Consider the following 72089-nt stretch of genomic DNA (forward strand, 5'->3'; position numbering starts at 1 on the left):
ACCCAGTAACAACAATTCAAGCAAAGAAATCCAGAAGAAGCAGGTGTGAGGAGCACGAGAACATCAGACATTATCACAAGGAGACCACAAGCTGACAAACAGACTGATTAAACAACATAGTTAGAAACAAGACTACATACATACACAAGACTGACTGGGTACAGGTGAAAACAACTGAACACAGGTGAAATCAACAAGGAAATGACACAAAAAAAAAAGCAAAAAAAAGCAAAAAACGAAACTAAAACAAACACAGGAACACAGATAGAGAAGCATATGAGAAACAAAAGTACAAGAAAAACTATAAATATGGCAGAACATAACACATACAGTCTATAGATACATCTATCTAAGAAAGCTAGAACTTAGCACAGCACACTGTCTTCCTTGTATGGTCACTTCTGGCTCAAAAAAACTTAACTTGACCTTTCAAAATGGGACCGTTATAATTACAATAATTTTCTACATTGAACTGTCAATGTAAGTTTGGCCTGTCATACTTTTTCCACTTACAGTGGAGGAAGCTGGGCATTTTACCCCATTTAAGCATTACTTATAGCCATCTATTTCAGCCGGTTATTGCTTACAACACTTACAACAATTTAGCTATCACTTTAAGCAAACTATTACAACTAATTTAGTGATTAAAGAAAGACTTGGCATTCTGCTCACTTGCTAACTAGCGCACTTTTTACTCTCTCAGTGCCAACACTGGTAAGGTACTAAAACTGATTCTGGAAAAGCACCAGGATTACTAGTCTGTGAGCAGTTACCTTACATCAGTGCATCGAATGCAGACCACAAAGACTCAACTATGATACATGTCAAAAATAAATAAATAATATCGAGCATGTCTTGTGTAGTGTAGACATTACGGTGGAGCAGCGTTTGCACCCTTGGGTGCCTCTGCCATTTCAAATGGCCTCAGACGTCTTGTCTGTTGCATGACCATGCAGATCTATGATCAGACCTAAAGCCTGTGCATGACTGACAGCAGCTACTGTTAGAGATCCACCATCGCGTCTCAGAGCTGCCAACCCATACTGGGCTGAAGGCTTTCCTAGGTTTGCTCCAAAAAAGAAAAGAAAGGGAAATGTCAACCACCTGAAATATTTTTCTTCACTCCACGATGCAGTCTGTACCGTTTTAAGCTTTTTGACCGATCTTTGTCTGCATATGTTTCCACGATTTTGCAGACTGTTATTTTTCTCACACTATGCAGGTGGATTTACGTGCACAGCATGTGATTCACCTGTGTGTGGCAACATATTAAACACCTACACACATAAACATGTATGTGTGTACCCACACACTTTTATTTACGAGAACCTTTTGCTGACTGTATTTATCACCTAAGCACATATTGTAACAGCCACATTTCAACCTAACATTCAAGCATTTAAATCCTAAACCCTTTAACCTACTCTATTCTATGATATTAATGAATTCTGCACACAATTTATAATTCAGCAGACATGTCCATTACAGTGAGAGCAATCAGTGTACCGCTGAAGACAGAGCAGCATGTTAGGACTGTACTGGGAACCGTACATGAGGAATAAGAAGCTCAATGACAAATCAGGAGGTAAAACTTTGATAGGAATAGTCAGGCCTATTAGCAGTAGGTGTTGGACACAAAAAGCTTTGTTACAATTTGAATTTTTAGTTGGCTTATCTCAGGGTATTTGTTAGCCCTTCTTTTGTTTTTTATTTTGAGCAATGGTCTACAGCAGTCTTCTTCCAGGCCAAAGGTGCTTCCAAAGGTAAAGATTATATACAACCATAGCAGCAGAAGTTAAAAGTCAGGCAGTGCTATTTCAAAGCTACAATATTTTAAATTTAGAGGTAATTCTGTGTTGCTGTGGATACTGTTTTCTGGTTGAGCTGCAGCAAGACCATTTTAAAGACTCTTTTTTGGAAAGTTGCCTGCCTGATTTTTTATAACTAAGACTTGTGAATCCTCAAATCATTTTCAATTCCACTCAGTCTGAAATTGGTGCTGAGAAGGCCAGTACACCAAAGGTGAAATATTTAAATCTCAACAACCCTTTCAGCTTATACACAGGCATGTGAATTATTTTTTAAAGCAGACTTAAAATCTTTAAAGCCATTTCTTTAAGATGTATCGCTGCATCTAAGATGGCCAGCTTCCTTCTGGCTGGGAGTAGATTTGTGCAAGTAAAGGCGCTCTCATGGTTTTGCTGATTAGTGAGCGTACATAAGATGCAGAATTAGATATTAGCCAGGGTTAAGAAGAGAGTCAACTAAGCCAGAAGCTAAAGCTGTAGATATAAAGTCTACTCTTAATTTGTGTTCATTAACTTTAAAGTAATAAGATTATTACTACGGCTGACCTGAACTATTAGCCTTCTTTATGACAGTCTGGGCTCAACCGTATTCGAACTGGATAAGGACTTCTGTATCCAGAAGGCCATCTGCTTCTTTTTTTTCTTTTTTTTTTCAAAGACACCAACTGTGGTTTTGGCATCTCATCCGGAGCCCTCGCTGTGTATGGAGGTTTTCTGGGCATTAAGGAGGAGACGCAGAGCACAATGCAGGGATTATATAGACATCCCTTTGGACCCGAGATTGCTGAAAGAACACCAGGAAGAGTTGGAGGATGAGTTGTGGTTGAGGAAATGTGTGTCAGGGCTAGTTTGTGTCCCCTGGACCATGTAGTGTAGGAAAAACGGGAGGGGGTATGATGTTTTAAAATGAAGTATATTGCCAAACTCTGTTACATTAAACCAGGGGTCAGCAAACTTTAACACCCAAAGAGCCATTTGGAGCCGGTTTCCATGCAAAAGAAAACACTGGGAGCCGCAAATACTTTTTGACATCTAAAATGCAGATAACTCTGTATATATTGTTTTTTACTATTATGCTTTGTGTGACCAACTAAGGTGTGTTTCTTATGCAATCCATGAAGTGCTACAGAGAAAATTACATTTTATTTATGTAATTAACACATTTTGAGCTCTTAAAGAAATATAACATAAGGAAAGACACCCAGCTGAACTAAAATGATCCATGTAGCAAACAAAAACTGTTGTGAGCCGCCACCCTTATATCGCCTTTGGGCTTTTGGAGCCTTGACCTGACTTTTAAAAAATAATTGAAAAAAAAGCACTATGCTGCTGAAAAAAATGAAAAATAGATATTTGCATAATTCTGCCTAAATATGTATTTTACCTGGTTAATGTGTGTGGCGGGGCGTGGTCTGCAGTGTCGCTGCAGGAGAGGCGGACGCACCTGAGCGGCACCCGCAATCACGCCTCGCCGCCTTAACGTCTGTGCCGTCTATGCTGTTGTTGGTGTGTGTCGGGCTGTGAGCTGAAAAGCTACAGCCGCCTGTATGCGTATAGCAACCGTGTGTGAAAAGTGGTCAAAAAAGAGATGCTGAAAAGCGCATTCATGCAAACATCGTCGGGTCTGCCGTGGTATGTTTACAGTGGGACTTCTGCTCCCGAACCTCTGCGTACAGCGTCTGCAAATCGGAGCTGTACGAAGTCACTTTCATCTTTACACAGGACTGTAAGCTGTCATCTGTGAGGCGTGAGCGGTTTTAGTTTTTAACATGGTTCACGGTGGAGAATAGCTGCTGACATAATGTGAATCCGAAGATCCATAATTGGCCCACCTGGGGTTGAAAGTCTCGATAAATGCACGGCGTTTCGGCGGGTACACCGGCTTCTGCGAGTGTGACGCTTGTTTTGAGCGATGAAAAAATGAAAGAATATAATTGTATTTTTATATTTCAATATCACAATAATCTTCCAATTTAGAACAACAAGTTAAAAAAGAACTAACATAAATAAAATACACTTTAGCTAAATACTTCTAATTTATTTTCCCAAACCACGGGGAGCCGCATGTTGCCGACCCCTGCATTAAACTATTGAAAGTTCCGTTTAAAATTACAATATTTAATTAATTACACAGTACAGAGTACATCATAGGGGCTAACGAAAAACTCTGTTTCTGCTGTTTCATCAGCCTATACTGAACCAAAACACAAAGGCACATTTCTAATAGTATAAACTATTTAAAGACGCTAACAATACCACAGCAACCTTGTGATAAGAGGGCGTACCTGTTTCTGTTGGCTGCATGGAGCCATAGACTGTATATAAAAGATGGACATAGTGGTTCAAATAGTGATGTTGGTTTTTAAACACTATGTCATAAGTGTAAGCTATTTAAAGATGGCTGCTCCTTTTTTCTGCTGGAGATTTCTTCCTGTTAAAAGGGAGTTTTTCCTTCCCACTTTTGCCACCTCCTTGCTCTAAGGGGGTTGGGATTTTCTGTTATTATAAGGTCTTTACCTTACAATGGAAAGCTCCTTCAGGCAGCTGCTGTTGTGATTCTGCATTAAATAATAACAGTTTATCACATGCCTCTTCCTTTCCACATTGCACATAAGGTGTCTTTGGGCACTGGTGTCTTGATGCAAAGGCTGCCTATTCTCAGAAAAATAATGTTTTGCAGATATGCAAAGACCACATGAGAGTTATATCAGTTCATGTCATTTATACCTTTCTGTTTAGCATTTGGTTTCCCTTTTTCCAATTTATTTTATTTTCACTCACTTTCACCCACTACTTAGGTTTTGGCAATAAAAACTACTTGGTTAGGATTAGAAAGAAACTGCAGGAGTTAGATTCCCATGGCTCTTATGTCATAACCTGGTGAGGCATGCAGCTACCAAATGGCACCTTTTGAGGAATGAGGCATGCCAGAGGATTTCACAAAATTGTAATATTATAGAGACATAGACTTCTATCCAATTTGAATTACCCATTCAACCAGAGAAGTCCCTGCTCTGCATTAAAAAGACAGCAGGTTTAAAGTGCAAAAGACTTTCTGCCATAGACTGTGTATAAAAGATAGATATAGCCCCAGAAAAGTTTGAGAAATGAAGTGGCTCTTTCTAATAGCCAGCAGGGGGCTAAATCTGCAGTTTCAGAAATCTTCCTGGTTGTATGGAAGCTTTGTCTCTGTGACCGCAGTAAACCCTTTCGTAATGTGACAGTCCATTTTCCACAGGCAAAGACACTAAAGGCAAAAATGCTTAGTTTAAAGAACTTATTATGCTTTCAACATCTATGAGTCTGCTAGGATCTCCTCACGTTTGAGTGGCGTGAACTTCATCATCAGATGGCATGCACGCGGGTCAGTGCAAACATCCCAATGTCTGCTTGTTTTTTGTGGATAATTTACAACACAGTGTGCAAACTATGGACACTGAGTCTCCAGTTGTCTGTGTCCATGCCTATAAGAGACCATAATGAAGTTAACATCTTTAACCGCTACCCATCTTTTATATACAGTCTATAGCTTCTGAACTGGCTTCACTTTTCAGCCCAGAAAGCTGTATCTCTCATTTACTCATGTATAACTTGTGTATGCAAACATTTCCAAGCTTTACGTTTGTTTGCTTTTTAGTGCATAAGCGAGTCGAACCTGAAGTTGATCCGGCTGGCAAAATGCCAACGTTGCAAACTCTAAGCGCTCACCTGAGCTCTAAAAATGGGAATCTTCCTTTGCAGAGGTATGACAGCGCTGTGCCACCGTTAGCAGAAACAGAGCTGTTTCTGTCAGCCGCATGCAGTCATGAAGTTGTCATTATTGTGAAATGTGAGGGCAGCTCTCTACTTTATGCCCCCCACCCCCCTGCAGATACAGTGTGCTCATTATTTGGATCATGAGCTGCGGGAGGGTTCGGGCTCTTTAATCAATGAACAGAATGACACAGGGTATAAGTCACAGTGATCTTCAATAAAGCACACTACAGTAACCAGAAGATGAAGACATAAAGTCCATGTGGTGAAATGTACAGAATTACTGTGCAATAGCCTGGATGTAGATTAAAAGTAGCTGGCTGGACCTGGTGTGACGTTGAGAGAAAACAGGTGGATGGTCCAATGTAATGTGTGTGTTCCCCTTCTGTTTCATTTAGTTCCTATACTGCAATTACACGGATGAGACTCACTGCAAGGCTTTTTCCCTCCAGTGCTCTTTCTCTCTCCCTCTCTCAATCCAAGTCTGTGATTTCATGTATAATTACTTGCATAATTATAGTTCCCTCCGTTCTACTGTTTCAGGAGGTCTGTTTCTGTCTCTCTGGTATCGCTTGTCTTTCTCGAGCACTCACACATCCCGCGCACACAGACACAACAGTGCTTGCACCCTACTGATTCTCCCACCCTTTCCCTTTGCCTGGTGGTAAGACTTGTCTTGTCACTTTTCTTTGTTTAGTCGTCGTCTGAGGCAGGCCTGTTCTAATATTGGAAAGACAGCAGAGCAGATACAGTGTGCATGAAGAAGCTGGTGCTTTACTCCTGAGCTGCCATGCTTCCTCATTAATTATTCATCCAGACATCGCAAACTTAAAGAGCCTTAAGGTGTGTCACAGGGAATGAGGGGAAACAAAATGCTCTATAATTTTTTTTGTTCTTGCTTACAACTTAAAGCTTCCCGAACTGTGTGAGAAGACAAGAGGCGCACACGCGCACACACACATAAACACTGATCGTGGCATTGTAAACCAGCACCTTCTAATGTTTTTAACGTTTCCTACGGCTTGTGGATGATGCCAGTAGATACAATTAGTTTGATTGCTTAGCAACAGAACATCACTTTTGAGACAGGGTAAGATTCAGGTGGAGTATCGAGGTTACATGCTGTTTTTTTCCCCAAAGAATCTGTTTTTCCCAAAACTTCCATGCAAAGTAGCACGCGGTGTATCTTCAGTGCCGCTTTAATGTGTCAATCAGCAGAGTAACACACCACGCTGTGTCTCGGGTTAACTGACAATACGATTATATCAACACCACACATAATCCACACACACATACTCGCAGAGTCATTTACTGCTCGACAGGGTTCAAAATATAAGCTTTGTACCGCACTGCAGGTCTACTGTGTAACCAATCATGGCCTACTTTCAGGTATCTGGAGGATTTCCCCGCTTTATCTGGCCACATATGGCCTCATCCTATTTCAACTCATCTTTATGCTGCGATGTAAAGGAGGAAATTCAATTTCTTGTACTTGGAAGTGTTTCAGGATGAGTGCCAAGAGTTACGGGAAGATTGGCACAGTTTGGGAGCCAGGTTTGGCATTTCGATAAGCGGTGCATCAGTAATGTAATGATGCTTAATAACCTGCCACTCACAATTACAGCACAGACCCTAATGGTGGTCAGTTGTGTTCTTTGTCACTGTGCTCTTACCCCCTCTGCTGGAGAGACAAGAGACCGGGACCTGATGTACTCAGCGGTGGGGCAGGTCTCGAGAGTAAAAAGTACCTTCACATCTCCAAGGGAGGGTGATGTATTTGCCCTAGTTCACAAATGTCACACCTCACACTTTCACTCTCCAACTTGAGCTTTTCCTTCAGTCAGGTGAAGTTAGGGTGTGTGTGCGTGTGAGGGAGGGCAGGCACACTTGGGTCGGAGTTGCAGCACATCGGTGAGGCTTTAATTTGGTGTGCGAGGCGAGCTGCCGCGGACTCTCCCAGCAGAGACGGTGCTGTGTTTGTTTTGCGGGTGTGTAAATTAGCGGTAATTCGTTTGCTCAGTAATGACGTGGGAGAGCTAATTAGGGCAGTGTTGATGGGTGCATTAATTAGTCTCTAGTGTGTGATGCTAATGAGACCCTGATTTGGAGTGTGTATGTTTGTGTTCGCATGTGCATGAGTGTAAACCATGTTTCTGTAAAGGCCCACCAGTATAGGTCATGCCATGAGGAATGTAGTATGAGAGCATGAGGGAATGGGTAAATACTGCAAGAGAGTGCGTTGTGAGTCAACACTGGTACTTTGTGTGTGCGTGTGGTGGAGCAGCAGGGCTATATCTGTGTATGAGAACCTCTTTAATCCTGGTTACGCCATGATGTCGGCTATGCCTGACTGAATATTGATCCCTCCATTGAACCATTACAGGCCCCTGCTCACACACCACAGCGAGGAAACAGGGGCGTGCGTACAGCCGGTCAGTCACACTGCGGTGCTTTCAGTGCTGCAGCTGCATCCCAATCATAAATTCATACCAACCTATAAAAACGTCCAGGACACAAAACAGACAACACAGGGAGCCGTAATGGATGAAAGGCTGTTTTATAAGTGTGTTCAGTGACAGGTCCACTTCACAGATAAGAAGGATCCATCTGTGTGTGTGGTCACAGCAGGGCAGCTCTACTACTCTACACTGTGGGTTCTCTCAGTCAGGGAGTGACAAGGTGGCAGCGTGCTGAAAGAATTTATGGCATATTACTGATATGGCATTCATCATAGCAGCGGTGAAAGGCAAGCATATGCGTTTAGGGGGGTGGGGGGTGCACGGGGTGGCTTTAGAGCCTCACAAGTGATCTATTTTAATCATATTTATTCATGACTATCCCGTTATACATAATCCATTACTATTCCTGTTCAACTGTATCCTCTGCTGTTTCGCAGTGCCGCTCATTTCTTCGCCTCCTCCCCTTTCTCTTGTAAAACTGTGGAGAAAAAGAGAAATTTAAATCAGCACGAGGGGCCAGCAGATCATCCTGTTTAAAGTCATCTGTGGCTCTGAAACTTTCTCTGACAAATACAATAAGGTGATTTATATTTAGCACAGGAAAAGGAATTCTGCTTTCGCCTGAACAACAGCTCAGGCAAAAGGGGTTGAGGGGATGGAGATTTGTCATGGTGAGCTTTATTGAAGCCTGCCAGGGAGAGACTTGCCCTGACTTCAGGTCATGCTTTAGCTTTGAAACTACATTGTTGTGGGAAGTGAAAACTACATCGACATACCTCGAACCTCCAGAGTGCACTCCACCTCGTCTTCCCCGAGGTCATTGATGGCCCTGCAGGAGTATCTGCCCCCATCAAACAGGCTTGGCTTGCGGATATTCAGAGTCAACACTCCCTGGTTGTTTTGCATCAGAAACTTGGGGTCTTCACCGATGATCATTCTGTTCTTCATCCAAATGATCTTTGGCTAAGGCACAGTAGGATGTTGGAGGAGCAAGCAAAATTGGTGGGATGCAGGAAAGGAGAGGAGAAGGGTGTGTGAGTGTACGCGTGGGGGGGGGATAACACAGCGAGGGACGTCAGGAGGGTAGGAGAGAGCAGAGGGAGGAGGGTAGGAGGTGAAATTAGGTCAACGTTTCGCCTTGACAAATCTTTGCCGATTTTGTGTGATTAAAAAAAATACATGCGCTAAAAGATCTAGCTGCTCCACCTCTTGTTCTAGCTTCCTACATAAAAATACATTCCTGCAGCAAAGGCATCAAAATCCTTTCTGACTGTTCACACACTCACTGCTTGACACTCAAAACCTGTAAAAAAAACACAAAGCAGGAAATCTGTGGCAAACCCTTGCAGTGCAGCTATCACAGGCCAATCCAGGTAAAGTCCACACACGATGGTGCTGTAGTGTGTAGTATAGTCATTTGCAACAAACAGCTGGGGGTTACCTTTTGTGCATTCAGCACTGCTTTATTGACAGCCATGACTTTTTTTTTTTGTCTTAACACAACCACACTAGGACACATTGTACTCACTTTATTTCACATTTATTTTACTCGTCATGCATAAACTAGGAAGCACACTTCTCTATATTTTATCTTTAGGTTTTCTAGATATGTTTGAATCTGTGAGCCGCACACAAACTACCATCAAAATCCACATACTGATTGGTGTCTAAATACCTAACAGTCTAAATACCTTGTTGCTTGGTTTTACAGACCAATTTTTAAACCGATTTTTAAAAATTATTTTATATCTTAAAAATATAAAAAGACAAATAATTAAGAGCAGAAGGATAAATACCTTGGGTTGTAAATGAACTCCAATCAAATGCCCAAAAAACGACATCACTGACACACACCTGTAAAAAGTAAAGTTCAGATACCTTGGGGTTGCCACGAACGGCACAGGAGATGGCGGCACTGTATCCTGCAATGACACTTCTGTCCACCAGGGGAGCTGTGAATTTAGGACAGCTGCTCACGTCTATCTCTTTGTAGGGTGAAGTGTTGTAGAGCAAACCTGGACATGGGGTGAAGACGTTGAGACACACATACACTCACACTGCTTGATGCCAACACAGATATAATGAAACATAATCAAAGTCAACATATATGAAAATAAAGTACATATATCCATAAATAAATCAAAAGGCAGGGTAAAGAGGTAAGCTTCAAGTTTATGATTAAAGATTTCAACACGTCCTCCAGCAGACTGGAGCATAAAAGCTAACGCTGACTCCCCAAAGGTTTTTGTCCTGTGCTTTCCAGGTCTTTCTATGATGAATGTGAGACTGAAATAATACCGAATTTGCTTCCTTGTATCAATAATGGATATTCAACAAATTTACCCATTGATGGGTTAAGAGGAAATTCAAATAATTCTGAGAATTTTCTGAAGAATATGATGAAAAGACAGATGAAGGCCATGTAGCTGAAAAGGCTTACATAGTGTAGTGGATGAAAGATGTTTTCATTTCGGTGGGGCATGCCTCAGTTTAAAAGACGCCAAGCTAGTTTGTACCACGCTGTAAAAGTCGATTCTGTCCAGGAAATGTGTAACACATAGACTGAAATGCATAATTATTAACCTTCAGTTGTCACTGTCCACTATTTTGGGAATGTTTTGTCTGTAATATCCACGCCGCATCCTCTCACACAAGCAACTGTTCTCAACTGGCTTTTGAGTTATCGAGGCAGGAAGCTGACTTTTTGTTTTATGCTCAGGTCAGGTGGGCACCGCGATCAACAACCCTCCAAATTTTATAGGCCAGACTGATGCTTGGAACACAAAAGAGATTGGCTGGTGGGCTGCCAAGTCTTCTGGGAGAGTAAGCAAATGCAACAACACAAAAACAGTAGCAGCATTTGGCTGGTGGCAGGTGTTAATTTCCCAGCCTGGTTGCTTTCATAATATGCGGCCAATATTAAATGGTATTTAACACTCTGTCAAAGAATATTTCTGTTAAGCGTAATCAGTGTGAATTAATTTAGTTTTAAACCATGTTCAAGCAATTAATCACAGCCGATAATTAATTATAGGTAGTTCTAATGTCGTTACTGTGTTCTACAGCGAAAATAATACAAAGCTGCGTTTTATTTAGTGTAGCTTCTGTTTTTCACTACTGTACCCTTTACAAACCACAATGCTCACTTTATCTTTCAATTGAATACAATGTGGTCTACCGCTCAGCATGCGTTAGATGTTGCTCAGCATCAAAAGCAATACTATCATGTTACAGAGAGCAGAGCTCTGCGGGGATTTCATTACCTGTTTTGGTAATGACAGCGGTGTTCTTGCTGATGCCAGGCTCATCGCTGAGGCCACAGATGTTTTCGCTGAACACTCGAAAGGAATACTCGTTCCCCATGACCAGGTCAGACACAGTGCAGCTGGGCCTGCGGTTGTGCTCATAGACCGTGAACCACTCCTGATGTATGAGAGAGAAGGAGAGGTTCAAAGAGGCTTATAGCTGAGGTGGAGCTCTATATGCTGAAGAATCTCCAGTGCCCAACATCTATGTTCTTCTAGGCCGCCTTCCTGTCGATTCATTCAACATAACGACCATGGTAGCGTACGACGGCTTTGCGTACGACGTACGACGTTGGGTTTTTTGCACATTCGCTGAGCATTGCACATTCTGACTTTGGAGTAAATTTTCTAGGAAGCCAGAGTGGGAATGCCGTGTGGAGATGACATGTTTTTCACTTGTGAAAAATCTTTCTCACTTGGAATAATGGACTTCAAAGCCTCAAAACACCTTCCCAGATTGATGGGCAGCAAATATTGTTTCTTTAACATGATAGCTGATGTCTTTGCATCTTGGCAATGTATCTACACACCTGAACGCTCCAGACTAGCTTTTACAGGAGTGCTCTCACTTATCAACTATCAGTTAATTAAATGCATTTGATTATATGCACTTGTCTTTCGCTTTCCCTTATATTTCCTGTTGACACAGTAAGGGTGTACTTACTTTTTTTGCACACTGCTTCTGCATTTTGACTTAGTTTTTATTAAATAAATAATGGCAGGGTGTAATATTTCATATGTAATTTTACCCAATTTTAACACCTTCCAAGGATCTTTATTATGTGCTGATTGACAAACTGATTGAAAAACTTAGAACTGACAGTTGATTTCTTTTTTACCATGACTGTAGTGTAAAGTGGGCTTTTAGAGGTTTACTGCTTTCAAGAAATTGTTCATAAAATTGTAGGGGGGAGAGTAACAACAATGAGCAGAATAATTTTATATATATATATATATATATATATATATATATATATATATATATATATATATATATATATACATAAACATTAAATTGATGCTTTTTTTTAAACATGAAACTTGGGTTAGTTCAACATAGAAGCTGAAAAGTGAGCTCTGGAAGTGATCCATAGGTGCACAAGGAGGCGACCCTGATGGGCAAAATGGGACAAATCAGGTTCAGTTTTTACAGAAAGTTTAAGTTTGCATTTTTTGGGGGTTTTTTACATTCTGTTTCTTTTCTGATGATCAGACACAGTGTGATCGTTCCAAATTTATTCTGCAGCAGCTAATGTCAGCAAAAGATCCCAAAGCAGGACTGATCTTCATGGAGCGTGCCTGGCTGTTTAACATTTAGCAAACCACAATATAGAAAATGTCAGGCAAAAACAACAAAAACACAGAAGAATTTGGTTCAACTTGTACTTGGATGCATAATTTAAAAGACACTGTTGCTCCGGAGTTGCATGCCTCCAGCACTATTATTAGCGAATTACCTTGCTTGACAAACCCTCTCAGTACCACCTGTACACTCTGTTATGCATACCTTAGTCTTCTTGTCAGCTTTCTGAATGGTGTAGCCAATAATCTCACAGTTGCCGTCATCTTTAGGCGGCTTCCACTCCAGCGCAGCATTGAAGCCCCAGATATCTGTGACATGCACGGCGATGGGAGGACCAGGCTTTTCTGGTGGGATTGTGAGAAGTGGCAGAGTCGAGATACAGGTGGAGGATTTTGTGTGAAACTATGAACAAGACAGGTTCATTAAACTGCACAGCTCAAGGGTGGTGAAAAAATGTTCCACACATGCATAGCTGGCTGAGATAACTCTCTTCTTTGCCTAGACATAGATGTTGGCAAGGCTTTTAGAGGCTGAGAGAGGGAGAAATGTACAAACAGATATGGAGCAGGGAAGTCCCAGTGAGACAAAGAAATCAACACTTGCAGCCGTAGAGATTTGACAGATTAGACAGATTAGAAAGATTGACAGATTAGCAGAGCAAAAGACAATAGGATCAAGGGAAGGCGGTGATAGCTGCATACATTACTAGAAAAACTGTTGGCATAGACGTAACAAAGAAGAAGTATGCCTCGATAACAAAGCAGAGAAATGCAGTGTATTTATCACTGATCCTTCTCTGTGGCCTTCACCAAACACAGTGCAGTAAAGAAAACAGTGCAACATAGTAGTGTGTGTCTCATTAATCTTGCTGTGAACACTCTTTTCTTTTGGAGTACAGTACAAACTGTGAGCACTGCTTCTGTTTTTCCCCTTTAATCCCTCCTGTACTGTCTCCTGCTAAACGAGTACAGTGACAGATCAACTGAGGAGGGGGGGGATCAGAGCCTCTCATTATTAGCTCAACCTTCTCAGCAGAGGAAGTGACAGAATAGCCCTCAAAATCCAAACCTAATCCAAGTCTATAAGCAAATAATCTCAGCAGAGCCCCACCAAATAATCCACCCAGAACCCTGACCCGCGGAGACGAGCAGTAAGCTGGTGAATGAGCTGGCGGCCACAGAGGCAGGAGCCAGGATTATAACAGAGTGAGAGAGAGGACTGAGCACTTTGATGATTTGCTACTTTGAGTCACAGATCCTTCAGAGTATGAAATAAGGAATTATCATCAAATTTGACAAAAAAAGACTCTTGACATGTCACAGATTCAAGCTCGAAGATTCATCCCATTTCAAAAAGGTTATTAATCATGCACTTTGTGAATTATGTGCTATGTTCTAATCTTAATGAGAGAACATGAGGTGCGAGTTTACATTCTTTAGGTGAAGCTTAGAAGGTGTTGCCATGGTGAAGGGACTGACCTACAACCTGGATGTGTATGTCAGCGCTGTCTGACATGTTTTCAATCTGAACAGACAGTGTGTACTTTCCAGAGTGGACCCTCTCGGCAGAGCGAATAAAGAGGATGGTGTCAACTTCACTGGTACGAGTTCCCACTGTGCGGTCCTCCATGGGAACACCATCTTTATACCAGGTCACAACAGGACGAGGCTTTCCCTGTAATTAAAGGAAAGGAAAGGAAATGATTCCAAATATTTCAAGGAATACAGTCTTTCCAAAAATCGGGCACAACCCTTATAGCAAAAGAAGATCATAATTTCCATCATGTCAGACAGTATGTCTCTATTGTCCCATGAGACCATTCTGCCCCGCTAAGCATTTATTTTAAAATACTGAGGCAGCAAAAGAAGCAGGAAGACTTCAGCACAGAACAGAGGAATCATCACTGTCAACAAACCTGATGTTACCCACATAGCAAAATTGGTATGGCCCAGATCTGGCCCACACAATGTGCTTACACATGGCCCACATACCGCAAAGAATGACAGCCCTTTGGTGGCCTAGATCAGGTTTGCCAGATGTGGCCCACGCATGGCCAGCAATGTGTCCACAAGTGGCCTTTTGCTGGCCCTGTGCTGGCCCAGAACAGTTTCAGCTCTGGCCCCAGATGTCAGCCTAATGTGTACCTTAATCAAGCCATGTAATAACAATGTGCATAATAGTGCAAAGTAACATGACAAAACTCTGTTCAGACACTGATTCTTATATAGCACTTGTCTACTCTGTCAGATTACTCAAACACACCACACTCACTTTCTCTAAACTGAGTGCTTCCGAACTACATTTATACATATTCACACTTGACATACAGACTGGAAGAGGCAGGGATCGAACCACTAACCTTGTGATCAATAGGTGAACTGCTTCACCTCCCAAACCAAACCACAATTGAGCCAGATATGGCATGCCATCACATAGTGCCATCTATGCCAGGCCTGGCCCATATCTTGATGTCATATGTTTTACCATGCCAGAAGTCAGCCAGCAGTACCGGCTTGATACCAGATCCGGGCCAGACCTGCTTGCTATGTGGGTAGCTGGGGTAGAGGTGGGTTACAAAGCAGCTTGCAGATACAGAGATACACAGCCTGCCCAAAGATAGAGATATGCCACTGAAGTAAATCTGAATAAAGATTTGTTGGCAAAGAATCGCAACAATATCAGATGGACTGCAGAGTGAAGGCAAAAGGGCCAACAAGTGCTCAGCATCTCTGTAATATAAATATTCTGATCCTGATTTGAACCTGCTCTTTGCTCCTGCCGTACATCTGATATCTCATCCCAAACCATCTCGACTGGGTTTAGGTGACCAAGGAGTCCAGGCCATCTGGCGCAGCACTCCATCACTCTCCTTCTTGGTCAAATAGCCCTTACACAGCCTGGAGGTGTGTTTGGAGTCATAGTTCTGCTGAAAAATAAATGATGGTCCAACGAAACGCAAACCGGATGGGATGGCATGTCGCTGCAGGATGCTGTGGTAACCACGCTGGTTCAGTGTGGCTTCAATTTTGAATAATTCCCCAACCATGTCACCAGCAAAGCACCCCCACACCATCACACCTCCTCCCAGCACAGATTTCCACTGGTCTAATGGCAATTCCTTGTGTTTCTTGGTCCAAACAAATCTCTTTGGGTTGTTGCTTTTCCTTAGTAGTGTTTCTTAGCAGCTATTTGACCATAAAGGCCTGATTCACAGTCTCCACTGAACAGTTGACGTAGAGATGTGTCTGCTACTGGAACTCTGTGTAGCATTTATCTGGTCTGTAAACTGAGGTGCTGTTAACTTGCGATTTCTGAGGCTGATGACTCGGATGAATTTATCCTCAGCAGCAGAGGTGACTTTTGGTCTTCCTTTCTTGGGGTTGTCCTCATGTACGCCAGTTTCGTCGTAGCTCCTGATGGTTTCTGTGACTGCACTTGGGGACACATTCAGAGTCAAATTTCCCAGACAGACTGACCTTCAGTTCTTAAAGTAACGATGGACTGTCATTTCTCTTTACTTAGCTGATTGGTTCTTGCCATAATATGAATTCTAGCACTTGTCAAATAGAGCTGTCAGCTGTGTACCAACCTGACTTATGCACAACACAACTGATGATCTCAACCCCATTAAGAAAACAACAAATTCCACAAATAAACCCTGACAAAGCCCATCTGTGAAGTGAAAACCATTTCAGGTGACTGCATCATGAAGGTCACTGAGAGAAGGCCAAGGGTTTGCAGCGCTGTCAACAAAGCAAAGGGGGGCTACTTTCAGGAATCGAAAATATAAAACATATTTAGAGTTATTTATCAATTTTTTCTTTGGTGCATAATTCCATATATCTTGCTTCATACATTTGATGTTTTCTTTTTATACCTACAATGTAAAAAATAGTAAAAGAAAAAAAAACATTAAATGAGAAGGTGTCCAAGCGTTTGACTGGCAGCGTATCAGAATAACTAACTCAGTAGCTGAGTCTTCAGCTGATATGCCATTATTTCATCTGACCTCGATCTGGGGGCCCACCTAAACTAATGCTTTGGTTAATCTGTTGAAAATGAAACAACTGACTTGATTACTCACTAATAATGTCCTTACTAGTAAATTGATCTTTTGATTAACAATAAATTGATCTTATAGAATATTTTTTAAAAAAATTTAAAATTTTGCACATAAAATATTTTATTAAACATGTCACCGATAACTTTAGTTATGGCCTGATATTACATCAGTGTAAAAACAGCCGCGGGAACACACTCAGTCCAGCTCGTGGATGAGATGACAGAACAGTCGGTGCTCTTTTTTCCCAGGAGAACACTATGTAGCCATGTTCTCTGTCTCAGAGAAGGCTTTTCATCTGCTTCTTCAAAAGGAGACCGAGCTATGGCTCGCTTTCTTCTTGTCTATTTTTATTTAGAACAATGGTTTACCCTTTACAGCTTATGGTTAGATTCTTTTTTACCACTGCCATAATTTGCAAGTTGCTGTCAAAAGCTGTAACGCTCCCTGTGCCTTTAGAACTCTTGTTCCCCTGTTACTACCAACATTAGCACATTAGATTCCAGAAGAGGACGATATGTTTTCAAGTAGCAGCCATGGGGAAATAAGGGCTTGGCTGTTTTTTCTTCAAATTACCACTCAAGGATTCACTTAAAATATCTACAATGTGCAGTGGGATTGAGCTTGGGTAGGCTTTGATACAAATGTTACCCCATTTTTAGATTTTTAGATGCCCCGGTGCATGATATAGCCATTTGTTAAAGATAACTAAAAATAGCAAGTTTAAAGTTAAGGTAATGTGGTATTTACAGATGGCCCCAAACACCAGAAATGTGAACCAATAACTTTTGGCTGGGGATTGCTTGACTAGCTAATCATGTTTTTCTGCCATCTTTAGGTGAAATTGCATTTTCTAGTGGAAATAAATTTAGAATAGCAATTAGTAAAGATTTGAATGTATGTCTTTTTAAATCATTTTCAACAGTTAGTCATTATGTTTTCTGTCCAACCTCACGGTTTTGCTCACAGCTCATATTTCAAAGCTCATGACTGATTTTGACTCCTTCTGTATTTTTAGATTCTATAAATATTCCATAGGCAGTCGAGTGGAGGTATGTGTGATGTGAAAGCCTGATTTACAATGGGTGCAAAACATTTCTTTAATCTACTCTCTGACCACTTTACCAAAGCTAGATAAAAAATATTTTTAGGTGTCATGTGGATATTCTGCCTTTACTCTCCTTTAATTAAATATTAGACATGGGGTACTGACACTTTGTTCAAAGTTAAAGTGTATAAAATATCACCACTAGGCTTCAGTAGAGTTTTTACCCCTCAAAAAATGTTAGTGTTTGAGGGGTAAAAACAGTAAGCTGTTTACCTCAGCTGTCTATGTGTGTCCGTGTCTATTTATTCTGGAGGCTTTAAAACTCCTTCAGAAGTGAAGCTCACTTCTGTGTGATGACAGCGATACTGGGGAGAGTTGTTGAGGAAATCCTGAACTTTTCTTTTGGTAAGTGCTGCTGTTTTTTGCCACTGTTAGCTACTGTTAGTGTGTTAGTAAAAATTTCTTTAAAGTGGATCTACAATTGCTGGACTTAGACTGATTATAAGAGGGAAAGTGAATTCTAGAACACTTGCATGATGTTAGCTTATTTTAACAAACTGTTGTTGTTGATTAGACAGGTCATTATCAGCCGTTCGGAAACAGGAGGGTCACATTTAATGACAATAAGTAATTGCAAACATATTTGGAATAAATAAGATGGTTTTGCACAAACCCTGACTTCAGTTTGGGAGATGAGGTTTGAGGTAAAGAGAAAAAGCATGATATTTTAACCAGATGCTGATTGTGTTGTCTCTTTCCTTCACGTTTTGCATCTTTGGTGATGAGAACCCCGTCTTATGTGATAAAACATACTGTAGGTACGATCCTTCATATCTTGAGTCTGGCGTGAATAAAAGTTGCCCTGACAGCAAAAGAACACCTATGAGTTCTCTTCTCCACCGCCTTTGATGTACCACATATGCAGCTGGTCTCAAGCCACACATATAAAACACAATTAAGCAGAACAGCAGTGTCCATCTCGGGTGCTATAGTCAAGATGGCAGGGCAACGTGATAGCTTTCACAAAGCAGTGCCTGCTCCTATGTATTTTTAATGGATTATTTAAGTTTATTATATACAAGTTTATTAGATTGCATCAATTTGTTGAAAGGCATAATCATACATCACATTAATTAATGTATATTTATGAGTACAATATCCTGTTTTTCTATTAAATGAACTCAAAAAATACCTCAAAACCAGAATTTTAGCCTTGAGACATAAGAGCTGTATTTTGGCTGTTATTCCTTTAACATAATCTCATTCTCCTCAACCCTCACTGTCTACTCATATATCCCCGCACTTACTCTGATTCAAAACCAAAAATCAATCATTAAACTTTATGAGAAAACAAGCCGTATTTGCTTTCACTCCATATTTTTTCATGGTCATCTGTCCCTCACCTTTGGGGACTCTGAGCACATGCCAAATGTAGGACTCCAATAAGCAGGCAGAAGGTAGCAAAAGCAAACCTTTTATTTATATTTATGTATTTAACAAAGAAATCCAAAAGCACAGCAAATTGCAACATAAAACTTAAACGAATCCATAAACTTTAAGGGAAAGAACAAAGAGCGCACAAGGGAAGATAAACAAAGACTGAGGCGAAGGACACGACTACTTCTACACAAGAGGGGAAAGTGGAAACAGGAGGGTAACAAGACACAACTGAACCAAATCTATACAATGAGACAGAAGGTTCTTAGTAAAACTAAATGTAAAACCAAAGAGACGAAAAAATTCCAAATGAGTAACAATAATTGCAACAAAGAAAACACAGAGGCATGAGTGAAGGTAACAGATGGGAGAAGACGCAGAATGAGACAGAGGAAGCACTGAGGGGACCATAAAAACAAACTAGAACTAGAATCAAAACCTAAATAATAAACAGAAATAAAAACATACAAAAAAATTCATATTTCCAAAAACTCAAAATGCTGGAACCACCCAGAGAACCCACTCCACATTTAGAGAACCACTGTTCTAACATTTGTATATTTCTTAATATTTGCTAGGATTGTTTACATCTCATTTCTGTTTTTTGTTTGTTTTTGTATTTTGAAGAGGAAATATGTGCCGTTTGCATGAGGAGTGAGACTGGTGTTCTGTTTACAGTTGTTTACTGCCTGTGACTGCACCTTGTTCATTTGCATTTTATGCAGTTAAACAATAAACAAACAAACAAAAACCACATAAGAGCACCTTGTATTGTCCACTCTTTTTTTCCCGATATTGCAAATGAAGTGTAAAAGCTAAAACTCTAAAACCAGACTCACCTGGAAGGGGATGACCAAGTTCACCTTCTCGCCCACTTGTGTGATGAATTTGGTTCTCAGACGCCGAGGCAGGCGTATCTTTGGATTTTCTGGTTGGTGGACACAGAGAAGCAAAAGTTAACTTTGTGAAAGAGTGGGTGATGTGGGGGTGTATAGATATGTAAAATGTAAAACATGTAGAGCTTTTAGGTTTTCTGTATGTTCCTTTGCGTGGTTACAGTAGAAATGAATGACTCTTATTGGTTAAAAATCTCCGATATTTGCAGTAAATTTATAGTAGCTAAATTATTTTTTCCCCTCTGATTTATCCTAAATGGTTGCTGAACATGATGTCTATCCCTGAATACACTAAATATTTCTAGTGCTGTTAAACAAATGTGTTCATTAAATGCTGTGTTTGATTAAAGCTTGTTTCTGACCCACAATCTCTCGGATAGTGACGGCTTGGGAGAGAACGGCAGGAGGACTGTGGCCGGCAATGTTGACTGCGATCACTCTGAATAGCATTTTCTCCCCCACTGGGAGTCCCTTCACCCTGTAATGGATATTTCCCACCGGTTCCTCATTAACCCGCACCCACTGGTCACCTAAAAGCAATAGTAGGAATAGTGAAGAAACAGATCAGAAAACCAGGATTAGTGTGTAACTTTGAGATTAATGCTGAGAAATTAATCACGTATAAATATTGCTTACCAGTGAACAGGCAGATATACAAATAACACTAAAACACACACACAGGCACATTGGCAAATACGTCTTCACTCAAACTTTTTTCTTATACCTACTAATCTTAAAAACTCACATACAGTTTGTAAATAGCTGAATGATGATTGCTATTACAGTAGGCAGAAAGTTGGACAGTTTTCTATAGCGCACATTAATCCAGCCTCAGGTGGCCTTTTCTCAGGGGGTCACAAGCTAGTGTACTCCTACAGCCTGGATAAATGAGAAGGTTGCATTAGGAAGGGCAAATCTGAGCCAAATCAAACATGCGGATGTGTGTGCTGTGGCAATGCTTTGGGAAATAAGGGAGCATCTATAAGTACCTCTCACATTACACCAAACACATGATTTCTTTTGCCTTTGGTCATGTTTTTTTGTTTGTTTGTTTTAAGAAGGATTTGTCATATCACTCATTTATTACTTTAACCGAAGGAATAATCATGACCATTACAGTTCCTATAATAAATAACTTTTAGGCAGAGAGGTTTAGCAAATGATCAATCGTTCTCTTTGTATGAATAATTTTTGGGTTGCCAGGATTTGAAGAATCTCATTTGCACGACTGATTTCTAATGTGTCTAAATTCCAGTGTTCAGTGTTACTGTAATCACATTACATTTTTCAGTAATGCAGTGCGAACTGAAGAAGCTTCTAAGATGAGAGGTGAAACGTCTTCAAGCAACTTAAAGAAGTCCCAACGCTTTTCTTTCCAAGCTCCTTAGACTTCTTCCTACACTTGTGCTGCGTTCAGCTGATTTTTTTTCGTGCATGACAACAGAAAAATGCTGGAGCGGTTTAGAGCTTTTGAGGAGCAGTGATATGGATTTTTTTTTTCCATCGGAAAGAAATTCCAGGACATAAACAACTATATTATACTCCAAAACTTTGGCTCTTTGCAGGCATCTACTCAAACAGCATGCTAACATAAAGCTAGCCAAGAGTGACGATAAAGCTCAGCAGACAGGTAACAAAAGCAGCAAGTAGTCAGGCTTGTAGCCTCCATTTCTCTCTGTTTGTGTTTCTACAGCAAAATCCCAGTGCCATGTAGTACATTATGAGTTGACTTGTAAAGGAAATGAATTTCAACGGGGTAATGTTGTGTTAAATCCAACATGTTAAACTTTTCAGTTTCAGGAAATAACATTTCTAATGTTTGACTGTGATCATCCCACTATCTTCTGCCTGTCATGCCTCTGGCTATACATAATTCATGTATATACACAAAACACAACAGATGCAAATATCACTGTTAGCATTTGTATTGTAATGATTATCTAACCTGCTTAAAATTGTTTAGTGGCCCCTTCCTTTCTGCTGCATACCCAAGATGGCAACCACTGAGCGTGACAAGTGTTTCACACGTGTAGAGCATTTCATGCAGCCTTGATTGAGAGCCGGAAAACAATCATACACTCAGAATAGCAGGTGTAAGTATGAATTCCTCTTGCTAGCTAACTCAAAGGTGCATAAATATATATTAGCCCACAATTTACTGTTAATATCCCCAATTTGTAAAGTTCTGACATTTATCTAATGTCGTTAGTTATAGCTTACAAATCCAAAATAAATCCTTAGTATAAAGTGATATCCATTTTGGTTATTCTTACTTCCTTCTTTGCAGTATTCAATGATGTAGCCATCGATGCCACCTGCTCCGATTTTCTCTGGAGGACGCCACTTGAGTGCACAGGTAGAATCTGTCACATCATCTACTGTGAGACGAGTGGGCTCACTGGTGGGGGCTGAGAGAGACAAGAGCTAATTAATACGTTAATACGGGGTATAATGGGATGGGAAGGTAGGTTAAGCTGCTTCAAAATGAGCATTGTGTGAAAAGCCTCTGTTAATTAACCATTCTGCTAATGACAAATGGCAACGCACCAATGGGCATGAAGGGCTTTGAGCTTGCACTGGGCTGAGAGATGCCAATGTCGTTGACTGCAAACACCCTCATCTCGTAGAGTACACCTTCAATCATCTTCTTAGCCTCGTATGTGGTGGACTCGTAAACATCAAAGTTGAGCTTCGTCCATCTGGGCGAGCCTATCTTCTTCCTCTCCATCAGGTACCCTCGAGGAAGCAGGATCAACATACGGTGAAGTCGTTAAAAACAGCTCCAAGTCAGTTAGAAAAAAATATTGCAATGTAATAAACAAAATGGAATTTAAACTCCTCTTTTCTCCTGGGAGGAAGACATCAGATGTGAATATTACACGCTGCATGTTTCAGGGGTACCTTTAACGGCAACTCCACCGTCAAAGGCGGGAGGGTCCCATGTGATGATGGCAGAGTCCTCGCCAACTGATGCGCACTTGACGTTCTCAGGAGATTTTGGCACATCTGGAGAGGCAGGTTACAGTTAGAAATTGAAAGCATGGAGAGATGAAACACAGAGAGAAATGGGAGCGTTTGAGGTTTTTGATGTAGTACAGTACGTAAGACAACATGCAGATGTGATTTAGGGAGTCAACACCAAATGCACTGGTAAAGCCATCATATGTTTCACTGATCACAAATGAAAAACGTTACATTTTTTATTACCTCTATATAGACACTGCCACTTTGTAGAATAAATTACATCAGTGGTGATTACAAATCATGTTAGAGCAAGCTATTCTGTGTGTTTTATGACTCTTAAAAACTATTAATCAAATGTTTCTATGTCCCTTATTTAAGTAATTTCATCCACTGCTCTCTATTCATTGCTTACCCTAAAATCCATCTTGGACTAGAGACTAGATAATTATTATTTATTATATAAATTATGTCTTGGTCATTCTTAGTTCTATTAAGAGACAGACAAATTCCTTACAGTATGTATTTTAATGAAAAACAATATCTGAGGTGAAAGTCTAAAAACATATGTTTTTTTTTAATATGTTAATTGTTCTGGGTAGAAGCTGCAAAGACACTGGACCTAAAATTCAGATGATGTGAGTTTTTAAAAGATGGCACCACTATTGAAAATTATGGATTTCCTTTTTTTTTTTTACCATGACCCAGTCTCAAACTCTGAGGAACTATTGCCCTCAGTCAGACAGAAGTAATAGAAAGGGATCAAGGAAAGAAAAAGGCAAAAGTAAGAAACAGCCACTGACCCACAACTCTAACAAAGAGATCCGCCTTGTCCTCGCCGACAGGGTTAGTCACCGTGATGGAGTATTGGCCCTCGTCCGCTTTCTCCGCCCCCTCTATTACAAAGCTGCACACATTCTGCTCTGACTCCACGTGGACCCGTCCCTCAGCCTCGGACAACACCTACCACACAGGGCAGCACAGAGTGAGAGACAGAACAAAAGGAGATTGCTGAAGAGGACTGTGTCGCATGACGACAGCCACCACAAAGACAGGTGATTCAACCGTCCCACTCTAGTGTTGTTTCATTCTTCTTTTGTGCTGTTTAATGACTAACGGCGAGGTACTCTGATTGACGCAGAACATATAAAATATCTGACGCGTTTGTGATGCGAGGTGAAGGATAAGAGCCATTTCTTTCTCACTTGGTCTCCTTTCATCCAGCACACAGTGGGGGCCGGCTCTCCTGTGAACTGAACGTCCAGGCGAAGTTTGTTTCCAGCCACCACCGTAATGTTGTTCTTGCCGCCGGAGCTACCGGTGTCCAGGAAGATCTTGGGAGGATCTTTCATTGTGACCAGATGAAGACAGGGAGAAAGAGACCATTTAGTTTAGAACAATGATGTTGGTTCTTTTTTTGTTTTTTATATTTGAGATTCAAGGTGTCTCAAAGGTGGCACAAAGACTAAATTTACTGTTTTTTTATTCTATATATGGTCTTTTTGGACTCTGGCAAAAAAAAAAACCACTAGAGGGATTTGGGGGTTTTACATTTGGAGCAGCATCATACTATACTGCCTAAAGCCAAACAAGCAAGTTGGAGCTTTTGTCTACTCGATGGCTTTCCAGAGCTGTGAGCATTTTCAACTTTCACATTCTTCAGTTCATTATATATTTTTAAATTGTTTCATAGAAGAGCCTTTTGTGTTGCATTTTATGAAAAGATCACACAATTTTGAGAACAAAACAGAGAGCAAAGAGCAACTTAACAGCAGCTAAAAAGCAGTTTGTTGTGATTTAACTTCACACCTTTCTGCAGGGATGTATAAATGAACTCCAGGGTACGTCTGTAAACTCTAGGGTGTTGTTGCAGGTGGAACAAAGTGCACTACAGACATACCTAAGCATCAGTCTGAGTGTGGTTAAATAAAAAAGGAAGTGCAATTTCACCAGTATTGTTCAGTTTTATGATTAAGAAATGTAAGTAAATCTGCCAATAAGACATCTGTCACTATGTCTAAAATTACAGAAAATGCTCCACCTCATGGACCCATTATAAAAAAATATAAGTTGCTATAGTAAAATGCTTCTGTGTTTTAATTGTTTTTGTTTACCTATTACTTTATTATTTGGCATAGTATGAGTAACAATAGCAGAGTTCCCTTATCAGTAGGAAAAACTGTAAATACAGTTAAGTTCAGTGATAGGTTTTCAGTCCCTCCAATCCTCTTATGGCTCAGGGACATTATAAGTGCAGCAACCAGAGCTAAGCTCCAAACAAAACCTGCACATATGAAGATTAGAGATAGCCCAGATAACTGTCACCCAGTCTATTTGTATTACCAAAGCATATAATAATGTCTGCGCTAAAAAACTGAAATGAAATCCTTGATGTGCTTCTGGGATAGATGAAAACCTGACATAGACAGAATCTGTCCCACTAACTATAACGTACGGTTAGGCATCAATCAATAAGAGTGTTACACTAACAATAAATGATCAACTATTTGATTTTTTTAAAAGGGCACAAGGACATTTTAACCATTTCCCTGTTCAGAGGGTCACTCAGTGGCATCTTATATGATATTTGCTATATTTTCTCAACAGCTGATTAGCTCAATAATGTCATACACGACAGTATAAAGTATGAATTTTGTCTTTTAAAAAAGCACCTACCTTGTCGTGGAACATATTCAATTTTTATCTCTGTGGGGAAAAATGAAACAGATCAGGAAGATTCAAATTTGCAACTTATAGGTTGAATTCAGAAGAACCGCTTGGTATTTTGATTTTTACGTCGCTCTCACCCAGGAAGTTCAGTTTTGCTGAGAGAGAAAGTGCGTAGCCATCAGGGACGAAGGTATAATCTCCAGCGTCTGAAGCCTTCACATCATTGATCGTCAGCTTGTGGATCCTGGGGACATGTCGCCAGATGTTACCAAGGAGACAGCAGTTGTTATGACCCGCATTTATGCAAAGGACAGTTGCCCTAGCAACATACTTCAAGAGACAATATCGCAGAGTGAGAAAGCTACTAAATGGCTTTCACCTTGTGTGACCGCTGTCACCTTGGCATATCTCCTTCCATAGGCAGCTCTGATGGAGGGCTTACTGAGAGAAAACCCAGACCCTTGGGGTCTGTTTGTTGTTTGTGTGTGACCATGTGTGAGTGTTTGAGGGAGCGTGTCTATGTGTTTAGAGGTTAGAGCTTTACAGATTGCAGCCTATCCCCAAAAAATGGGTCAAACAACTAAGAAAGCCCTCTGGTAATAGTTTTCCAAGCCATGTAGCAAACTGTTTATTGTCATAGCTATATGATTTTGTGAGCCTGGGTGTGTGTGTTTGCTGTTGTCATAATGCGTGCAGCTGTACATGATAGGTAGCCAAGCTGGAAACAACAGTTTTATCACAACAGAACATTAACCCACTGGAGTCTGATAGCGATACCTTCCAATGTGTGAAATTTTGATGCGATCGCTGGCCTCGACTTCGATACCATCCTTGAACCATTTTCCGGTCACGTTTTCATCAGACACCTCACACTTGAATACAGCTTGCTCAGATGCCTTCACTGTCAGGTCGGCTATGCTCTGTAGAACCTCCAGCTCCTTATCTGCACCACAAAGATCAATCAAAAGTTTAATTAATTTAAAAAAAAGCCTAATTAATTAAGTGTATCCATGCAAAATTAGTGCAAATACAATGTTACAGTTTTGCGCTTGAGTATTACAACTTCCTGGATTTTATTTGTGTGTTCCCATTTCCAATCTTTAGTGTTGAGTTACATTAACTACCCATTAGAAACCTAATTATTACCAAGTATTTATAAAGTAACGTTGGATTTGGAGGAATCGCTTCCTCCCCCTTTTTTTCTTTAAAAGAAAAAAACTCTACTATATACCTATGCTGGCATTGCTACAAACTAACAGCGACCTCCACACCCAAATGAAACCATTGCACAAACGTCAAAACTGCAGTTCTGTGAATGAGCACTTGAGGCTAAAACTGAGTCAGTCTCCACAGACTCCTATGTTAGGCTGCCTCTTGCACCGCAGCAATAAACATGATCGCAAAAACGTGTCTTTAGCCATTTTCCCCCTTTTATGCATTCGTTTTAGTACAACTAATCCATACATACATTTTGTAAACCATTTCAGAGACACCCCAAACCCGCTTTTCTGGTCATCTTTTATCTGAAAGAACCCATCCTACTCGGATTCCCTAACCACCACTATGGAGTAGCAGTTCTGAGTTCTGGATGACCTAGAAGATCCCAGAATCAGTACAGAAGAAACAAATTTTCTTATATCTGCAATTTGCTTGCAGCCACAAGTGAACGGTAGGAATGTAGATCAGCTGGTAAATCAACACCTTTGCTTTCACGCTCATCTCTTTCTTCACAGTAGATCTGAGCAGTAGTCACATTACTGGACGGTGACACAGGCAACACTGACAACAAACGGGGAGTGTTGCCTCTGAGAGGAAAACTATTATCCAGCATTCCTTCGTTACCTCATAGGCTTTAGCCATGCTGGTTTTAGCCACTTTGACTTTAGTACTTTGTTTATATCAGCTACCTAATTCGCAGTTACTATAACTATACTATTTTTTCTCTGTATTTCTATCCTTCATCTGAGGGGGAAGGACACAGATTTTTTCACACTATAATCAATTTATGGGACTCGTTTGACTCACAGTGTGTAAGTGCCTGATATCTGAAGCCTGATATCAATTTTGGAGGTGTAAAACCAAATTAGTATGACGAATAGTGTGATACAACTGATACAAGAGATTAATGAAATAAAATTAATGATGACATGAGTAATGACTAATTTGTTGCTTTTCATGCTTGTCAGGACGGAAAACATCAACATGTGCTGAAGTTTGTTTCTAACTGAGGAGTCATACTGGAAATACATGTCTGTAAACTTTAAACAGCACCACAGATTTCATGGCCTTTGCAATTTAAGAACATTAATATTTTAATTATTAATTTTTATTTTAATTAATAATTATGTAATGTTTAATTTTTAATTGCTCCAATAATATATGATCATGTTGTTATTTGCTTTTCATGATCCCCGTTTGTTGTCAATAAGCCCGGTTAGCCTGGATAGCAAGTTTTCAAGCACTGGTGGACTGGAGGACAAATACCTTCAACCTCTAGCTCTGCCTTTGACTCCCCACCGTTGGTATAGACGTAGTACGTTCCAATATCCTCTTTAGTGGCTTCATTTATGATCAAAATATGTCTCTTCCCATCTTTCTTTAACCTGTACTTTGAACCTGCAGTGTCTCTATTCAACTCCACTCCATCTTTCATCCTGTGAAGAAAACACACACACATATATACATCTGAAATACTTTAGCACAGGAACGCGAGAAAAGGGACTGATACTTGAGATGTTGGCAGTGTTGTAGATAGTGAGATCCTTCAGGAGTCAAAAGGCTTTGGGAAAAAGTTGTGCAGTAGGTGAGGATTTTTTGTGTACAATATCTGTACCAAAAAAAGCTGTGTATAGCAAAGAAAAAAAATGCATGCATTCATACTCATATCTTTTAGTTTGGCTCTCTAAAAATCTCTGAGTGGAATAACCACGTCCAAAAAAGTGCAGACAAGAAGGAAGCAAGGAAGACAGTGTCCCAGTTAACAGCCCATCTAGGCTTCCCCTAATTGCTCAGACAGCTTTGATTGCTGTGTATTATTTCAACAAAAAAACAAAAACCCAAAAGACATCTTTGTAGATTTTGCCTAGAAACTGTCTGGCTTTGTACAACAAAGAAACTTAAAATAAAATAAAATAAAAGCCACAAAGATTCTTCTTTTGTGGAGAAGATTATTAGACAATGATATTAGAGTCAATTGCAAAATGTTTAGCTAATAGCAATGTTTCATATAACAATTTGGTTGAGCTTATTGATAGATGCTTACTAATAATGGTTTTGGTTTTGGGGGGGGTTTGTTATTCATTACACCTTTTGCACCGGTAATCTTTATTTTAAAGCTTTTCATCACACCATCTTGGAATAATAAACCATTACAGTACTGAAGTGACAAAACAGATAAATCTCCACCATTGCTTTTGGTAAATACTGTCTTATTTGCTGAGGGCAGTTAGCCAAAGTATAGTCACAGTAGAAATAAAGTCCACCTATTACTTAGTAGGTTGTAAAATTAGATAAATACACATCAGACTGGCTCGTACTGCCAATCTTTTTAAATCTTATCTTAAAACACATTTGTATTTACTGGCTTTTAATACAATATGAGAGTTATTTGACAATTCATATTTGATGTTTGCTATCAATATTATAAGATATTTTAATAGGTATTTTGTATTCTTGTACAGCACTTTGGTCAACATTCCTGTTGTAATTAAATGTGCTATATAAATAAATAAACTATATAAATGATATAACTATATAAATACAACCTCAGTACAACAGCAAAACATGACATATTACACTTTGTCATCATTTATTTAATCAAACTTAAGCAGACCTGCAGAAACAATACTTGAAAAACTAAGACAGGACAGAAGACAGAAAACCTGATTGAAACGCTGTGCCGTCAATAACCTCAATGAACCTCAATGAGCTCAAGTAACATTGAAAAGTGAGCCAAAACTCTGTGATGTGAAAGCCTGATAAAGTCGTATAGAAAACAGCTACTTCAAGTTACTGCTGCAAACATTCGCCCTAAGAGGAATTGAATCACTGGGTACTTTGCTTTTCACACAATGCATTTTGGATTTTGCATTTTAGTTTTTAAGAAATAGATCATAATATGTTGTAATATGTCATGTGCTGTTGTTCATATCTCGCTGTATTTACAGTATTTAATTTTAAAATGTAAAGCCTTAGGAACTGACATCTGTCCTTTTGCCATGACTCTGTTGGAGTGTCCTTATGCAGAAACCTCAGTTACACACTATTAGCCAGTATCTTTTATGTTAGCTTGTAAAAATTTAAAAAATTGAGCTGCGTCAGCATTGCTTTATGAGGCCTGAAACGTATTGTCTCATTGGACTGTTTATTCCGTTATACAGAGAGTTTTATTAGCTGAGTAGCACATTGATGAATTTCAAACTCAAAATGAACCGAAGGGTAAATTAGCTCACCATATGACGTTAGCGCCTTCCTCAGACACTTCCACTTCAAACTCCACCCTCTCACCCACCACTGTATGAACATCATCCAGCAGCTTGGTGATGGTGACTGGAGGTTCTGAAAACAAATAGCTTTGAGTCAAACAACAGATGGGAAGTGAGTCATTAAAGAGATACGCTATTTTATGTAAATCACCAACGGGAAACTGGACATATCTAAATCACCGGAGTACACAAATACGAATGGAGAGTAAAATAAGTGTGGCAAATAAACACATCTGCAAGGAAGCAGGACTTGAGGAGAGTGACTAATGCTTTTCTACGATATTAACAGCAATAAGAATCTATCATTAAAAGATATTAATTATGTCATAATACAGTATACATGTACCTGTAGGTCAGGTTTTTTAGCATTATTTTCTTCTTTTTGAATGGTCGATACCCTACTTTAGTACCTGTTAGCAGAAAAATAGGATAGCACACAAAACATGTAAACGCTCCTTCGTATTTGAATAACAGCATAGTATATTCCTGAATTTCTTATCCAAAGCCACCAAACACACCCATCTTGTGGAGGTGGAAGGCACCTCAAGTCTCCTGAGGTGGTGGGAGTCACATTGTGTAACCACATGGTGTGATGCTTGATGCTCTACTAGCCTCAGCTATTTGTCACAGTCGGCCTCCAGTCCCCCTCCGGATGTTTCAATTCTTTCTCCCCTTAGCTGGTGTGCCCGCAAACTCTCTGAACTACACTCACAACACCACAGAAATATGTAAAAATCTGACTGGCATCACAAAAGTTTTGTGAAATAAATTTGATGTTGTCCACATAAAAGCTGAGGAATATATTCTCTCTGGAATACACAGACACAGCTAGAAGAGTATGACACTGAAATAGCCCAGTAGGTTTGTAATAGCGGCCGTACCTTCAAGTCTGGAAAAAGCAATATGTGATTTGTACTCTGATATGGAATCACCGTGACATGTTTGGAGGCTCCCAGAAACTCTAAAAGTGAGACACTGAATGCAATAGAAATGTAGATGTAGATACAAAGTCATGTAATCAATAGTTTATCATGAATTTGTCCCTTCAATGAAGTAGCTGAAAAGGCAACTGAGTGAGTGAGCTATACAGGTTTCAGTTAGGACAAGAAAAACAATATTTAATCTAGCTTTAAGGGTTTTTTCAGTTACATAATCTGTTTAGTGTTTAATAAATAATCACAAGCTTCATTTCCAACTGTTTTTTTTATGTCTGTTTATCTCGTATCCCTTCACCCGTTGCCTACTGGTGGTGGTCAGAGGGCCCGGTGGCGCCAGTGTCCGGCAGCCTTGCCTCTGTCAGTGCGCCCCAGGGTGGCTGTGGCTACATTGTAGCTTGCCATCACCAGTGTGTGAATGGGTGGATGACTGGATATGTAAAGCGCTTTGGGGTCCTTAGGGACTAGTAAAGCGCTATATAAATACAGACCATTTACCATTTACCATTTATATATTATCATTTTGTTAGTCTATGTATTTATGTAAGCCTGTGTTATTATTATTTATTATCATTATTATGCTATAACAAACAAATATGGGATAAATAAAATATAAACTAAAAGATATTTATTAACTTAATCTAATAACTTGTTTTATCTAAACTGTTCCAGCTGGTCCCTGATTGGCTACTTTTCTTTGATTGGGTGATATCTGAAAAGTTTATTTTTGCTTGTATATTCTGTTTGTAACCCATGTGAAATACAGGGCTTCAAAATCCCTTTTTGTAATCTAAGGCTATAGCCTGTTATTGTCACAAGGGGGCACTGTGATGCAGTCTTGTGTTCTGATGACCTTGCGTCTAGTGCGCAGGAAGTATTACCTCTCTCTTCCTGTGAGATTTTCCCTCTGATGGCGGTCAAGTACGTGTCGGAGCGCATGGAAAAAGTATCTTGGTGTGCAATACTGCAACCCGGTTAATGAGACCAGATTGTTTTACGTATAAATGCTAATAAGGTACTCTTTTATTAGGCCCCGAACTCTGACCACAAAGGGAATAACGTCTGTCAAGTTATTTGTGTCTGAAAATCCCGGTGAGTCACGTGCTTTCGTTAGCTACCTGTTAAGTTAGATAATGTATTTCACTAGCTGATTCAGCTCAGAAACCTTTGAACAAAAACCAATCGGGAGCTATGAGAATCTGGCGTGTTGTTTTACTTCTCCTGTTGTTCTTTACAGTGTGTTATAAGTGTTGAATGCTTTGAGCTAAACGATGTCGATGCTAGATGCGATGCTAGCTGCTAATAGCTGTTAGCCACCCCACCCCGCTGAAGCCATATTCCGATCGGGGAGGTATTCAAGTAGAAGCAATAGCTCTGTTTATATTAGAATGGTTATGTCTTAATAGATATGAGCATATTTCAAGTTTAATAGGGTTTGCACACTGACAATTCCCCTACAGTACACCTGTTTGGGTTTTCAACGACTTTAAAGGACAATTCAGACTGGACAATTCAAACTTCACAACAGGAACACTTTAATCTGTTTCATTCATTCCCAAGAGCTCTGATACTGTTCAGTATAAATCTTCCATTTAAATGTCTTTATTTTGTTTTGTTTTACATGTATTCACCTTTAAAATGCACTATTAGTGTGCAATTTGGGTTATTGTGTTGTATATGTATATAAATGGTACTGAGGCAATAAAGGTCCCAGTTATTCACTTCCAAGCCAACTCCTTTTGTGAGTCCCCAAAACAAAACCTCCTCCTGAACCTAGTAAGATGTCTAGGGTCTCTATTTGAAGTGAGAGTGTACTGGTCCTGAGTAGAGGCGCTACATGTTCTTAGAAGGAAAGAGAGAAAAGAAAAATATTGGAAAAACTGGAAATTGGAATCGTCCAAGACAATCTAAATTGATGCATCTTTACAATAATGGTACTATAAAGGCCAAGCAAATCTACTTTAAAATTGTATATTGTAGTGTAGTATAGTATTCAGAATATGAATTTGAAGATGGAAATAAGCATGAGATTTCGCTTTAAGAATCTAGTGTTATTTCATAAAGAGCTCAGAGGAAAAATATATGAAACTAAAGCAAATCAACAGAAAAAAATGGGTTTCTGAGCACATCTCAAACTGATGTCTGCTAGCCAGCTTACAGAAATCACCTCTACAGTCAGATTTTGACCTGGTTTGCTGGAGCTGAAAATGCTTCCTGTCTGAGCACACCTTTATGAGTCATTTTCGATCAAGACACATAGACACATAGGGATTAATATAAAAGCAGTAGACTGAGTTACATCCATTAAAATGTACAGTAAAGTGGCATGCATTTAGTCGATCAAATAGGCCCAATTAATACCGAAAATGACATGTGTTACAAGAATACGCAAAATACAAGTGCTTCTTTCAAAAACCCTGAATACAGAGCTATCATACACCAAATCTGCCTAGCAATTTTACTATTACCATTGATCCGTATTCAAATTGTCCTTCAAAAACACACATATCAGTCAAACTCGGATAAATATGTCAGCACATTAATACAAACAGCACGGCGACAATGATACATGACAATAAACAAAGCATGAAAATTTCACTCGCCACGTACCCATTAAAAATGAGTGAGCAGACAACAGAGCGCAGCATGTTACTGCGTGGCATAAAAGCATTGAAATACACAGATGACATGAAGGGAACAGAGCTGTCAGGCCTCTCAACACTCAAATGACAGCATTTGCTAAACCAAGCAGAAAAACCGCTCCCTCCTGAAAGGATTCCTCCAAAGACAGTGACTCATATACCTTTGACAAAAAGCTCCGTGAAGCACTTCTCCTCCCCGACCACGCACTCGTATGCTGCGTCATCCGACAGGTTGCACTTATTGATAGTGAGTGTCCGCTTGTTGCCCACGCTCTCAAACACATACCTGGACGCAGAGGGATGGCGGGGGAAGATTATACGAGTCGGATAAAGAAGAAATGAAGTGAGAGACAAAGAAAGGGAGAGAGAGCGAGAGAGAATAATGATTAAGTGCTTTCAGCAAATCCAACCACAGTCAGGCGAACGGGGCCTAAAGACAACAGAGTGACTCAAAGTTACAGATCGAGACAAAGAATGCACACATTTAATATATGCTCCCACACACATGCGTTGAGCTTGCTGTGAAAATATGGTGCCAAACATCAGAGAGCTACAGTAATGCCACAGTGTCATCACACGCAGTGATGAGGCAGTGATGAGAAAGATTCCCATGGTTACAAGCTGCAAGCATTCACATCATCAGACCACTCAAGGTCCATTAACAGTAGGTGTAATTTGAATACTGAATAAGTACTTATTGTAAGGCTAACAGTTAAGCAGAAATGTTAGAAACAGAGTGTTCAGGATTAAAATGTATTACATTTTGATTTCATTGATGTAAACATGTCATGGTCCCTGGATTTCTTTATTATTCTCGTATACTGCTCGAGACAAATAAAGGAACACTTAGGAACACTCAGTGACGCGTTAGGAATAAAATGATGCCACATCATTTGATGGAAATAAAAATGATCACACGGCAGAGGGCTGAATTGAAAAGTACCCCAAAAATCAAAGTGAAAAATACTGTCGGCTGCGATTTCTACCCCTCACAGCAGTTTCAGAAAACCTGACCTCTGACCTTGACCTTGAGGTGGAGGTCACTGAGACCCAAACTCATCTGAGATTTTTAGTAGCTACAACTGCATTATTCATTTCAAACCACTACGTCACTTCATTCTTGAATTCTCGCATTCACAAGCTTGCATGTCTGCACCGCCAGCCCGCCACTCGGCAAGGTGACGACAATATCCCATCAGACTTTTATGAAGCAATACCAAATGTAACTCAGTAGTCTGTATGCCCCCCCTTGCTTGTATGCATGCCTGACAATGTTGGGGAATGCTCCTAATGAGACAACAGATGGTGTCCTGGGGGATCTCCTCCCAAATCTGGACCAGGGCATCACCGAGCTCCTGGACAGTCTGAGGCGCAACCTGGTGTTGTCTGATGGATTAAAACACAATGTCCCAGGGGTGTTTTGTGAGGGGGGCAGTCAGTGGTATAAAGTCCTTCATCCTCCAGGATCCTCCATGGATATGCCTCCCTACACCATCACTGATCCACCACCAAACTTGTCATGCCGAGGAATAGTACTACCACTAGCAGTGACACTGACCCTAGTCAAATGCAAAAATAGTGAAAAAACAGTGAGGAAAAAATGTCAGTGGCCTCCACATGTAAAACATTGCCTGTTTTGAGGGTTGTCTCATTGTTGCCCCTCTACTACAACTGTTGTTAATTTCATTATTGCCAAAGTAGCTGAAACTGATTAATAAGCCCCTCTGCTTGTTTTTTGAGCAGCGTATAATGTGATTATTATAATCAGTAGTAAAGGTTGTAATAAACTCCCCATTGCTTCTTTTTGTACCTTCTAATGCTGTTGCACTCATTGGCAAAACTATCAGGCAACCACGCAAACTAAAAACTAAAGCAAATGTGACCATGCCAAAAACTTGAGTAAATCCTCATAGAATCCAAAGCTATAATACCTTACTTCACAGCAAAAATAACCATGGTTACAGCCTCGTATTTAGAATAATTTTAGTCTCTACAGCATACACTGGCTATGGCAGATTAATATATGAGTGCTAACTCAGCTAATACTAATGTTAGCAAGCTTTTATAAGTTAGTCACTCATCCAAACTTGAGCTCAAATGGCTTGGATGATCTGTACCACACCACAATTTGTCTCATAACCTCAATACACCTCCTCCAGAAGGAACCAACTGCTTAAACATGGAGTGAACTGAATTTTCAGATGATAGATGATAGCTATAAAACAGCTACCCTCGATCAAATGCTCCTAAACCTTAAAGCTTACCAGTATCTAAGAAGATGAAAGTTCACTACCGTAGTATTGTTATAAAGGGACAAACTTTCCATAATGCCAACAATTGTTTATTTACCGAGCTGTGAGGGTGGTTTTTATTGGTGTTGAGTTTGGCATTTTAACACTGGTTTTTAAAGCCAACCTCAAGTGGAATTGCAGCTTGTAGCAGTTTTGCTGTGATTTAATTTTTCAGCCCTTGCTGCTCAGTCATTCTCCACAGACTCCCTTTTGAATAACCCGATTTCAGGAATCAAACTAATATGCTTATGATAATAAAATAAATTAAATCAAATAACAAAATAAAATAAAATATTTGCATCTGTATGGCTATTTCAGGGGGTGATTTTGTATGACTCGCTCAATTAAACTCTTAAACACTTGAAGTTTTCGTTATTAGGGAAGAGTCCACTTTGACTCATAGGTGGACACCAATACTGTCTCATATAATGGGAGGCGGAGCCTTCAGCTATCAGGCACCTCTCCTGTGGAGCTAGCTCTCCATTTTGATTTGGGAAACATAAATCCTTTAGGATTGAGTTTAAAACTTCCTTTTTTGATAAAGCTTATAGTTAGGGCTGGATCAGGTGACTCTGAACTATCATTCAGTTATGGCGCTGTAGGCTCGAGCATTTGCCTTCTCTCTCCCATAATGAATGTTTTAGCATAATCTCTTTATGCTCTCTTCTCTTTCCCTTCATCCAAACAGTCAAAGCAGGTGGTTGTCCCAATCTGAGGCTTTCTTCTCTTAAAAGACAGTTCTTTCTTTTTGTTACTGCAAAATCCTACACATATGGGGTCATCTGAATTGGACCACTCAATGCTGGTTAAGAGGACCATTTTTAAAGAAAACATCAGACAACTAGCATGACTTATAGTGTAATTAATTCTACAGCCCAAGAAGTCTGTGTTTTAGTTATTTTGAGTAAAATTCTAGTATTTGTATGTTATTCTAATAACTAGCAGGTATATACGACTGTACAATGCATGCATACATACAATAGATGCACTTTGCACCGATGCACTGTCCAGATATTGTCCTCAACTGATGACAGATGAAACTTTAAATTGCAAGTACACAATCTAACAAGCCACATAATTGTAGGTACAGCCATCTTTAAAATACAGTCTGTTTGCAGAACTTCCTATGCCCATGTTACCCACAATGCACCTAACTCTGTTTAACTCTGCAGCTCCAGCTGACTCAACTAGCATCACGGGTGGTCTTTCATTGCCCATATGGAAAAGAAACAGAAAAAACTTATAAAAGACTCGCATCAGATTTGGCTTGCTTCATATAATGAATCATATAAGGCTTATATGATTTACTCATGAAAGTGGCCACTTTCTCAATACTTTCATATATTGTTTTAGGAAGTATCCAAAACATACAAGTTTCATTTATATAATTTTTCAAGGAATCTTTTATCTGTTTTCACTCTTGTATGCTTTTCATACAAGTTTCACACAAGACAGATACAAACTTTATAAGATATATCTTTTCCATATGGGTGATGTGTTATTTATCCATACTTCACAACACTCCCTCTGTAGCTACAGACGTCTTTTCATACTTTTTTCCCCAACACCTGCGAACCAACTTTCAGTAAATGTCTGTTATTCCACGACATTAGTTCTTGAAGGTATCATTATGTCATGTACAGCGTCCTGCAATCTTAAATTATGGTATTTTTTAATAGAAGAGTAAATTAAAGAAGTGCAGATAGACTAAATTTAATCAGTATGGCATTTTTTCCTCATCTCTGAGGCTTTGGTAAATTAAATGAAACAAAAAGACAACTCAGCCTTCAAGAAAAATCACTTTACCTAATAAACAATGTTTTAAGCTGCTATCAGTGAAGGAAAACACAAAACAAAATTAAATTTATTTTCTATGGTGTAACACTGAGCGGTAAAATAGTGAATCTCAGCTGACCATAATAAGATAATCTCTTTTTATATGTATTATGTCAAAAGAGTTTTTGGATTGGTTTTGGTTTTATGCTTTATCCACAGCAGTAGTAGGAGTGAAATAAAGCAACAACAAAAAAGAGCAGGGCTGTAATACCCTGATCCCAATGGCTTTTAGTCACTAACCTAAAACATTTGATTTGTTAGAGCTGAATGGTCACAGCCCACAGCCTGGAGAGACCTCCAGGGAGACTCTGCTCAGGCCAAAATAAAAGTCGCTTCTCCCGATGTAACTGTCTTAATCATAACAGGAAGAGGGCCGCCTTACTTTCCAATAACAGCATGAAGATTCATGAAATAGCAGATGGTGGAGCTATTGAAAACATAGCACTTGAAACAGCTGTAGCCTCTTCAATGAAAGACCACAAGTAGCCTTTGAAGAAGGAGGGAAAAGAGCACAGAGGAGAGCGACGCAGACACTGGATAAAGCTCAGCAGGCTAAAGAGGCTCAAAAAGTAACATATGTATTCTGTCAGACATCCCAGTCAGAGCTAAAGGATTTTGAATTAACCGTTTACACTCCCTGCACCGTGTTTTGCTTGAGGAAGGATGTGCTTGCTGAACTGCTTGAAATGTACTCTGCAACTCTTGCAGTTGCTCCAGTTGGTCAAGTTGTTATTGCTATAATGTTAGTGACATAATTAGAGCAATCAAGCTAAGCTAAACTATTTAAAGGACAATTATGTTTTATTTATAGATGTTGTATCTCCCCTTAAAGTGACTATTGTGGCTGCAATGCAAACTTTGCACTCTTAACCTCTGTTGAGATGCAGGGAAATGAGAACTCTGACAAATCTGGGACATCCTGCCAGCTGATCTAATCACTAGCATATTCATCTGCCCACGAGTTTGTTTATGTGCATGGGGCTGACCTTAACTGGCGTCATACTGTCAAAAGTTTGTCTTCTTGGGAAAGTCATCACCAAAATGGTGGATTGCCCTAAAACCAGTTATCCTGCTACGGGAGCAGTAAGTCATTCTAGATGCTCAGCCATATTAGTGAAACCAGCGTCAAGAGAACAAGGAGCTACATCAGATACAACACAAGACCTGTAGGATGAAGACAGAACGATAACAGGTCTATCCTAAGACATGGTGTTGAATTGCACACAGCACTTTTCTGAGTTAGATGTGAGTTAGAGTTAGACTTACAGTTGCCACAGTTATGTGTTTTCACAGGACTCTGTGTAGTCCGTAAAAACTAAGTACACCCCATAATTAGCTTGTAGACATGTATTAAACAGCAAAAACCTGAAGTATGCATGTTCTATATCACTTCATCTTCCTCTCACATCATTATTTTGGTCCACTGTTCTTTACAGTGTTGCTTCAGTTTGGTGCAGTCCTTGTCCTGCTGAATGACCCAGCTTTAGCTGTCAGACAGATGGCTTCACACTCGATTCTGAAATGCTTTGGTATACGGAAAACTTCATTGTTGACTCAAAAACTAAAAGGTGGTCAGGTCCTGTGGCTGCAAAACAAGCCCAAATCATCACCATGTTGACAGTTGATATGAGGAGTTTGTCCTGATATGCTGCAGAAAGGGTGTACTTAGTTTTTCATTACATAGACTCCTATGAAAACTTTCTTCTTCACATAATCATAGATGACAGAAATGTGAATCTAAATACAAAAACTGGCACAAATGCAGGATAGTTGCTCACTTAGCTGATGGTTTGATTTCCTGTCCATTTTTGAACCATTTGACTGGAACGTTGGGGTCAGCCACTTCCACTGTGAGATGGATTTTCTCGCCCTTGTCCACTGTGTATGCTGGATCCAGCTTCTTCAGGAAAGCTGTAAAGACAAAGACTCTAAGGGCCAAATAATACCTGTGCCAACCAACAGCAGGCATATGCTAACACATATTCCACCTGTCGTCCCAGTAGCAAAACTGCTCCTCCTTAAAACGCTGGCCTTTATATGCTGCTGGTATTTACAGCCTGCTGCCTGTTATCTCATTCAAAGCACAAACTCTGCTTTTGCCTCATAACTCCGTCCCGTACCATCACTCTTTTTGGACTCAGCCTTCATCTTCTTCAGCCTCGTCAGCATACCCCTCAGGTCTGTGATGCCGTATTGAAAGGCAATCTTCTCATAGTCGCAGGGCTTAGCTTTCTTTAGGATTTCCCATACATCCACTTCTGGTTCCTCCTTCCTCTCCTTCTTCTGCCTGGTGGTGTTTAAGATTGATTGTGAATGAGTTAATGAGTGCAAACCAAGTTTAAGACACATATAGATGGAAGATGCTTCTCTGAAAATGTAAATTATCTTGCCTTTTCTTGAGCAGTGCACTGAAGTCTAGCTCTCCAGCATCCTCATCTGCATCTCCACTGGAATTAAAAGAAATTCAATTCTGGGATTATTATTTATTTCTTTTTATCCTGTGCTTTTTACTTTATTTGTAAATTAGGTGGCAAAAAGACATTAATAATGTATTTACATTCAATAATATACCCTTTTTTTATTCCATATTACACATAGGAAATTCTAATACGCAATAATACTGAAGATGGTCGAACAGTAAACTTCTAACAAATTTGTGCCTGTGGTTAACACTTACCCTTTTACCATCCTGCATTCAGAATGATGCAAAAAAGAAAATGGGGGCAGTGAGAACATAGAGTGAATCATAAGCTCTGATCATGCCCTAAACTTGACTGACAGAAGAATCATAACAGACAAGCAGCATGTAATAAAATAAAAGTCTGTTTATATAAGACTCTTGATCTGTTAGGTCTCTGAAGTACACAAAAGCCACAAACAGAGGACCATGTGACATATCACAGATGTCCAGCAGATTTGAAACAACATTAACATTACTTATTGCAAATTCTGTGTTTCAAAATTCCACATTTTAAAAAGTTATTTAGCTATCAATACAATTTGACCATGGAAAAAAGAGCTGTAATTGTGCAACCCACCTAAGTGTTTTTTAAAAGCACAATCTTTATAGTATGACTAGGCTGTACTTTGTGTAGTACCAATTTGTACCACAAGACAGTGGAGTGAATCAGTCAGACATGTCATTAAAATTGTTATTTACAGAAGCAGCTTGACTAAATGCAAAGCCTCCGGAGGAAATCGGAAATGTAAAGTGAAACCAGTCTGTTAAATCTGCATTCTTTCACATGGCCAGCAGGGGGCAACATCTCTGGTTGCAAAAGGAAGGCAGATTGTACAGAACTCCGTGTAGCTCTTGGCTCCCTTATTCTATGTATGATGACTTTACATGTAAACCTGACTATTTGGTCGCTTCTATCGCGTTCGGTGTGTAGTAAGTCTATTTTCATCTGTTTAGCAGGTCATGTCAGTGGGCGGATCCGGGGGTTTCTCTGTGAATTTCACATTCCTGTGGCAGCGTGCTAGGAGCCACATTTAATTTTTCCCTGTAGAAAGAAGTTTTCTTCCCACACAGAGTGTACAGTGGACGCTAATGTCAGTACTTTACTCGTTACTTGACAAAAGTAATCAGATTATCTTTGGTCATGATGTGATTAAAGGAACTTTATGTAAGAATGAGACATAAGCATAGTGAAAGGAAGAAGATACTCAAAAAGCGACAGTCACATGCAAAATATTTTGTTGATACAAGTAGGGGGAATTAAGCATCTGTAACCATGCATAAAACCCTTTATTACCCTTCAGATGCACATTTGCAAGTATAAAGTGATGGTGAATATGTCATGTGCTGTGGCATAATCAGTCGCTGTCTCGTGCTCAACAAGGTGACAAGCACTGTGTGTGGCACACACCAATAAATGTCTACAGGATCGAGTGCTGCTTGTTTTCCACCGTGAATGGTTTTGGCAGCTCCTTTACAGCGTGGAGTGTGTTTTCCTGGCATTGTTGAGGCTCATTGAACCCCTCAGAGATAAATGCCAGTAAATTCAGAGCCATTCTGAGTGGTAATGCTCGTCCTATGGATGAACAGTTCATCCAAGGATAACATCCATCCGTGTTATCCTTGCCATCCTAATGAAGGTAAATTCTCGCTGGGTGGTATTGTCGTCGATCACCAGGCACACATGACCACCAAATGATAAAAACGATGAGAGTGAAAGCGATGTCTGCGGTGCTGTGGTCACAGCAAATGCAGAATCTCAATCTGCTTGAGCACTTCAGAGAGCTTCTCTCTGCACAAAAGTCAAGTTATGTGAAAAACTAGACTGAAAGTTTAGATGAAAACAGAGGTGAAGAGCTCTGCTTCAGTATTTGAGCATGTGGAATGAGTGCAAAGAACGATTAATGATACCTGCTAATGTATAATAATATTATTGTGTGGTATGGCAAACAGTGATTCACACTATAAATTCATATTATGAATGAAAAAGCAGTGCTAAACACTAATAGACTGTATAAAAAAGATAAAAGACTGAAGCCACAGCAAAGCGTCATTATTATGCATCCTTTTTGATGGCAGCTGAAGGGAACTTCTCTGGTTTCATAACTTGTAATGTAGAAAAACCGATGAGAAAATGAACCTATTCAGATGTAGTTCAGTGAACATTTTCCTGTTTAGTTCATCTCAATTGCTGGTTTAAGTATTTTCTATTAAAGGGTGAAGCTCATTTTGTAAAAAGGACATAATTTATAGTCAAAAAGATATAGTGGTGCTATTCTATGCATTTAGTGTGTTTGGTTTTAAATGGACCATTAGCTTGTTTGGTTAATTTGTACTAAAATATATTCTGAGACGATGCTTGCTCAGTTTTTCTGATAAGTAGATTTTGTTTTAAACTTGTTCTAAAATAAAGAAAGATAACAGATGCACTGTAACAACCAACGTGGCTACGTGCTACCGCTAAGCTCTAAAACTGTAGTCCACAAACCAGAGCGATGGTCGCTAGAACCATCTTTTATTCACAGTATATTTAAAAAAAACACATTATGTGTATTTGACCTCCACAGCTAGTAACAACAGTATTTTATTTTTCCTTGATTTAGCGTGCAGTAATGAGATTCGTTATCACCACCTATCGCGGCCCACTAAGAAATAAATCAAAATAAAATCCGGTGTCAGAGGAATTCTTTGAATTTAGATGTGTGGTGCATCTGAATCTGTTATTTTGACCTTCATCTCTGTGCAGTAGTGCCATGGCATACTATCTAACAAATGCAGATATGCCCGTACGCATTTCACTGATAAGAATAAACATAGTGGTATAATGAGAATTCTACCTAGAAATGCTTTTAAATGCTGGTGAAACACTGCTGTGTAAACATACAGTGTGTATTTTCTGTTTCCCTTTGAAGCCCTCTCAGCTGGCCGACCAGTCAGTGAAGACGCAACACAAAGAAGAAAAATAGCCTGATATGCCTGGGGCACACAATGAGGAGCTTGTGCTAAATCAGGCAGACACGAAAATCTGGTGTTAATAAAACTCCAGAAATTAAGAGAAGAGGATTGTGTATCTTAATGCATGCAGACCTTGTGTTAATGAGAGAAGCACAAATGATCCTCCTATGGGAAACAGGATCCTCTATTCTTATTTTACAGAAGCTAAGCTGCAAGACTTCCACATAACAAGTTGTTTAACGCACTCATACGCTGTTTTCTTCCAGCAACATATTTGAGTTTTAACCAACTTTTCACTTTTCATTTATCTCACTAACCTTCTCTCTCCTTCACCCTCTTGTTCCCTCCTATCAGCACTCTGCAAATAAACGCACCGACATCCTGTCTAAACCACAATATGATGCTGTCTTTTTGCATGTTGCCTTTTTCATCTTACCTGCCCGTTTTTACTCATGCTCTAATGAGGGAGGGAAATTATATTTTTGATCACAGATTACAAAAAAGGGCGACTCAAGGTATCGGTGCAAAGGTGTCAGCTGATTTACCAGCACAAGGCACGTGTACATATGTACAATTTACAGGCTGAGAACAGCTGAAATCTCATTTTTCAAAAAATAAAGAAGACTACACATTCGCAGGATACATTAGCATAGACCAACTTCACACAGGCCAGAAGCAGAGACGGAAATAGACAGTGAGAGAAACAGTTACACATACACACAAAAAGAAATACTCCCTTCGGAGACTGTTACTGAGACATGTGACGAAATACATAAGATCCTAAACCACGAGGGAGTCCAGGTGAAGCAAAACACCAAGGCAGCAGATGCACTGAGACGTGACAGAAAGAGATAGATGGCAGACTGAGTGACTCGTACAAAGTCGACTACAACCGAGGGATAGACAGGCACACGGGCAGAGACGCTGGTTGAGACTGACAGATGCCCAGAGGCAGCGATCTACAGAGGAGCATATGCGAGACAGTGTGATGGGTGACATGTAGAGTAGACCCACGCCGACACTGACACTCACGATCGCTTAAATGCCTCCAAGATGTTGTCCTGCTGGTCCTCTTGTGCAGCTGAAACCAGACAGAAGGAGAAAGGCTGGTGAGAGCTCAGCTAGGTTAATTCATTACTCAGCAGGCTTGAGCAGCAAAGGAATAATGGACTGATGACCTCACTAGGCCACTAAATGATAGGACCTAATGTATATCGCACTCACTGAGTTATTGCCTGACAAAGCTAGTTACATAGTAATGGTGGATACGCCAAATGGAAGATGACAATAATGTGATTAAGTGTCTGTCTCCAGACCTACCCTGCACAGAGACTTCGAATGTGCAGCTGTCGCACTTGTCTTTGGAGGTGACCTCGCAGCGGTAGCCACCTGCGTCTCCATCCACTACTTTGATGATGCTCATCTCGTAAGTGTAGATCTGACAGAGAGAGAGAGGGGGGATGATATGCTAGGAACACACACAATTCAATGAACACCCAAACGCAAAAGCTCAAACGTACACGCACGTACGTGCTGACCAACACATGCTCGAAGTATGGATAAAGCGAGCAGGGTGACACTGATGCCTTGAAATGTTGCTCGGTTAGCTAGTCACTCACTAGACTTTGATTACGTGTTCATCATGTCCTCCGTTTTCTACACAAAGATGTCGGGGAAGAAATGTCATTAAATGGTAAGTAAACAGATTATTTCTACCAGCTTTTATGCTGTTGATTTTTGTGAGTTTTACAAATATTGACTGAAATAAACAAAACTTTGTGGGTGTGATCTGGAAAGCATAAAATCTATTAATTGCAAGTTTTATTTTCAGTTGTTCATTACTGCAATTTGCTATTAATGTTGGCAGGATTTTGCACAGGCATGCCTTCGTGCCTTTGTTTGCAGTAGTATAATCCAAAAGATTCAATATGTTTTACACGAGAAGCTTTTTGTGCCGTGGTGGAATAAATGTGATTTCACAGGATTCAAAAAGTGAATAAATATTGAAGCACATTACTATTTGCTACCACTTGGTTGATCAGTATAAACAGCTGAGCTGAGTTCAGTTACAAAGTTTGGATCTTTCGTTAAAACCGTCAGTTTTACACAAAGTTTTATCCCATTTTTTTAAAAACCACCAAGAATCTGAGACAAAGCAATGAGCAGGCTGACTTGCATGCAGTCAGGATATTTAAAAACTGATATTTAGCCATTAGCACTTTCACATTTTATGCCTGAAACTTACAATGCAGGTCACTAAGGAAAAACATGTATTCACCAACCTGTTGCCAACTGGTTGCTGAAGGTTTGTTGGCTGTAATTTCACCAAAAATCTCCTTGTGATTGTTTTGGTTTGTAGCAGATTTCACAGAACAGTGACTGCTCTGTAAACGACTGCAAACTAACCACTGAGTGATAGTGAATTTTGCAAAAATGCAGTACATACTGTAAAAGGAAACCTTTGACTGTCAAAGTAAAAGTTGCTCCTTACCACTGAAACCAACATGTTTCAAAAAGTGCAACTTTGACTTCTCTGTTTCCATTTTGCATCTGACTCTTCAGTTTCACAACCACTTAGTGAATAGTTGGTAGGTGCAGCAGTTGGAGATACATTCTGCATTTCTATTTGTAGTCTATCATTTTATTCCCCCCCTTTCTCCCCGACCTCCTCGTATTAATTTTTTTAATATACATGTTTTCAATCCCACTTGTGCATGAAATGAAACACACAGCCATGCAGTATGTCATTATAAACATTTGTGAAAGTATGCGTCTTCTGTATAGCTTACTGAACTGCAACCATTGCAAGAAGTTGGGTCCAGACATTTCTTCCCTCCTACATATTCCCTGAGAGCTGTAAGTGGTATTATTACAAAGCGGAAGCATTTAGGAACCACAGCAACTCAGCCATTAAATGGCAGACTGTGTAAAGTTACTGAGCAGGGTCACCAAATGATGAGTCACATAGTCAACACGGCTCTGCTGACTCAATAATAGCCAAGTTCCAAATCTCCTCTGGCATTAATATCAGTACCAAAACTGTGCGATGGAAGTCTCATGCCATGAGTTTTCATGGTGTAACGTTTATGTAGCCCAATATTTCTGTCCATAGTGCTGTACGAAATACCATAACATACTCATATATTTTGGTCTACAATAAAGTGGTCAGTCAATCAACTGAAAGATTTGCTATAATATTCATGAGGCTATGGTCCCGTTGATATTACTGTCTCTTTATTAATACATTCACAAAAGTTATATTTAAAACAGAGAGTATAAATGCGTACCTTGGTGTTTCTGTCATAGGACTCTTTAAACTGAAGATGCTTTCCAGCTTTGCTACCCAGGTCAAGCCACTTCCCCTTCAGCCATTTCATCACCGGTTTCTTTATCAGGTTTGAGGAGTCCACTTTAGCCACAAACGTGATGTCCTTGCCTGCCAAGCACGAAGATTAAATGCAGTAATTAATTAAACTGTGTGTGTAACAACTGGAATTTAGCACTAAGTGGCCATTCCTCTCATTTCAGATATAACTCAGTTTTTATGGCCAATGATTTTTGCCAGACCTTTTGTTGCTGTAACACTCTCCGGCTTCAGCACAAACAGGCCGGTCGGCTCAGACAGCTGAGGACCCTCCCCTGGAAGATGATCTGTGACGGGAGTGGAATGAAGAGAGTAACTAAAGTATGAATTTAAACAAGAGAATGTTATCTGGGCACAGCATATAGATTTTAGATAAATAAAGGCAACCAGGCGACCAAGCAAACCCCCAAATCATCTTCTAAGTGCCTATTTGAAAGTCATTTGGGAAAATTCTGAAATTTAGTTCAAGGACACAAAGCCTCAACCCACTAAATTCTGTCTTTGCACGGTTATTTAGTGCTGAAACTGAGCAACAGTCTCTCCACAAGGCAGCTTGTTTGCATTATGCCTTTGTTGTTACACTGCATAAGCCATTTGGGACCCTCTGACAAATGACAAGCGACCAAGGAGCAGGCTGGCCCACAGGGAATATAGAAACTCCTCAGATCACCCCTGAAGGCATCATATTACTATTGACTCTCTGCAATCATCTGCCACCCCGACAGAACATAAGCTGAAGCCGTACAGTCTTATCATGGCAATAAAAAATGAGCTGCTCTTTTATCTACTCGCTTGTTTCTTTTGCAAGTAAATTGATGTAACCTTTGTAAGGTGTTTGCTTGTCAGTTGATATGCTTTATAGAAATGCTAACATATTCACTTCTTTTACCATCAGGAGGCAACTCTGCATCGGAAGGGGAAAAAAGAGAAAGTGAGGAACACGTCAGTCTGTACAGTATTTGTGTTGTCCCATTAAACACAAGTGTTAATTGGCCCAGTGATCACCTTGACTTCAAGTGATGAACACTCACACATTAAATCATTGTGCTCTCACACTTCAAAAGAACACAGATTTCTTTCTCAGAGTCTAATTAACATTTTTTTCTCTTTTTTTTAAAGAAAAGTACAACTGTTAATGAGTTATTTCTTCAACAACTGTCCTAAAATCACTTCAACTGTTCTGAGGTACAGTACACAATCTACATAAACTGTCTGAGTCAGACATCCTGCAGATTTAACAAGAAAAAAGGTTCATACACAAGCAATAAGCCAAAGGTACATCGAATCACCAATCAGAGTGAGTAGGACCCTGACTGGACATCCATTGGACGAGACCAGTTGCTGAGAGAATGGATCCAGGGTCACAAGTCAGATAAGGTCATGCGCTTCCATAAATTCAGAGAGCCATACTGTTGGCGCCTCTTCCTCTCTCTGCTTTTATGGGCTCAGTTAATTTGATCTTTTAATCAAAAAGTACCCCTGAGGACAGATCCAAGTTCAGATGTTCAGCGTGATTTAAAAGGTTTCCATTGGAATGCTAAGTGGGTAAAACTGATTCTGGGATAGGGCTCAGGGGACACTTTTGAATGTTTACACTCTTACGCTGTTGCACTGGATGCTGGCTGTGTTTGGGATGGGGCTTCTAAATGAAATTGACTCTAGACACTGTGGTACTTTGGCACTGGGAGTTTTAAATTATGCCAAGCAACACTATTTAACCATGCATTACTTTTAGACTCTAAAATACAACTTATAGATTTTTTTAACTGTTTGTAAAGGATTACACAGTATAAATAATATGGATTGTATGGGGTTCTTATTTCCTCATAATTTCCTAATCTTTTCTATAGAGTTTAATAAACTACAACTGCAACATTCTCCTGTTAAAACCTTGGTCTTAGCATTCGTGGATATTATTTTAACATTAATTGTCTTAAGTTTGCCAGTGAACATTTACAGTAAATGATTCAGAGAAGGTATGAGAGGAAGCGCCGCGATTAGAACATCATCCCCATAGTCAAGCACAGAGGTGGAAACATTATGCTTTGGGGGGGTGTTTTTGCTAAGGCTAAAAGACAACTAGATGGATGAATTTTGGATGAGAACTTTCTTTCCTCCCAGAACACTGAAAATGCATCATGTATGGTTTTTATAGCATGGCAGTGAGCCAAAACCAAGGTAACAAAGGAGTGGCTAAAGACAAAGCACATTAGCTCTCCAGCCCACAGTCCTTTAGAAAATCTGCAGAGGGAGCTGAGGTTTTTAGTTTCCAAGTGGCAGTCAAGAAACCTAAAGGAAGCAGTTACTGTAAAGAGGAGTACGTCCAAATCCCTCCTGAGATGAAACCCTGTGACAAGACAAGACAAGACAAGGTACTAAGTGATGTTTTTGGGGGGATCAAAATACTTATTTCACTTTAATTTCTTTGGAAGTGAGCAAATGTAAAAATTCAGCAGGAAATAATTATTCCCTCCCAGTGTCTTATACTGGGCCTTGGTCTTTCCCCACAGTTCATTTACTGTATGCCCTTAAGCTATCTTATTTCTGATTGGCCTCATAAATTAGAGGTATATACGGCAGGTGGGTGGGGCTTCTTTTGACATAGTGAGCACCATGTGTCTGAGATACCCACGTTAGGTATATCTAATGTGCATGTTAAACTTGTGTTAAACTAAGCATTATTGTAACAATATTGTTATTGTAACAATATATACATATATTAAAGAGTGTAAAAAAGATATAGTACTAGATTCCATTTAATAATAGTTTTGTGTCAGATCATAAAAGATGATTTAGTGAAACCCATTAAAATGAATATTCTGACCAACTTAATTCACTGGTTATTGAAAACTTCATTCACTGTGTTAATTTAATTACTGAAATGCCTAGTATGCAGTTTGTAGTGTATTTTCAGGTGAGCACTGACACTGACTAAAGAATCAACAGATACTTGGTTTCCACATTTCACACTTGGAGGAAAAGATAAGAGAGTAGTCGGGATTTCTCTAGTTCTATAAAGTCAAGTACTACACATGGTATACTACTATAATCCTAATTGTACAGTACATATTATTATTATTACTTATTAAGTGTATGAAAACATAATGAAACTAGAGGACCTCATTGTGTAAAGACATGAACAACAGAAAAATCATTATGGCTGTAAACAGTAATCAGTGCAGTGTAACACTCTTCAGCACTAGTAATAATTAGGCCATGTCACACACACAGATGGCATATATCCAGCAGAAACACAGGCGGGATATATCGCTTTTTACCAATCAGATCTCATCATTTCACTTTTAAAACAGACGTTTGCTTGGATGCTTTGGTGGAAGCAATCTAACCACTGTTCTCTGAATCCTTTTGAAAGACTTTTTTTCACAAGACATTGTCAGAAGCTTTTTTGTTATCTGCTATATTTGTATTTATTTACTCATTTTACCATCAACATGTTTCATCTGACAGTCTATCAGCTGAATTTGCCGTGCCTTGAATTGCTTTTAAGCTGCGCCTTTGCATTGATTTCTTCCTTTTGATTTAGGTTCCTTTATCTGTCTGCTGTGGGGCACTTTGTCACTTTTGTTTACTCCATAAATAAAGTTATTCTCGTCATGATTAGTGTCGTTGTTATGTTCAATGTCCAGAAATCACCGCGGCTATATGTCTGCAACAAAACTGCATCTTCATAATGTCTCCGTCTGCTGAGTGAAAATACTGAAGCTTTAAGCAACACCAGAGCAATCCCAGGCTTCAGTGAGGAAGCGTTTTTCATCTGATACCCATGTCCACTAACGCAAAAAGTGACTGACACAAAGCAAGCACAAACACGGAAAGCACAAGCAAGCTGGCATGTATTGTGTCGAGTCTTTTGCTTACCATCCCTAGGCTCATTGTTGGCTAAATGAAAAGAAACAGTTGGTACATGGAAATTAGTCTTCACAGCACAGCACAGGTCTCATCAGACTGCAGAGGGCTGTGTGTGTGTGTGTGTGTGTGTGTGTGTGTGTGTGTGTGTGTGTGTGTGTGTGTGTGTGTGTGTGTGTGTGTGTGTGTGTGTGTGTGTGTGTGTATAAAGAATGAAAATGCTTCAACAAAGATCGGATTAAAGACAATGCATAAGCCTATTCACTCAGACAACCACAGTATCTTCAGACAAACACACAAACACACAGATATAACAACAAAGCAAAGCACTTACCTAAATCTGTTAATGAAGAATAAGCACAGGTTTTGTAAATAAACAGGACTAAATAAGTGGTAATGCAGATATAATGTACTGTAAGCTTTCCATGCAAATGCATGCTGTAAATAAACACAGCATGACAGAAAAGTGCTTGGCGTCATAAACTGCCCGTGCCTCTGTGAGTTACAGTGATAATTGTAGAGATAAATCAATGTGTTTAATTTTACAGATGAGTAAGGACAAAATGAGCGCACACATATGTCAGCACACCTATAACGCTATTTAGCTGCAGGACAGTGCTTACCGTCTACAGCCGGCTGCATTTCTGCCACAGAAAGTGACATAATAGTGTAAAAGGAAACAATCTGAAAATTTTAATTATCAGGCCCCAAAACATAATAATCCCTGCGCTGACTCAAGCTGTGATGTTGCAGGCCATGAGGCATGTAGGTTGTTGGTGGCAAGATCCAGATGTTGTACAGATGTCGACTGAGACTTCCAGATGTAAACAGTGTGCCAGATTACAGATATAAGTTAAAAACAAACAAAAGGCAGCAATCCAAGGATGGCTCAGAGGTTTTTGATAGATAAATTAGGAAGTTTCTGTTATGGTGGATCTGTGAGACCCAAGTCAGGCTGGACACAAAATTGACTTGAAAAGTTGGGGGTGCTGTTTCAGATGCCCCTGGGCCGAGAAGGAAAGGCAATTTTTCCTGTAGTAGTAGAAAATATGATTTAAATTTGCAATACCTCAACAGACTGACTGGCGTCTTCTCATTGGATGATGGGTACTGCCATATTTAAACTTCTCTGCCATGCGAAAATAATGGGGGGGAAAACGTGAGTTCTCACAAAGCTGTTGGTGCCAGCTGTCTTGGGTGGCTTTTACCACCCAAGATGGTACCATATTTCTGACTTTGGTAACCTTAGATTGTCTGAAGGACTTCTCGATTCTGTTTTGCTATTGTACTCTGGACTGGATGTCGGTCTGGGTGTTAGTTTGTCGTTGTGCATCTTAGACTCTTTAGATGCTATAATCATGTTGTCCATTGTAATCACAGAATGGTAAAAATTGTGTTTCCCAGTTTAGTTGTGGTGTCTAATTCCCCCAGAAATGCAAAATATCTCCATACATGACATGTAAGGGTGAAGTTGTTAACATGCACTATGCACATGTTGTTAAAATCACAGAAATAACATCAAGCTTACAGTCACAAGGTCTGGTGAACTTTCTGCAGCACTTTTGTGTTTTATGTTTTTTAGAATAGCGAAAAAAAACACACAAAAAAACCAACAACAGAGGCTTATCAGATTTGTTTTGTTTTTTCACATATAAATTCATACGTTCCTACACCTGGAGCGAGATCAGATCAGTAGAGTTTCCCTTTAGATTGCAAAACATCACGCCTCCCTCAGTGTTTATGTTCTCCCCCAAAGCGGGACTCTCAAATCACAGCCAACGTTTTAGCTCTGCCAACTGCAGCCAACGCTAACATGGTGGGCACAACAGAAAGGATTTGAGAAACAAATTAGCTAAGTTCACTGGCATATGGCATATTAAGCAAAAGGTCATGGAGTTAAGAACAGACTAAAGCTGTGCCAGCCATTTGCTTTGAGTGTTGCTTTGGCTTTTTCAATCATGTTTGCTTGGAATTGTCTGATTTGGGTTCTAACTGTATATTGGCCAATGTACCCCTTCAAAGACTGTGACTAAGCATAAATGAGCTGGAGTATGAGTAGAAATCGCTGCTCTACCTCATCATTGCACCTGCGCGCACACACATTTAATCACTCCCGGTGAGCTGCAGAAGGTTTATGTAATAATTCATCTTGACTGCACACACTCACACATACACGGGCAGAGAACCACGTGTCCAACTTTCTTGCTCATGCCCTCTATTACAGTTGGCCCATAATAAGAACTGACATTCAATCCAGAGAGGTGAACTCAAAGGGTGAACATATTACACAAATAGACTGTTCACATAAATGTGCAACAAAGTGTACTTCACTCTCTGGGAACCTGTTATTTAAGACTTTTTATGAGCTGCAATTAAAGGAAATTCGCATAAACATAAATAAAGACCATCGTGCAACAGAATCAAAAACATAGACTGTATAAAAGATTGCTTTTTATACTTTCTGGGTCTGAAAAGAGAAGAGCTTTGTATTCTGTGACTTCAGTAAACCCTTTCCTGATGACTTTACGGTCTTAAAGCTGCTTTCACATCTTCGTGAATACAACACAGTGCCTGTTTTGTACATTATATTTAATTCTATCAAAAAGGCAGATAAAGCCTTGTTTTTCAGTCACACACATCTCTCATCACTTTTGATTGAGGCTTGAGGTTTCATAACAGTAGTTCATAAATCAATGAGTGGCTATGTCTTTTATTTACAGGTAACACACCAGCCACAATCTATGAACATATTATATATGTAAACAACAGTTAATTATAGTTTACTATATGTTAAGTGCCTCCCAGGCCCCCCGACTTCCAGTGAAATTGCTCTAACTCTCAGTTTGAGCTGATTACATATGCACATAGAAGGGTGGGGAGGTCCCAGAACAAAGCTATATATTGCTGAACATACATTTTTTTTGCAGAGAGAAATAATTATGTTTCTTACAGATGTCCCTGATGGAAATAAGAGGAAAAATCAGCAAAAAAAAGAAAATAAAACTCAGTTTTCTTTCTCACAAATACAAAGTAGCATCTTATATTATAGAGAAGGCTGGAAAACACTAAAGGGTGATGACACAACCAGAACAATAACAACAACAATAATTAGTAATAATAATTTATATTATTGATTTGAACCCATCATCGGGCATTTCAGAAAGCGCTAGAGGTGCTGGGTATATCCCAGGTTTACTACTCCTGAATTAAAAAGAAATATTAACTATTTCAGTTTGTAGTTTCGAAAAAGGAAAATTCACAGGAAAATGAGCTTTTGCCGATTTTCAGAATAATTCATTATTACATGTAATAATTAACTGTTAACTGACACTTAAACAGTTTACGGTTCAATATTCCAGTTAAAAGTCATATTGAACAAGAAAATGTTAAAATGTAAATATAAAAGCTTCCTTCCACATAAAAGATGGAGGTTAACAGGTTGAGAATCTCCATTCTGTTTTCTAACATTCTTAACCATTAGTAAAACATGTATTATGTCTATTTTATAGTGGTTATTTTAGTGAACCTTTATCTTCACGAAAACAGTAAAACCTCAACAGGTTATCTGACATTTGGATTAACAACTGATGTTAATGTGGAAGTTGATTAAAATCATTTCTATTTTCATGACACCAGTGTAAATTGTTTAGTCCTACTCACTGCCATAGTTTTATTTAGCAGCACAGATAGCATCAGTTCAGACTTCTGCAGTGGCTCTGCCCAACACATTTACTTTCTAAATTATTCATATCTTTATTATCGGCATTGGTAGTACAGTAGTAGTAGTACTGATGCTATTTAAAACATGAGGAAATAGGCAAGAATTTCTGTAGCCATGGCAACCTAGAGATTTTAATTTCAATGCCTTTAATTGTATTACAATTTACCTGCAGCAATTAATACTAAATTTAATGTTTTCCTCTCTGGATATGTCCTCTCTGGAAAAACCAAAAGGGGCGATTTGTCTTCCATGTTGGATTTTGTCTAATCACAAACACTTTTTTGTATATCAGCTAAACATAGATACACATGTAGAAGCTGCAAACAAAAAATCAGACACAAAACCTACTTTTTAATTAAATAAATAAACTAATATCAGGATAAATATTGTGCTGATAAGGTGCCAGCTTATCTTTTTCTAACTGATTTAAAATTGGTTGAAGTCCTCAGCTGTTCCCTACACGAATAAGATTAAATTTAGGAATGCTATATTGCTCCAGTAAATAAATGTAGCTAAAAGGCAAATATTCATCTGTATCCATTGCATGTAATCACAGATTTAAATAAAGCCAAAAATATCATATAGACGGGCTCGTGTATACACGGTGTGACACTTACCCGTGAATTAAACACCTTCTTCACTGCTCGAGATTTTAACAAGTGATTACCGAGGAATTCTGAACTGCTCAAGTGCATGTGTGTAAGTGTGTGATCATGCATCTCCACACTCAACCCCATCACCACAGAAGTTCACTGCTTCTGTGTTTGTTCGGGTTCATCTTTAAACCTTACCCTCCTCCTCTCCTGACATCTCTGAATCAGTGGAAGGAAAGACATTATTTTGATGATGAGGATGAAGGCGATGAAGCTGACAGCGATGATGAAAAGGATGAGAAAGATGAGGATGAGGATGATCTACAGACAGTCTGCGTGACACAGAGACTAACCAACACTGAACGCCGGTTTCTTACCCTTGTTATCTGTAAATGAGAGAAAAAAATTTATATTAGAAGCATTTCTTTAAATATTTGTTTCCAGTGCATGTTCTGCTTAGAGTGGGTGGCCACTGTATGCATTACTCAAAAAATAAATTGGATATCTGGAGCACAGCTAGTGGGCCCAGTTTAGATGTCATGAAGGCTCTTACCAGCAGGGGCTGCTGCATCCTTAACACCCTCGGCTGCTGCAATTAAACAACAATTATGTAAATTAATTTGCACGTCCTCATTATTTCATATCATACAACACTAGGAGCACAGCGTTTGGATAGTCTTTCAGAGCTGAGACTCGGTAAAATGTTTAAAGAGTCACATCCTGTAATCTGAATCCTCACGAGACAATAACTAATATAACCGAGGGCTGCTTGTTTATCGCTATATTTATCTAAAATGCAAAACATCATTCTGTTTCTTACATTCAGCTGTACACCGTCAACACAGATGCTTTCAGATAGGTTTTGGGAACCACTCTGCAGGGACACACTCTTTTTTTTACTAGCAGTGATCAGACACCTTCATAAATACACCACACTGCACATGAAATACACTTTAAAATAAACAGTTTCATTTTAACAACATAAACACACATTCACATGTACCCGCACAGGGAAACGGCAACCCTGCTTTGTGAACCTCTTCTTGGTTTCTGTAGGGTTTGCCGCTGGCAAAAGACAGAATATTGGATTTCAGCGAGGGAATAGTGCATGATTCAAATGAGCCACAGTTTACAGAAACAGTGAGCTTGAGATAAATATAAGCAATTTTGTCAGCGATCATGAGGAATAATTGGGCTTTAAAAAAGTCTGAAAGGGGCAGCCGCAAGACAAAAATGCTTTTGATAGGATAAGTACATCAAAGTTCCAGGATCGCAGATCTAGGTTACTTTAGAAGCTCTAGGGTGTTTAATGAGATGGCAGATTAGGTATGAATTTCTGTCTGCCAGACAAACTAAAGCACACAGTAGCACAGTAATAATTCAGCTCTGGCAGCATTCGCATCTTAACCATCCATTTAAATAATTCTGCAGGTCTGCGCCCTCATTAGGGCCCCTGTTTAAATGTTAAGAAGGTTTCACTGTGGCAGGGAGGTACAGTTGAGACGGCAAAGTTTATTAAAGGGCTGAGCCACGGAAATGAATAAGGACATCATCTTGACAGCTATCATCTCTCCGAACGACCAACGAGAAGCCACAACTGGAACGGCAGAGCGTCCCATGAGCCTACTTAACAGTGGGTCTAAGATATCAAGGCTCAGCCTTGGCACTCTGGTTGTGATCAAGGCTGGCATACCATGTGTGGCAAACTGAAGGGGAGGCAACACTTCTATTTTGGATAAGGTTTGTTTTTCATGTAGCAATCTATTAATGCCTCTCTCAGCACTTCAATCCTTGAGAGGATCTGTGGCACAGCAGGCAGTTAAAACTTTCTTTAGGCTCCTGCTGAACCATCTTTCCCACCTCTCTCCCCCTCGAAATCAGAGGGAAAGTCGGTCACTGAATTTTGCTTTATTAGGTGCTCGTCTGGTCCTCTGTTTTTCAGGGATGTTACCTTGATGTCAGTGTGTTTGCTGGCAGGATTTAATCTTTGACTCAACATGATGTAACCGAAGACGGGAGGAGGTTTTGTTTTTGAGAAACAATTCTCACCCTGAGAGACAACTGGGGCGTTAAATAAATGTCACAAAATCACCATGGAAACAGCCCCGTGCTGATTTCAGATATGTGTGATTAATAATATAACCGTTTTGCCAAAGACGGCTGGAACTCAGAAAGTGTGCGCTATGCACAGGAGTCCCGCTGGTGTCTCACTTTACTGAAGGAAATATCACAGCCTCTCAGAGGAAAATTTCATATGAAAGACTGTTCATAAATGGTTTTAAACCCCACAGAATAACATGAAAGTAAAGTGAGAGAAATTTCCCTGTTAAATTATAGTGAAATACCAGCAGCTGATTTGCCAGCAGTAAACTGTTATTTTACAATCGGACTACTGTAATCTACAATAACATTCTTTATTGTCAAGAAATCTGCATTGAATATAATCTTTACACTGTTCAGCTGTTCTTTTACTGTTTCCATTATCACCTCAGTAAACAATTTATTACACTGTTTACTCGATTAGGACACGTTACCATCTATGCATATTCGTTGTAACTCCATCATAACTTGCACAGCAGTTGTGCAACTATTGCCATCAGAGAATTTTAAAAGAAGTAATCAATAAAGGGGAACTCTCAGTCGCAAACTTCCAGTTTCATAGGCAGCGTTAACAAGAATGAAGTGGACCCCAAATTTGCAACAGAAAATGAAGCGGAGTGAAGCATTTTTATGATTATTTTATTGTCTTTTTGATAGAAAGGACTGAGCAACGATGTAGCTCCATTTTGATATGTTTTACAGGGTTTTGATTGTAGCAAAGCGCGAGGCAGGCGTTACTGAAGCAATCATAACCCAACAGTCTATAGAAAATGTAAAACTAAATGAATAGACAGCAAATTTTTATAGCAGTTTATTGCAAGGTACAACACACAGTACCTGCTCAAAGATCATGTCTGGGGTCTCAAATGTGCAACTACCTCTTACTAAGCCTTTCAAAAAAGAATTTCTACAGTTCTCCCACAGTTTTCTACAATAGTGTCATGGTTAACACTTCCTTCTCACAGTAAGAATGTCCTGGGTTTGACTCCACAGGCCAGCTGGTGCCTTTCTGTGTGGTGTTTGCACATTTTCATCGCGTTCCCTGTGGGTACTTTGCCTTTCTCCAGCAGTCCAATGGCATGAGTGTTAGATGAATTGATGTTTCCAAACTAGCAGTAGGTGTAAGTGTAAGCATGCATGGTGTGTCCAGGTTGTACCCTGCCTCTCCAGCCCCCATGCAACCCTGAGTTGGATGAATAGAATTGTAATAAAAAACTATATTGTACACCTGTAATTGCACATTAATAAAACCCAGGAAGGAAAGCCGAGTGTGAGTACATTTTCCTCACATTGTTTGATGGTGAAAGAGCGTTTCCTGACTAAAAGCAGTTCTATAGCTTTCTATTTTTTCTGTACAGCTTTCTTAGATGTAAAAGTTTCAGCTGTCATCGTATGAAATCTCAGTCGGAGCTTCATTCAGTGTCAGCGGAGCAGCAGCACAGCAATATGAGAGTGAATGAGAGTTTTGGTTCACTGGTGTCAAGATATGAGAGAAAGATATTGACGCTCAGAGACTCTGGTTTGACTGTCTTGAAATGTTATATGTGGTGTGACATCTTAGAACTGTCACTGCGGTTAAAGCTAAATCTGCAGTTGCAGGCATTAATGGGAGGCGTCCTAAACAACAGATGAATAAAACAAACATTTTGGTCACGTGATAAACTGGAGACACATTAGAGAGGAGATTAGATTTGCTAATTTGCATCCCAACTGACAACTTTTTCTTCCCCCCTTACATCATAACTTGAAAATACGATGACAAAACAGCACAGGCTTTTTAAAACAAACGTACGGTATAAGATCTCTTTACCCTGTAGCTGCGTGCTGTCTCACCGCAAACAAGCAAGATAGTGACACACTCACCAGTCTCTGCGCAGTTTCCTCCACTGCACCCAGCAACGTTCATTGTGCAGTAAATTAGGTTTCACAAAAGAATTTTTAGCCTTCAAGGTCACTGCCACCTCCTCTCTGCATGATTACGCAGGGATTTTATACATTATCAGGATCACCCTTTCACATCTAATTTATAAGCTTTTCACTGCTCTGGATTGGTTATTTTTTTCCCATTTAGGTAGTTTGCATCATGAGGGTAGTATCAGCAAGCGGTTTAGATTTTTTCTGTGTATCCCAGGTGAAACATTTTATGCAGATGATGATAGAGGGGTGAAAAAATGCAAATTATTACCCAGCATCCAAAATGTACAAGGGACGTTTTACACTGGCAGCTGCAAGTGGCAATAAACGTGAAAAAACAGACAGCACGTGAAGTGTAAAAGACACACAGATTGCTTCTGTTTCCAAGAAGTGAAATGTCAAACAGCGGCGAGACAATCTTTCTTTCAACACAATACTCCTTCTCTGCTGTTTATGAGGCCGGCCGCATTTGTGCTCATTTGTTAATATGTTGAAAATGAGAAGCTTTGAGTGCTAAGAGGCCAGTAGGATATCTTTCTTGTCGCGCTACCAGACGGGTCTCCCACTCGACAAGCCGATCTATTCATTCAGAGAGCCAAGTAATTCGCGTGCGTACCTCGGCAATCCTTTGGATAAGTAAGTGAATTATTTTTGGCACACCCCCTGAGGCATAAAATACTCACACTGATGCCAAAGAGCTGATACTGAGCAGGTTTGCAATGTACACCATCTTACTTCAGTGTGTTGGAAAACCAAGATAGAGCATTAGCTAACATTAAATCACCTTAGAGCTTTTTTTTTTCTTGTCTTGTATCTTCTTTTCTTTTCTGCCATAAGTCAAAATAAAAGACAAAATACTTTTTTATATAATGATTAAAAAGTGGGAAATTCAGCAGAGTCTTTCATGGTTATCTGACATTTCTTGACATGTTTCAAGGAGTGAAAGATAACTAAACCCATTTACATACACATCATAATAAAATGCAACCCTGAGCAGGTAAATATTATCTCTCCAGTAGATTTTTATGAAAGTTAACTAATTTTCACTTTGCTGGGTTTTTATATATGAAACATTATAACATACTGTGGAAATGATTTGATGCCCCGAGTCAAGTGAATTTATTTATGAGCAGCTTTAAAAGAAAAACAGATGACCAAAGTGCTGTACAGCTTAAAAAATAAGAAAAAATTATATTAAAACAATACAAATAAAAACAAATATAAGAACTTAGTCTGGCTTTGAATGTCAGAAGCTAAAAATAGAATGTAAAAATACCTTTTAAAATAACTCTCAAGCAAATAAAACATTTCCAGTCTGGAAGAGATGATGCTCACTTTCTACAAAACTACCCAGCATCCATTTACTGTTTTTATTTCATTTTATTTTTGTTTTTTGGGGGATTTTTTCTGATGCCAAGCTCAAAAAGAAATCAGGTCTGCTGACAACAGGGAATAGCGAACACGACATCCAAAATCAAGCTGGGAAACACATGAAAGCTCTGGTGTTTAAGGCTTTGCTGTAATGACCTTTCAGATGACATATTATTAGGCCTACAGATTAAGCTACCCATAACTGTGTAACTCAGTTGAAATTGGCACCACATTTACCAGCTGCAACATTATTTGATTACCCGTTAAAGCTGAGCCAGGCAACATATTTTTGGCATCACTGGACACAAATATCTATAATAACCTCTGAGTATGTTTTTTTTTTCAGGCCTTAGAAAATCTAGCCCACAATGGAGAACTCTGGCCATTGGCAAGACTTTTCAGACCATATCAGTTGAGTAAAGGGAGTAAATAGTGGTGTGATAGGCTGGAAGAGCAGAATTCAGCAGGAGGAACATTCTCTAGATTTCTGTAGCATTATTGCAAATTCAAGTGATATAACATGGCTCATTCAGATCCAGGACATTCAAGGCATATCAGTGATAATCTAGATGTTTTTCATTAGGTTCAAGAGGTCCAAGAGGTAAATCCTATGACACACCTACAATCTGTCCCTGAAACAAAATTTTATGTGAAATGTACTCTTAAAAAAAGCTTTACTTTCCCACAAAACACTCATATTTGAAATGTGCAGAAAGAGGAAATCTACGGCATCTCAGTTAGTCAAGGTTAGTGACGTAGTTCTCTTTTGTAGCTCCACTTTGTGATCAAAGCTGATAAGATGGGTATATTTTATTTTAAAAAAAAATCTTGCCTAGTGCAGCTTTTAAAGAACGATTTTATCCTTTTCTAATTATCCATAAGTGACCCGTTTCTCCTTCAGCCCACGCCTGTAGCACTTCCTCTACTGCAGGTCTCTCTGTCCAGCTCTGAGAAAGCTGTGAGCAAGCCGCAAAGTCACAACCAGGATCACTGTAACCCTTGAACCCTCCCTGCTAATGCTGAAGGTAATGCACAGCTGATGAAGGCTCTGTCTGCGAGGATCCATCTGCGCTCTCATTACCATCCACGCTTCATCGACAGTCCTCTCTGGCCTAGATAATTTCACTCAACAGCCGTCTGCTTCCCTGTCTTCCAGGTATCTGTTAAATGGATAATGTCTCTTGCGGTCTCCATTCCATCTTACTTTTCACTTAATGCAAATCGTCACTCTCAGCACTTTTCGGTCCCACCAATTCTTTGTCCTACTTTAATCTGATTCCACTCTCCTCTGAAGTAAATGGCTGAGCAGAGAGGCAGAAACTAGAACTGGGAGAGAGAAGAACAATGAGCCAGACCAACTGGGGTCAAGCAGCTCAAGGATTGGGTTCTTCGGTGGAGGAGATGAGATATAGGCTACATGGTTTATATTTAACAAATACCAAGTGAGATGCGTGTTGAAAGAGGATTTACTCAGTTTTCGCTGACCCTGCCACTGCCAATACTTTCTTTAAATACACTCATCGCTTGATGCACAGTGCATCCATAATTATAGACCAAAAGCTTATCACTTATATCATTTTAACGTCTCGAGGATTTTAGCACCTCATGACTGTGGCTAAAAACTGATTAAGTCATAAAACTGAAGTCAAGACATAGGGGGGATTTTTAAGCTAAGTGCCTGGGTAGGGGGTTTTCTATCTGACCACAGATACTAAAAGACGTATGCATACCTGAGTTTTCCGTGTGCTTAGAATATAATCTTTCACCACATAGTGCGTAATAATCCATATAAGTTATGCTTTAGATATTTTACTCATCTTCGTGCACTTTAGAGCAGTTTAATGTTCTAATTTGGTTTTTGAACCAGTTATAAATTAGATTTAGCTGTTGTACATTTTCTTCAACCAGCCTGCAAATATTGCTGTTTGGTAAGATCAATGTGTCCTTTGGCACAGCTGCCTTCATGTCCTGACATATTAACACTGAGAAAAATCGTTTTTGCCTCACATTTGAGCACAACTGGTTGAGCGTCATTCTTCAGCTTTCACAGCTAATGCGATGAAGGGGAGCGTTTTAATCCAAACCACGATATTTTCCTAAACCTATTCAAGTCGGTACTGGTGCTTAACTCTTAGCCAAAAGTAAAAAGCATGTGAAAAAGAAGAAACGGAGTGAGAGAAAACAAACCAAATTAAGGTGCAACACACAAACTAAAGGTAACTTGTGACTTACTCCATCGCCACCCCTCCAGCCTCCTTCCTCAGGCTCTGTAGTTCTTCAAAAATCTTTCTTTTGTCACGCAGTGTTGCTGTGGCCAATGCCTAAGACATCAATGCCAAAGGACATTGTGCATATGTGTCTGTGATGGCTGCAAAATCTGACATCAGCATTTTTACATCCTGAAAACAAGTTCCCTAAACCAGAGGTAATAACATTTTTTGCCAGCAAATAAAAGCCCAGCATCACTTTGTTAGCTCTACTTTTTTTTACATGCAGGTACAAGTCCCTGAAAGAACAATGAGACTGATCCAAATCAGCACCATTTGGGCTGGCAAACCAAATCTATGCTCTAATGACCCAATTCAAGAAGAATTAGTCAATGCCCATTTGTGTATCCAATTGGCTTTCCCATGGCTGCTGTATACTTGCAAGCAGCTCTGGAGTTCAACTCTAGCTCATCTCTTTTTGTCATGTTGTATCTAACTTTGTCATATTTGTGGTCTTTGATGCCTGCTCTGTTCTGTATGGGGATCTAGCTGCTGCTTTCCCTGTCTCGACCTTTCCATTTAAGGCCAGAGAAGTTCCCCCAGAGCAGAGACATGCCATCAAATATAAATTGCTACAAGGAAATATCAATCTTATTTCGACTACAGTGATCCTATTCAGCCACGGAGGTGTGTGTTTTTGATCCTACACAAAGTAAAACCAAGATGAAATAATTACAAAAATAATAAATCTGCCACTTCTTTTACCCAATGAGGTGAGGCCCTTGCACGTGCCTCAGAAAAGCATTTATACAGAATACATTTATACAGAATACATTTATACAGAATAAAGCTACTGCAAGCTAGAGCTTCTTTTTTTGTTTAATCAATCCTATTGACACTGACCTCAAGACAAGACTTTGTCATGGTCGAGTTCAAACTTTAGGTATTGATCTGCTCGGCACTAAAGAAAACACTCGGCTTAGTGCTTGTGTTCTCTGAAGCGCAAGTGAAACACGCAGCACTGGAGACAGTTTAAAAAACATTTATATTCCAGAGATCACTTATATTACTATTTCCCCTGTAATGTTATAATCATTACAAATCATACGCATTAGAAAATACAATAAGAACCAGCAACTTATAAGTTTTCTGGGCCGTATCGCAATTAGCCTTAAAAAATATTAGTTTCTCTTCATAAATCTGAAAACAATAAGTAGATTAATTCTGCGCTGATCCTCGACAGTCTCTCTCACTCTTGCGCGCTCTCTCTCCCTCGCTCCGTCCGCCTCTCGCGCTCTCTCCTCCCATTTTGCTTTTGAAGGGTAACCTCTGTGGAATGTGCTTCGTTAATCTCTCTTGACATTTCCCTGCCTTCCTTTGCTGCGTGCGCCTCCTGCTTATTCAGGCAGTTAAGCCAAAGGAGTCAGGCCAAGACAAACATTTGAATCTTGAAATCTTTCTCATCACTGAACAAAGCCAAAAAGGGCATAGATTCCTCATAAGAATGTGTGTTTTGATGCTAGATACTGAACAGCTGTCTCCTTTAAACTCAGTGACTGACATATCCGATGCTGCTGCAGCTCAAAAAAGGCACCCATTACACGGTTTTGTTTCTGCTGAAGCTTCATGTTGGAGTACCGCTGAATACATTAAGCGTGTCTATAACCGTAAGCTATTGCACCAGCGGACATGTTAACCAGAAACTGGGGCTAGTGTGGCCTCCTCTCCAGCTGAGTATAATGCCAATTGGTGGTAACACAGTCCTGCTTCTCATACTTTGTTAATGCATCCTGGCACCATTCTGCACAGCATCCCTGTCATAGCCCTGCAGTCTGGATGAGTGTGTCAGGTGAAACTATAAGCTCCTGTTGCTGTGCTTTTACTTTTTGGAGTCAGACTTGCTCCAGAGGCAAAATAGCACGAAGACCAGGACATAAAAACAGGATCTTTCTCCTGTTACACATTTGTAGTACTTGTGTCATTCATGGGATATAATATTTCTTTAAGATGCCAAAAGTTCATTTGTCAGCAGATGGTGATTCAAAAAATCAGACTGAAGAGAAAACCCCAAAGAGTGCAGATCTTAATCATGCAAAAAAATAACATCTGTGCCTCCTAACGGGCTGCACAACATCAAACTGTCTCATATGTGTGTCTGTGCTCATATTGAATAAAATAATTCTATCTAAGATAACTTATTGATTAGGATTACTTCCCACAAAGACACAGAATCAACAGCTTAAGGTAAACAGAGGAAAAGGTGTGATGGGACTTTGGTACATGTCCACAAGGGAACTTTTGAATGATACAGGTCAGTCCACTTACTAGCATTGTGTGCTTAATGGGCATGCCACTACACAGTACTGTGACAGACTTTTGACAATTGCTCTGCTACTCTGACTGTGCAAACTCTCGGCTGGACAAATGCCTCTCATATAACCTGTCTGATGTCAGATTTTAACAAACCAATGATTGCTTTTCTGAAAATATGGATTACATTCATATCACACTGAAACAACAACATTAAAACATTTGTTTTGGTGTTTCCAGTCATATCAAGGCAATTTGGAAACCCCTAATTTGAACAGCATAGACTTCAAATGTATGTAAGTAAAGACCGAGCAACTCAGTGCATCTCAAATACAGTCAAGTGAAAAAATGACTTTTTTTTCAGGACTTTATGCTTTCTTGTAAAAAAAAAAAAAAAAAAACTAATTACGCCTTTACTGCTTCCACACGATTAAGCAAGTAAGTAGGAGTAAGCAGCAGCCAGGTGCTGCTAGTCAGAGACAGATGATCAACAGATTAGAAGCTAGTGTGAGCACCTCCAGAAGGAGACGTTTTGGTGTTTTGTTGGTCTGGAGACACATGAAGTGTGTGTTAATACGCTACCACAATCATCCTAGGAGTGAATGTCCCATCAAACTGACCCCAAAATAAGACCATTCAAGCATCAGAGAAACTTCAATAAGCCTAAGAGCTACACCTGAGACATTACAGGTCTGAACAAGTATGGGTCGTTTAAAAGGGGAGCCAATAGAAATGTCCTCTCCCCTAAAAAAAAGAAAAAGAAAAAGACAATAATAGCACAGCTTAAGTTTGCAAAGTTGCATCTGAACACACCAGAATACTTCTGGAAAAATCTGCTTTGGACAGATGAGAGCAAAGTTTAGATGTACAGCCCCAACACAGCATATCAGTGCAAACACTTCATACCAACTGTCAAGCACAGTGGTGGGAGGCTTGTTTTGCAGCCACAGGACCTGGGCACCTTGCAGTCATTCGTCAAACACAAAGTCATTAAGGTGGGGGAACGTTAAGAGAGCTGTGCATAAATGAAAGCCTGCAAACTTCTGTGAACTAAAGCAATGTTTTAAAGAAGAATAGGCCAAAATTCCTCCACATGAAAGACCGATAAAGTCGTACCGAAAATGCTTCTTTCAAGTTATTGATGCTAAAGTTGGTTTTACAAGCTACTGAATCAAGGGGTGTACTGAATCAATGTAACGCCAGTGGGCTACGTTTCCTTAAAGAGAGATGTGAGTATGTGGGGTTTGACTTGGCAATGGATGGAAAAAGAGAAGTGCAGGACCCCCCATTTCATAACACTTTACATTTCTTTATAAGTTGACCTCAAAAAGTGGAATTTAGCCATACATTTTTAACAGTTTTAATAAATAAATGTGATTCAGGAAGTAATTAAATCATGAACCTCGGAGCAGAGACTGTTCTTTTTGAATTAGTCAGATTTAACTCAACCAGTCAGGCTGCTTCTGCTCTGGGAGCAGCTCTGCTTCTTACTGAGTGATGTTTTCAGTAACTGAAAGTCCAATCCTCTCCAATTCTTACGCATTTTTCGAACGCTATTCAACAGGGAATCCCTCAATGCCTGTAAAGCACCTTAATCCCAATATAAAAGCAACTCACTCTTTTATTAATATATGCAGTAATCACATGTGGCCAAGCTGCTGCTGTTGCTACACTTTCCTTAAATCGCATGACGGTGTGACCAAAAGTATTTTTGTATTTTTTGTATTTTCCACAATATTCAGATACACACACACACACACACACACACATATATATATATATATATATATATATATATATATATATATATATATATATATATATATATATAAATGCAGTGTATTAGCAGGGGAGAAATAAAAAGAAGATTAATATTAAAGCAGTCTATTTATAAACAGACTCTGTGTGTGAGTATCAATGGTATTATTGGCACTTGGCTGGCATCCACACTGGGAGCAGAGCATGACTGATGTAGTTTCACCATTTTATGATGAGGATGGAGAGCGAAGCTGTCAACAGAATCTGGGTACGCTTAAGCCTCTGCCCTCCCGATCACTCAATCATTTGCCAAGTTAATTTGACAGTCTTGATGATCTTTACAGCTGCATCACGTACTGAATAGACTGTCTCTCCATGTAGGAGGAGAAGGTAAATGGATAAATCTCGAGTAGCAATTAAATAGTTGCTTGACATGCAGGTAGTAATGGATGGTGTAAAACATCAAAGAGCAGATGTTCCCGTAATTCGAGTGATTGTCAGAATCAAAAATAATAACTGCACATCACAGAGCAGCTTTCCATGAAATCAATTTGTGACACAGTTTTAAAATAAAAAACATGCAGTTATGAAGATTTTATTGATCTTTTTCTTCTTTTTTTCTGAACTGTTGATCAAAATAACTGCAAATATAAGAAAAAAATATTACTTTGAAACTCAAAAAATCTGTATTGATCAAATGTCCACTCATCTGTAAAATGAAGGGAGTTCATCTGCCTGGTAAATAGGAACTCGCAGTTTTAACTGCACTGATACAACCAGGAAATAAACAGGAGCGGTCTTTGCAAATCTAGATGACCTACTTTTTGTTTTCGGCTGCTTAGTTTTAGCTTGTTGGAGGAAAAAAAAACTATATTTAATATTTTAAGGGATTTTTTTTTCATATGAACCTTTAAAAGATGTGAAAGGTGCTTTGAAGAAGATTTAGAAGAAAATGGTTGAACGTATGCTCCTCCAGACTGTGTCTAGGTTTGAACCATTTTAATCATTATTGCCCTCCTTTTTTAAAAAGGTCACAGTTTACATAAAATCTACAATCTGAACAAAGCTTGGTTGAGCAATCTGAAAATATATGCAATAATCTCTGCATTAACTTTAACATTTGCTGCTACTAGCCTCTCAAATGTTCTTCTTCAGTAAACTGAGTGCAAGTGGGACAAAACAAGCAATTTGAAGGCGTCACCTTAGACAGCTAATCAATGGATCGAGGAAAGCGGTGGTATTAGTTGTAGCCTTACACTGTGTACAACAGCAAACCTTCCTCAATCTGTGCTTTGATGAGAGATTTGGTCCCAAGATTGTTGTGCTGTCATCCCTTTAGAGAACCTGTGTGTGATTTATGTGTTGATTTATTACAGCAGAAAGGATGAAATGATATACTTTCTTCTCATTCTTTTCAGTATTTCATCTTGATCTCAAAAGCAAGCTCTGTGCTCTATAGAGACTTTACTATAAAGAAAAAGGTCACTAATAATGTTTCTCCCACTGAGAGAAGTTGATAAAGCTCCGACGGTGCTGACATTACCGTGTTATTCCGTTTGTACGCGTTCTGCAACGATCCTGCATTAAGCCTGTCGTGGCCAAGGACCGAGGGATTAGACGCACAAGCTTGTGGAGGGAACACAAGAGACTGGATGGTTGTATATAATACTGACTTTTAATGATGATGATAAGAATTATGGCTTGTTTGAATTGGACCAGTCATGTCTCTTTACCCCTGCTTTCTCTTCGCTCCTTGCCACACAAAAGGATGAAGATTTATGGAAGAACAAGAGCGCAGAAAGGGAAGGATTTGGTAATCGGTTTGAAAAATGGGTGTGAAACTGAAGATTAGATTTTATAGCAGTGCTGTAAACTTTCCTGACAATTTCAATGAATTGTAACATAAGAAAACAATTACTAAATGCAATTCTAATTTAGACATGAGGAATCTGTAAACAAAGGCAGCTTTAAATACCATATTAAGCTGTCATCCACTTCAGCTTTCCATTTATTTCCTTTTGTCTTGCAGCTCAAATCAACACCAGCCTGTGCTCCAAATAGGCTAAGGCCTCTCTCTGATCAAAGAGGAAGCTTTTAGAAAAAGGGATACATTTCTGGGTGTGTATCCACTGCGCATCACACTGCTTGGGCTGCGCTCTGAGAGGCTTTGTTAATGATATTTCAGGGGATCAGTTAACTTTTCACACTCTTTTTGTAGGACCTCGTGGCACAGTTGCTTGACTCTGCATCTGTCTGCAATCCATCAAGCAGCAGGCGCATACCTGTGGGAACTTGATGATCGCCTTGGTATGAAGTAATGCTACACTCGACCCGTTGTGAGACGCGTGGTTCGGGGAGCTGAAGAGCGGAGATGTGACATAATAGACATGGGAATACAGGAAGTTTAACCTTCTGCTAAACAACTGTGAAAAAAAGAAGACAGGCTCTGGCACCAGTTTTACACACAGATACATGATTGGTCCAGCTGTAACTATCACTAAGACAGATCCTTGTTTAGCTCAAAAGAATTCAGTTGCACATCTTAATTCATCCTTTAGAGAAAGCAGTTTTATTCTTGGACTGTGCTGGAGTAGCATGATTCAGAGCTCAAATTGATGCTTATTTATCTTATACCTGGCCTTGGTGTAGCCTCTCACTTCATCCACCTGTGTGAAAAAAGCCATTTTATTTCCTTTATCCTGCTCTTTAAGCCACCTTTTTTCTGAGTGGATACTACTTGTTAATGTAAGATTTGAACAGCTGGTAGTTTGGGCTTCTGTCCTCCCAGCCAGAGCCATGTGACCATAATAATGACATTCCCTCTCTCTGAAATCAGATCAAATTTCTTAACTTTAAAACGAAATAAAAACTGAAAAATAATTTAATGGTTCAAAAAAGTGACATAGTCTCAATGGAGAACAGGCCTGCAGCAGTGCTGTGGCTCGATACTCAAATAAAAAGAAAAAAATGAAACAAACTAAAATTTATTAATGATTTTGGAGTTTTTTTGTCATCTATCTACGCTCTTTAGTCACAGAAACAAACAGGTTTTAGGCTGGTCCCATGAGATATCCTAAAAATAAAGAATTGACCCTAAAAAAACACAGCCAGCCCACTCTCAGGATAACTAAGCAGCAACCTCCTGGCTGATAAATGAAGCCAGAAGTTGCAGAAACTGTGGCTCCATGACCACTTGATGCTGGCCTCAAAAGTGAGTCTGTCTCACCTGATTTCTGTATGCATAACTTCACAGCAGAAATAAACATTTTTTACAGGTTGGTACAAAAACATCTTGATCTCTAATTCAGAGGCAAATTTCCATCTAGATCTTTAGTTTAAAATGTATTAAGTTATTGTGGCATGGCTGTTTTGACTGGAACAGGTTGATGCTGACATCGATGTCTTTAGCCACTAGCTTTCTGCTACTTTTCACCTGTTTTCAGTCACTAAACTGCACAGCTCAACAGCATTTGCAGTGTCTCTGCCTCTTGGTCTGTATTTAATTTAATTCAATTCATTATTTGACAAAAACTTGGCTTGATGTGCAGGTTTTTATTAGTGGCATTCTAATGCTCAACTTATCAAGTATCTATGTCTTTGCAAAGCACTCACTGAAACACTAGCAAGAATTAAATGCAAAAATAGAATTTACTTTAGCTACTGCTGGCTCCAAAAGACCAGGATGGCAAAGACCATTCTTCAAAACAAAAGTTCTCAAACTGACAGTTGGTCTTCTTAGCTGTTATATCCAGTCTATGAGACTAAAAAAAGCTGGCATCAGCAGACGATTTACACGCACTCATAAGTAGCCGTTGAAAATGCGCAGTAGTGATAGCTGTTTTCATTTGTCTGAGCAGCATCATACTGTCTAACAGACAAGTCTGCAGAAGTTCTGCTAAAACAACTGGAGTAGGAGCCGAGCAGTTCGATGTGCTCACTCAAAAAAAGTATGGTTACTCCTACTTAAGATATTCAAGAACTTGATGCAGTGGATGAATGCAGATATCAGTCTACGTTTGCCCTTCATCTGAATCTAAGCCAGATTCAGAGTCTTTTTTGTTAAGCTGAACCGCGCTCCTTTGTATGCTAACAGGGGAGGGAGTGTTTGGGTAGAGATGGCGGCCTCTGGCAGCGTTACTGGTAATTAAAAATTGTGTTGTTATGTCTACGCGTGCTCAGCAGTGGAGCAGCGCCAGCGAACTGTCACCCTGCACCCTGCAACTATTACCATCAACTCTGGTGCGCAAGGTCTAATTATTCTGTGACTGGCTCATTCCAAAGCTCCCACTGGTTCATGAGACATAACAATCCATGATTAACATGAAAACTATGATCCTACTGGGCTCCTTCCACGTGTCTTATATGGGTCAGCTAAGGTCCATCCAAGTGTGTTTCCCCTCGCTCTCTAGAGGCGCCTTTCCTTTTGTGGATCCACAAGACCACGGCCATCGCTTTTACACTTGAGAACTATTCTTGTGGCTGTTTATTGGGATGCGTGCTTCTTCCCGATCACCAAGTCTTCTGAAGCCCCAACAGCCTTAACACTGGATGAGTCACATGAGCTGTAACCAGCTGATCGACAGGGGCAGAGGGGCTCCAAAGCTGAGGATGTGTGAGGAAGTTCATGAGCGGGGCAATAATTTGGGATGGGTGGAAACACAAGAACAAGAGGAGACTGGGTGACGGCTGTAATGTGGTGTTAGGAACATAATATGTGTGATGTCAGGACGCTGGCCTGGAGACACATTGGATGCAGGGATGGAATTACTGCTTGATGGAAGAATAAAAAGGGAAAGGGTATAAGGTACACTAAAGGGGACAGATTTCAGTGCATCAAATGCATTTTATGATGCATCAACGCTGACGTGCATTTCTAAATACGGACTTTTGCAGACGCATGTCGCTTTCAGCAAAACGCCTTTTTTGGTCTGATCCACATGACTTTGAAAGAGCTCAATGAGTAAAACAGATATCGGAATTATATATCTGAGAAAATGGGAGTTCTGACTTTTACATAACAGCAGTGATATGGTGAACTTCATGCAGATTGGCGAATGGGGAGATTGATGCCAGCAGAGGAGACAGTGTAATAGAATGAGGGAGGCAATCAGGGTCAGATAGATAAGGTGTCTGAGGTGCAGAGATACGACGGCAAGGTAGTTACACCTGACTTGACAGAGGTCCCTCTAACAAATCATTCCCCTCATCTCTCCGCTTTTATCTGTTACCTCTTTCTTCCCTCGTGCCCTCCTTCACTCCTTCCCTCATGCATGCTCTCATTTCTCCCGCTTAGAGCTGCAAGATGATTTACAGTTTGAGGTTGTTGCTGACAAAGGCGGCGGAGCATATTTCAGACCCAGTGACTGATAGAAACATTACAGCATACACTACATCACAGTGCTGTGGTGATGTTTCAGCACTGAGATTACCAAATGTTATGCCACATGCATGGGAAGATTATCCGCTGGAACCACATACTTCCAGTTTATGGTGCAATGAAAGGGCTTATTATCAGTAATAAAAGAAGGCATTTACTGCCATTTACAGCCTCTGTTTTTCTTTTAATTAAATAACTTCAGTGTA

General features: G+C 39.7%; 1 protein-coding gene across 1 annotated transcript; it reads right to left on the minus strand.

Moving 5' to 3' along the window:
- Positions 1-8089: 8089 nt before the first annotated feature.
- Positions 8090-55078, minus strand: mybpc2a (myosin binding protein Ca). Its single transcript, XM_086290025.1, has 27 exons — positions 55045-55078; positions 46869-46952; positions 46589-46737; positions 44622-44739; positions 44334-44382; positions 40279-40335; positions 40009-40175; positions 39667-39799; positions 33923-34047; positions 30152-30257; positions 28185-28354; positions 26478-26643; positions 25838-25944; positions 25707-25736; positions 24236-24375; positions 23834-23993; positions 22971-23075; positions 22617-22805; positions 22343-22477; positions 20432-20599; positions 20013-20101; positions 14107-14302; positions 12833-12972; positions 11284-11443; positions 9899-10035; positions 8797-8983; positions 8090-8498 (listed from the first exon to the last, which is right to left on the minus strand). Exons 1-27 carry the CDS (start codon positions 55061-55063, stop codon positions 8464-8466), a joined length of 3321 nt encoding a protein of 1106 aa, XP_086146151.1. The 5' UTR covers positions 55064-55078; the 3' UTR covers positions 8090-8463.
- Positions 55079-72089: the final 17011 nt, after the last annotated feature.

The sequence above is a fragment of the Aulonocara sp. 'chitande type north' Nkhata Bay genome, linkage group LG4 (genome assembly GCF_057382095.1).
Source record: "Aulonocara sp. 'chitande type north' Nkhata Bay isolate Kocher_YH1m ecotype deep benthic linkage group LG4, A_spYH_male_GT1.1, whole genome shotgun sequence".
Taxonomy (NCBI): domain Eukaryota; kingdom Metazoa; phylum Chordata; class Actinopteri; order Cichliformes; family Cichlidae; genus Aulonocara; species Aulonocara sp. 'chitande type north' Nkhata Bay.

Excerpts from the sequence above, each read along its gene's own strand:
- mybpc2a (XM_086290025.1), bottom strand. Across the intron at positions 39,800-40,008 it reads TGAGTCCAAAAAGAGTGATG|CTTTCCTGAAGAAGCTGGAT; the intron begins GTACGGGACGGA and ends TTGTCTTTACAG. Across the intron at positions 28,355-30,151 it reads GAAGGCGCTAACGTCATATG|GATGAAAGATGGAGTGGAGT; the intron begins GTGAGCTAATTT and ends TTTTCTTCACAG.